Source organism: Pempheris klunzingeri, chromosome 14, assembly GCF_042242105.1.
Source record: "Pempheris klunzingeri isolate RE-2024b chromosome 14, fPemKlu1.hap1, whole genome shotgun sequence".
Classification (NCBI taxonomy): Eukaryota; Metazoa; Chordata; class Actinopteri; order Acropomatiformes; family Pempheridae; genus Pempheris; species Pempheris klunzingeri.
Window position 1 is genome coordinate 17,242,127 of NC_092025.1, and position 72,089 is coordinate 17,314,215.

General features: G+C 40.0%; 1 protein-coding gene across 1 annotated transcript; it reads right to left on the reverse strand.

The window, feature by feature from the left end:
- Nucleotides 1-13,387: 13,387 nt before the first annotated feature.
- On the reverse strand, nt 13,388-57,150 carry gabrg2 (gamma-aminobutyric acid type A receptor subunit gamma2). Its single transcript, XM_070843227.1, has 10 exons — nt 57,035-57,150; nt 48,627-48,766; nt 43,069-43,136; nt 40,162-40,382; nt 38,395-38,477; nt 36,068-36,205; nt 20,361-20,513; nt 17,974-18,179; nt 16,287-16,310; nt 13,388-13,666 (listed from the first exon to the last, which is right to left on the reverse strand). The coding sequence occupies exons 1-10, from the start codon at nt 57,148-57,150 to the stop codon at nt 13,388-13,390; spliced, it is 1,428 nt and encodes a 475-aa protein (XP_070699328.1).
- Nucleotides 57,151-72,089: the final 14,939 nt, after the last annotated feature.

Genomic DNA, 72,089 nt, shown 5'->3' on the forward strand with positions numbered 1-72,089 from the left:
GATATCTAAGGCACGCTACCATGGGCCTTCAGCCCTGTGGGGTGAGAGAGATCCAGTTTTCCCGACTAGACAGGTCTGACTCTGGGGCGACACCGCCTCAGGGAGCCCAGGCATGGGTGGTCACATGGAGAGAGGTAGTGTCAAGGGCAGTGTGGTCGAGAAATGTGCTACACCAGCCGTCTGATGCATTCAGGCACATTTAGCAGTATAAACTGGATGCACATACACGCCAGCGCCACTCAGGTAGAAATATTCAGATGCTCACACTGCAAATCAACCAAATGACTTGCCTCACTGACAGGCTAGCTTGCCTTCATGATTACATTTTTTAGCAACTTGAATGTGTCAGGTCATGACCCATAGAAAGTTTTTTTTGAAAAACATATAAATTCGGTGTGGCTACATGATATTAAAAAAACAACAAACAGAATGAAAACAACATTTAATTCGAACTCCATGTCACATTTGATGGATCCCCATGTAGACAGCTGATTCATCTTGGCCCCTCGACAGTGACAGAGTTTTGAGGCTCTGCCTTAATCTTCTATGAAGTCTAACTGATTGCCTATTTGTTGAAACCAAGACTAGCTTACAGCTAAGGCAGTGCCCATTGATTCACATTTTGGGAGGTTAGCCTATTTAATGAGAGGTGAGCACCAAAACATCGTTTTTACCCTACCCACTATTTCACAGAAGCATACTGAAGTGAATCTATAAACAGACACAAAAAAAGATTATGGTGGTGCTTTCTGACAGCCCTTTGTGTGACCATCGTCTGAACCAAGCGTCGACATGACAGATCAGGTTGTCTTCTCAGTTGATGGATTAGAAATGGCAGCTGCCGAAGGTACTGTAAGACAAGCTGGAGACCCTTTGTGTGTGTGTGTGTGTGTGTGTGTGTGTGCGCGTGTTTTCCTTGATGTGTATGTGTAAACATATCTTTCATTCACCTCCTGTCACACCATATTTCATCCTCACAAAAAAAAAAAAACTGTTCATATTCACATATGCTCACAGGCTTATTTTGCATTTGTAGGTTTTTAAAGGTTTCCAGATGATTTTGTCACTACTTTTGCAGATAGTTTGAGTATCTTGAAGTATTAATCTGAGTCAGTCTAAATTCAGCCCCATATGTTTGCCAATTGATGGCAGTGACAAAAAGAATAGGAAAAATTAAAGATTAACCTGTTTTCAAGAAACTCATCTAATTAAATGTTAACCTTTAGGGCTTCATTTAGTGTAATGTCAATACACGTATTCTCTGCTACTCCAATGCCCATACAAAGCTTTGGAGGGGTTATCTAGTCTTTAGTATAACTTTATCAGTAAGAGCAGAATATGTGTGACTTATATGCTTCTTAAAGCTGCAGTTGGAAACTGCACGTTGGTTGCAGGCTCATGTTTACCATCTCAGCCTGTTGTCACTTCACACCAATTGAAAAGGAACAACAGCATCACCAGATGAGAGCGTCAGCATTGGACAATTCTGTAAAACCCTAGATTATGTTAAAAGACACACAGCTGCAACATTTTTTCAGTTTTCACCGAGACAATCATTAGTTATGTTATTAAGGTTTCAGCATTTGCATTGTTGGCATTGGATGCAAATTGTAAGATACAGAACTGTCTGATATAGACGTAACTTCTAGAGATTGTGGTCTAAAAAAGAAAGCATGAGAAAAGTGTAACATTCCTACATTTCTTGGTCATTCCTACTCCCTGTGCAGAACACTTGCTTTTTATACTTTTTGGAGATTGAGATCATTGTTTAGATTGTTAAAATGTGCGTAAAATTAGATTCTTCACTAGAATTTGCAACATTAACAAACAAGCCATCGTGTGTGCTTTTTTTTAATATTTGTGCGTGTGTATACATGTTTGTGTGTGTGTGGTAGGATATATACACAGCTCTCAAATGTCTCACTGTCACAGCACGTTTAACTCTCTCTAACAATTTATATCCCGGTGGAAGGTGATGCGGTATTGTGGGGGGTAAATGTGTATAACATTGTGTCACTGCTGTCTGCACGCTCCATCAATGCTGTCAAAGCTCATTGCCACAGTTCATCTGGAAACCAAACTGTGAAATAGGCCTGGTAATGGTATTGGCTTGACTTATCAGCCCTTGATTATCTCTGATATTTCACTCCATGCTCAGCAAACAATGATGCGCGGGGCCTGGGCCTCATGCTTCCCTTTTATTTCATTATTCATAAATATCAATGAGACATAAGTAGGAAGTACACAATAACATGACGCTGCGGCACGGGACAATAAAATGTGAGGATACCTGCAAGACCAGTGAGTCTAGATGAAATGAAACACCGGAACAGGTGGCTGCCCCACAGGGAGACTCAGAGCTAATGTGTGTGCTCTGCAAGTAAAGCATGGATAATTTGAAATCACAGGGGAAACTCTTAAATCTTTTATATAGCTATAAAACTGTTTTTCATAGGGAATGCAAAGTAGTTTCTAAATAAGGAATGTCTCTAAACTTTTCTAGGCTGTTTTAATCAACATCAGCCAGACTGTACTCTTATCTGCAGAGTAACCTAGAGCAACAGAGTGTTCTAATTTCACAGATTTAGTCACAGTGAAGAAGTCAGTCACTGTGAGAGATTAGAGATTTAAACATCTCAACACCTGCAGCTCTCTCGCCCTGCAGGGACAACAGACTAAAAAGGAACAGAGGAACAGAGCAGATGAGCAGGGCCTATGAGGCTCTGAGGGGTAGTAGGAGAGTGGGATTATTCACTACAAAAGAAATTTTACTTTCTCAGTACATGGCCACTAATCTTTTGAACGTGGCGGCAGCGTAAAAGCATTAATGACTTCTGAGAGGGCTGTTGCAGATTATGATGCCAGTTTATAACATCTTGAATGTTTTTCTTGCATCTCACCATTGCTGGTTTTTCTGATCAATTCTGATGCAGTCTTTTACCAAAAAGTTAGATTTGACTTGTTTTTATGAAATAAAAGTCAATTTCCTGATATCTCATTATTTTAATAGTAAGTCTTGTACTGTCAGTGGCGGCAACAAGTGATGCACCATTTTTAAATCACAGGAGCCACAGTTTTACTTGGGCAATACTATAGTAATGAATACTTCGTCAATTATTACTTCATAAATTCCTGTAAATGCACAATCAGGCAGTAGTAATGACTCTTTGAATACATTTCTCGTTAGTCAGTCACTAGTTACTTATTTTATCACTAATCTTTTTTTGCACCCCCAAGTGAAACGGTACATCATACTAAGTAGTAACTAATTAATGTGGAAAGAAGTTAGTAAGCAGAAGAATTCTTGAAGTAATTAGGGACTACAGCATATTCTTTAATGACCAACACTTTAGAAGTTCAAAATTAGGATTTGGTTCTGTGAAGCCACTCACTCTGTCAGTCTGAAAGAAGATACTAGCTCAATCAATTTAAATTTCAAGTTGGCAGAAAAATCGGAAAAATTTGATATTTTGCTTAGCCTTAGTCATTTAACATCAAAATTGAATCTGGCTTCTATTTTGTTGTGAGAACATGAATTGAGAACTCGAAGCCAACCTGCACCTGCCACTGAACTGCTGCTATCGCTGTGATATAAATAAACATGCATCAATACCGTAAAATCCCATTTGAAGTCGGTCAGAGTCAGCCAACCATGCATTTATACCATATGTTATAATCTGAAATAAAATGTACATTTCCCTGCCTCCTAGTCCCCAGTGTTTTCCTGTGTCTAGAACAACACCTGAGACTTCCTGGACAGAGCCCAGACCTTATATGACCCTATTTTATGCTGTAGGTGAAATGGTGAAGTCTTCAGCCCAAGTAACAACTTAACAACTTCACCTCCACCTCATACTTCAGATATGATGAATCTTTAATGATCCCCGAGGGGGAACTAGCTCAACTGCATCAGCAAATAGCAACAGGATACAGCAAAGAGAAGTAGAGTAAAAAATAGAAGGGTTAGAAAGGTGATACATACTGTAGACAGACAGATGGATGCTGTCGCAAAGGATTTTTTTTTTAATCACACTTCCTAAAAAGTTTACATTGTGGAGCGCAGCGTTAGTACTGTGTATACAAAATGGTTTCATACTGTGTGCTAAAAAATTAAATAATGCAATGTAGCTTCTATTTATTGTGCATTGATCGCACTCCAACTTGAATAAGGCTGTTTGGAAAGAGGTGTAGTGAAGTCTTTTGACAGTTGGCAAAAGTGTGATGCTGAATGTTGCGCCTTGGAGGGATGAGAAGAATGATAAAGGTGATAACTTTAGAGGATGTGGGAGTCAGTACAGTCCTTGTTCTCACCTCTGTTGCTGCCTGCAGGATGCCAAGCTCTGCCCAAAGGCAGATTCAAAGTTGTCCAATACTCTGGCTCCCCCAGTAAACCAACACAAAAAAGACTAACCATTACAAATAGGTGGAACATATGGCCTCTTCACTCCTGTGGTGATAGACAGACCTAAAAAAAAAACCTTAAACAAATCACTAGCATATTATTAAAATCTGACTGTATGGTAGATTTGGATTACATGGTGTTGATTACATGTTTTGAAAAACCCCTCTTGATACAGTACAGCATGATTTAGCACAATAACCAACCAAATAGTTCACATTTTGCATTTAAATGCACATTTATTGATGTGGTTCAAAAATTATTTGTGAAGTTCAGTTTAGTAAAGTACAATTTTTCACATGAAATAAAACACCAACATCAGTGTAAAAAGAAACCTCATAGGATCACAAACAGAATCACTGATTTAATGTTTCATCAGTTACATTACGCACATTACCATTGGATATTTTTCAGTTTTACCCCCTGACTTCACAATAGCACTTTATATAGACATTTTTTCTCTTATCTAAATTAACGTGAGTCTGTAAATCAAACCGAAACTTCAGACACATTTCTAAATCTCCAGGAAGGTCAGATTGAAAACAAGGGGTGCCTTTAGTGAAGGACTACGGGAAGCCGAGAGTGTGAAGCTCCAAGCGTCATGGGTCATTGAACTTAAGTTGCCCATAAAGCCTGTGCTTTATGGTGCTTTCACTCCTGGCAAATGTACCTTGTCTACAAAAAGACATTGTGCAAGGATGTCATACTGTGTTAAATCTTTGCTCTTGCATTGAAAAGTGGTAGTGAAAAGTTTATGTTTTGTACCTAACAAATGATGAAATAGAAAGTCAAGTGGTTATGGTGCTCCTCACAAATGCATTACATTTATAATGCTCATTAGATAAAACATCAGCTGATGTACACACACATCATTTCAGTCTCATTTATTTTAAAGGTACAAGTGTTTGGCTTGGCTTGTTTTTCTTTACTCTGAGTCACCAGAGGCTCAATTAGCAGCTAAATATAAAAAGGCTTTTCGAACTTGAAAATACAACAGGGATTCTCTTTGAACTTAAAACACATAGATGATATTTGAGACGTTAATGCTTGACTGACAGCTTATCAGCCTATCACAGCTTCACACAAGCACCTCCCCCCCGCCCACTTTATTGAACTGTGAGCTACAAAGTAGCTTTTGAATTTTTCTGCCATGTCTTTACACATCTATGATCATGTAACCCTCTTTCCTATCAACTATCATATGTACATAACTAACTATTCTGCTTTAGTGACTTATGCTTTGTGTATGCAGCTCAGTAAAGTCCTCCTCCCAAAGAATACATTGCTTGAAAAAAGAACAAAGTGAGTGCAACTTACAAATGACTTGACCATAACCATTTAGTTTAGTAAATGCAGAAGCTCAAATATGTCGTAGTCGTCATTATAATATGTCTAGTTCACAATGCCGATCACCTGGTTGGTCACTCACACCTTCATCACTTATTACCAGCAATGAGGATAAATAACAATTTTTATTGAATCCTTTACCAGCTTTGCTATTGTTCAAGTTGCAAGAGGGTTTAATATTTCAACATAGTTTATAGGAAATATAGTTCGGGTTATGACGTGCCAAAAATTAAAATAAGAATTAAAGAATAACTTCCTCTTTCACCACAGCAAATTAATATGAAGACAGATATCTTTTAGATCTGTTATTGCTATAAAACAATCCCAGCTGAATATGCTGTTATTGTGCTGGTATAGTGGAGGAGACTGCAGGCAGCTGTAAGGGGTAAAGCTGGGTGGGAATTTAAAAAGCATGAATGTCAGAGGTCTCTGCAGGCATTAAAGTCTCTGATAATTAAGTCGAAAAAAAAAAAAAAATCAAATCTCTTCTTATTTGTCTTTTACTTACCCATAATCTCCCAGTTTGTCCTCTTTGGCCTTTTGAAGTTGGAGATATTAAAGACCGTTACGAGATGTGGGACTTCACAAGTGGGACAGTGATTTTACAGCGGTTGGTTAAGTTACATTTATCCAATAAGAAGCGTTTACATGTGGGACTTCAGAAGTAAACAAATAAAAAATTTTTTTATCTCTATCATTAGTGTGTTTGTATGTGTGTGTGTGTGCACGCACAAATGTAGTAGTGCTGGTACATTTAGGATCCTATTCATCATCTGCCTGTGATGACTGTGGATTGGAGTATCTTGACAGTAAACCCTGGTAATTAATCCCTGTTTATACAGAGTGTCTTGGCTAAAGGAAGAAGTTATGCAACCATCCCTCTGTTACCCTGTTCACACTGTTACTGTGCCCAAGCAGATTATATTTGAGCTGTTAATGAGGGGTTCAGGAAACCAGGCAAAAACATGCATGCACAGTTAAATACGTGTCACAAACACAGGCAGAAATATTAGAAAAATTCCACATGCGCCTGGAAAATACCTAGAATCCCACACACCGGCGGTCACTCCGACCAGCCCTCAGTGCTAACACGGGGGGCATAGTCTAAATTAATACGAAAGGTCAGATTATTTTGTGGCTGGCATTTTACACCATTGATTGAACAGTTCAGAAGTCGTTAAATGTCATCTATAATGAAGTCTGTGGAATATTGATGTAACAGGGTGGTATCTTCAGTATCAAGACTTTTTCAGACGTTCTTAAAAGAGGTCACCATCATAGGCTTAACAGAAATCTCTTCAGCAGCCACTGTTTATTTGATAGATGTGAAGGAATCAGTGGTCATGATTGATGACACTTTGTAGTTCACTTTAAAGTAGGTATATCAAAAGGGCTCTACATTTTTTAAATGCAAAGCCAGCTGTGCAGCTAGACCACATAATATTAATTGACAGTTGCGCTACACTCGTCCCTTTACTTGAACTCTCCTTTTAAATTTTCAATACGACTCTTGAGTCACTGTTCCACTCATCCGGATTTTGTCATGACCGAAATTCCGCTGCAGTGCCAGCTGTATATCCACTTTGAGTTAATAATGATGTGCTGTGACGCCCCTCCCAATGTCTATAAGGCTGTCCTGGCCAAAGTCAACAGACTTTAAAAGCTGCCCCATGTGCTCAATCTGTCTCTCTCTTCGAACGACAGACATCCACCCCACATGTGCATCACTTATAGGTTGCGCCCTCTTCAACTCCACAGCACATCACTCACACGTCCATGCACTGCTTTCATCGTTGCTTATACTGGCCCTTAGACCCTATTTCTTTATGGAATTTATGGCTGCAAGGTTTTGTATGTGGGACTAATTCAAAAGAAACTACAGTGATCATATTTATTGTAATGAAAGAATATGTGACTGAGAGCAATTATGTGTCTAATTGACGTGGTTTTAATCGTTTTTTGGTCAAACAATTAAGATCTATATCATAAAAGAATAAGCTGTATCAGGCTTTGGATGCACACTTATACCACTTGTTTGAGGGATCATTTGATTGTTGATTTTGGTCTTTTCATGCACTTTTTTGATGATAATAAAAAAACCTTTTTATTTGAAACAAATAGGAGTCAGTATATTCCTATTCTTGATATCACATTGTGCACAGTGTTGAAAATAAGAGGGTCCTAAAAAGTGAGCCATGTGCAGACTGCATTATTCATGCAGGACTCCCTGCACTCCCAGCTCTGCACTCACTGAAGAGCTTGTACCTCAGCTGATGAAAGGACTAGCTATGACGGCACGGCGCTGTGGTACATTGCAGACGGTTGTGTAATAATCAGAGGGATTCACTGGCTGTCCTTTGCAGCTGCCACCCTGCCCAGTGGAGGGAGAGGTGCCAGCTCAGGGGTCCATCAGCCAACTGCTGCTCTGTTTCAAGTGCACTTTCCTGGAAGGAAGAGAATCACTGGACAAGACTAGAACAGGCTGTGCTATTCCTATATAAAAGCAGTCCTGTTAAATCAAAATGTTCCACTGGTAGAGAGATGTCATGCCTAAACTAATGTCCTTAGCAGTTCTCCTAAAGGCAGATTGTTGTTTGTTCTTTTATTATCTCAGATAACTCAGTGACACATGATGCTTCAGAAGTTGACAATAAAAATACACATGTGAGTCTCACTATTCCACTGCAGGTGAAATAGGCATTTGCATGCCAACACATTATAATATCCACCATCTGCTTCTTCAAAACCCGCGGCGGCAGTAGAGATGGTGGTTACCTCAGCCTCAGAAAAGATGCAGTTTCAATGTTAACAGGTCATTGAGGTGACTGAAAAGGGTATGAAATCAATCAATCCTTTCTGGACAATTTGTAGATGTAGCTATAAAAATTACGTAGCTATTAAAGTGTCTCAACATGTCAGTTGTAATCTATAACGTAATTAAAGTGACACCTTCACAATTTATCAAATGACAATGAAATTGGGTTAATATGTTTTTGCATTGTCTACTTTTATTCTGGCTTGTTCAACCGCTCTTTGCCTGAGAATGATTTGTATAGCCATGCAGTTGGTGTGGGTGTATTCTCTGGTCAGTTTTGGGAATCTTAGCATCCAATTCAGGAAATCCACTTGGTGTATGTTTTCTGTGTTACCTGACTCGATCAAACTAACTAATTTCTCCATACCAATGTGTACTGTTGTGGCAGTAAGCCTTGTATTGTGATTACATGGATGGATTACATGAACGTTTTTTTTAGTGCGCCAACAATTGTTAACCTTCAGTCAGCAATTACTGAACTATACTATTTATGACTACGTTGTGGTGCCTATACAGTGTTGTATCTCTAAAAGTATAGCTTCAACACTTGGATTTTTAAAAAAGTGACATCATCTGTTAGCATCAACCTCTCCTTTTTATCACATCTCACGCCAGTACTCGGCCCTTGACAGGTTGATATGATCAGCCTAAGTCAAGCTTGAATTTCCAATTCAGAGTTTAATTATAGCGAAGGGTTAGTTTGTTCATTCTAAGACTGTCTACAAAACTTTTTTTTTCCATTAGTTGATTTTGCTCACAAACTCTGGTGTTTTAGTCTAATTGTGCAGGGGGTGACTGCTGCTAAGCAACCTGAACTCCTGACAAGTTGTCAAAAGAAACTAAGTACATTTATTGTAAATATAAAATATGTTTTAAGGCACTGAACTTCAGTATTTCCATTCCATGGAAATATTGTGCTTATTACCCCACTACAATAGTATGACAGCTGTAGTTACTGCACAGATTCAGACTGTACATAATCAATCATGGATAGGATTATAAAACAGATTCCACTGTAAAAGAATGGCCAAGATCGTGGAGCCTCTTGTCACAGTTTAGATGTCTGAGTTATTAGCAGCTCCACCAAAGAGGCATTTGTCATCCAAACTTAACTGTTTGAACAGGTAAATGTATCCAATATTTCATAAAAAATGGCAACGTGTGCATAATTGCACACAACAGAGAATGCCACTGAAATATTACCTTTCCAAATAATAAATAATAATGATGTTCCTATGCACACTGATAAATGCAACCATTTTATTGTAAAATTCCACAGCTATGTGCAATTCCCTTATGAAAAGGATTTTTTCCAGTACGTGTATAGTATATTATGCAGACCCTCACAGAATTGATCAGTGCCCCTTTTATACAATAGTCAAATATACATAGATGGCAAACAACTAGCGTACTGTATGTACGAGGATCATATGAAATTTATTTTGTTCTGCAATACCTTTTACTGAGCTCTGTAATTCCAGTGCGTATTATTTTGTTTTCTGCAGGATGACAAAATACATGACAATAGAAAATATCTACATGTGCTGTTCACATATATGTCTCATTTGTGGGTCCCAAAATAAATGAAATCACTTTGTCAAAAATAAGTACAGTGTAATAAAAGTCCATGTCAATACAGGCAAAGGACTGAGATCAGATGAAACAATGCTCGATGATTAAATCCCCATTCTTCAGAATATCCCTGTTTGACTGAAAACACTACCGAATATAAACACGCTGTCGTTTCTCCCATACACCTTTTATGCCTCTCCATTTACAGTAGAATACACAAAAAATATAGTAAACAAATAATAAATAAGCTTTTGTCATCATGGACAAAAATAAAATACCATAAAAGTATGTTTGTTTTCTGCACCACTGTTCAAACACAAGACATGCTCGGCCATCAGTGTGATGGGTTTGTAAGTGAAGCCGGATACAGTCTGAATCAGAAATGTCTTCCTGCTCAACCTGATACATGATTCATTTATTTATTTATTGGTCTGTTGATTCATTGGTCTGGTCTACATGCGTTTGAATCTGTACCATATATAAAAATACCAAACAAACATGGAAACCAAAACAATGTCTGAGGAAGCATCGGTGTGGCCATCCTTCACTTGTATGTAGCATTTCCTTCAAGAAACCACTTACTTTAGCATAAGTTTTGTCTCCCACAAAGCTTTATAAGTGGATTCACAAATGAAATTACACTTTGATATTCTCTATTGCATGTGTGTCAGTTTGGCACCTTTTATAAAATGTAATCGTTCGTTTAAACCTCTGTAGACTACTGAACACTGATGATGACCAGTCTACATTGCTATTGACACACTTACGTCCCTAAAGCTGTGAGAGATAGAGTATGTGCACACTGAAGACAGGTTTAGACTACCGAGTAGCAGCTTCGGAACACAACAGGACCACCGTTAAATACAAGAGGGAAAGAACTTCAGGAAATATGAGATAATCTGGTAAATGCATATGTTAGTATCATCACTGATGCTTTATTAATGATGGCAAATATCAAGACCAATGAAAACCTTTGGCGATGGTAAAAGTAGAAATAATTAATAGTCCCTCAGACAAGCAAATTCTTCTGGTGGCTCGGGAACTGTTTTTTTGTGTTTTTTTTTTTCCCTGAAAATATTCAAGTCTACTATTTAGAAGCTGCACAACAGATGATGTTGCAACTCACTAATTCAACATATAGAACAGTTTGACAGGCCTTGTGAGAGTAGTGTACATTGATCACAACATAGAAAACACAAGATAAATAAGCTCAAGCTCCATTGACACATCAACAAAAATGTATCTGATATAAATGACAGCATTCTGTGTTTCTTTTTAGGGGCTATATGGACATAAAATACAATTTCTTTTGATAAAATAAATAAATAAATAACATCAATGAATAAATAAATAAATACCCCATTACCTCCAAGTATTCTACATGGTCAGTCCAGCATAATACAATAAGTCTAATATACTGTATGATGATATACTGTACCAATGCTGAAATTAGAAAATATATACCCTTTTACAAAATTCCAAGGGCTTGACAAGTATTTTATTCCTTTTGTAATTTATGTACAGAAACAATGTGATTTACATCTATTCCTTGTGAGTTTACAAATCATACTTGAAGCACTGTCTCCACTTGTTGCATACTCGTGCCTATCGAAAATTGACCTGTAAGGGGCTGTAATTCATGTGTGTTGTATGCTATCATACACGACATTTACAATTCAGATGCTTTTGCTGTGCTCCTTGCTCTCTCCACACACACCGCAGCATCCAAAGTGAACTTTAGTGGTAAAAAGTAAAAACAAATGAATATTTATTGAATTTCGAACCAATCTCCTCACTATGTGATGATTTACATTCTCAGTGTGTTTCTTCTCAGAGAGGCCGGAAGTGAGGGGCTTGATGATAAGGTTTACACATCTGTTCTCCGCGCAAGCAGATGCTTGTATTTCTTACTTAAATGAAGCTCTTTTTATTTATTATCAATTCGTATTTTTCAGGCTTTTTCTGTTGTGCTGTTGCTCAGCTTAGAAGAGTGACACAGAATGAACCCTGTATTGCTGCAGGGAGTTCAACATATCCACATCAGCTTTCTGTATTGACTTTTGCATTAAAGTGTAGATTAATTTAAATTCCTCTATTTGAAATCAAAATGCAGTTATCACTCGAGTTAATGTAAAAACCTAACTTGCTTTAGTACAGTCTCTCTTGTAAAAGCTTGCATAACCAAAATACAACAGCGGTGTGTCATAATGTAATATCTCACTTTTAACAGCAATTGGAGGAAAGGATGAGAGGTCACTGTTGTTTATAAGCTAATGGCTGCGAGGAAAACTGTTTATCCTTTTGTCTGGCCTGAAATTCTGGGCTGATCCTCTTACCTGTATGCAAAGACGATTCCTCATCTCAAAAAGATAAACTGGGCACATTTTTATCATGTACTTTTCCAATTTTCCTATAAAAAAGTATAATTAAATCTTGAATAATAATCAATAGTGCTCATTTTTAGTATCCATAGCCAACAATAGAAGACCATAAAACATGTTGATTTATTGGCCTCAAAGGTGCATGCAATAAATGTAAACCACTATGTAATATTAAAATATATACAGTGTCTGTACAGTTGAGCATTGTCCATAAACAGCATCATCTCTCTCTGACCACACATAGAAAATGCAATGTTTAATTCTGCCAACACTTAAGTTAAATAAATTAAACATAAAATCAAAATGAATTTTAATGTCACTGTCTAACAAAGCTCCATTAAAGTGCTTCAGATTTTGTGTTTTAGTAGAAGTGGGGAAAGAAAAACGATGAGGCATAGTTAATGTCACTTAACTTTTTCTGATAGACCTATCCTGTGATCTGATCTGATCGCTATTTCTTTAAATAGCTTTCTATGGAAGGAATGCATTTGTCTAAAAAATAAAACCATTTGATAAAAATTCCATTGTGAAGAAACGAATGGGGAAATTCCAAATTAAAAGTCCAAAATGAAATTATGAGAACAAAAACTCAAAAACTTGTGTTAATTGCTCACACAATTAATGTTTTCACAACACATCTACAAACGCCCTCATACCAGTTAAATGTAATGCTACAACATTTGCAATGTCTGTCAAAGTTATCAAATGAAATGACTAGAATTCAAAGAGATTAAAACTAGGTAATTAAAGGAGATGCTTTAAATCAAATCACTGGGTATTTCAGCGGGTCCCCTCCTTCAAAATGTCCCTTGCTGGCACGTAGCATATGTAAATGTAATGAACTGTATGGTAAAGCTGGATGCGCACCCAGGCCTAGAGATAGAGATAGGAGACCCAGTAGACCAGGTTGAAGAGACCAAATGCAGTGGGGAAGAAGATGCGTGCATATGAGTCTATCTTGGCAATGCGGATGTGCAACCTGCCGTGCCGCCAGGCTCCGGAGCGACAGTCTTCGAAACAGCAGAAGAAGCTGGTGCAGTCCTTCCCGTCCAGACACTCATAACCGTACTCCTCGTCTCGCTCCTGCATGTGCGTGGCGTTGTTCATCTGAATGGCTGTGGCCGAGCGTGGACGGATGTCTACCGTGGGTGTCTGCTTTTAACAGGACAAAATGACACAGTTAGCACCAGAGCCTCAGAGAGCCATAATCAAGACCTCACTGACATAACAGGGGACCTAATTTGAGCTGCCATTTTCTGTCTCCCACTTAATTTTCTGTCATTAGTCAGCAAAATGCAATTTGCACCTTCAGCTTGCCAATGGACTCTTTTTAATTTCAAGAAAATATATGTCGCCCATAAGTACCACCTGTGGTTGTAATTAGTGAGGCTTAAAGTGACAAAAGGTCAGTCCCCATGGAAACCCATGATGATGATAATTACACCTTTGGGCTCGGGTATAGCTGGCAGCAGAGGCGATCCTAATATTTTTAGTACTTGGTCCATATTGCTTTATTTATAAGCTATATTAAGCTAGTGCTGGGCAATGTCCCTACATTTTTTCATTAAGATGAGTATGCTACTGCTGTGGCACAACATTTAAAAAAATGCTGTGAGAACATTGTCGCAAACAGATGACTTTTCATCACTTGTTCTAAACACTGTTCTTAAAATCAACTGCATGTTAGAATTTGGACCTGTGTGGATGTTGTAAGCATTTTTCTGAAATACATTTATAAGATATGTTGTAACTGGCTTATGATGCATCATAAAGCCAAGCTTAGGGAGGAGCATGTGTTGGCAGATGTGCAGCACACAGCTCAATATTTCTCCAGCCCACTCTTTGTGTCACTAAACGGGTTAAAATAAACCTCCTTTTCAAGCTGTGCTCACCACTGGAGGGCACATGCCTTTCATTTGTGAAGATTCCTAAAATAGGACAGTGACATCATTGGGTCTGTGGCCCTGTCATTCTAAAGGGAGATAATTAGTATTCAAACAGTCCATTTTCATCAGCTTTTATCTTGAAATACCATGCCACCTTTGCACAAATTGGAATTCTGGCTGTTTGGCAGATTAAATGCTTTACCCCCCTCTTTGGTGGAAATGGAAGGTTCCTTGACCTTGCTGATAAACTAGGGTGTCAAGCTCATCATTTAAAAAAGACAGAGTGAGTCGAGTATACGCCAGAGTTCTACTTCTAAGAATTTCCCATTACCACTTGCCCTCAGACAAGTGCCAGTAGCTGTCATTCGGGTAGTTCTCTCTGCTTTGTAGAGAGGAACGTAGGAACAAAAATCTATAAATGTATGCTTGCTTAGTGTTGTGATAATATGAGAGACTTGTTAATATTAATCAGTTTTTTTTTTTTAATTGCAACAAACATCACAAAACAGTGAATGCTTTCTTAAATTTGCCACGTCAATGCTTTTGCCTCCATTTTTCTACAATGTGCATGCTTGCTGCAAAAAAAATTAGGTCATTGCAGTTTTAGGTTGAACATAACAGTAACTGCTGAAAGCATGCAACCTCAAACAAGCTTAAAATACTTAAACTTGATTGAACTGCTCATTCCCTAGAAGTTCTCGTCTTGCCCAGCACTAGTGCACAAACCTGCAGTCCCTTTGAAAACTATACATAACCACATACAAAACAACATACGGGTTAGTTTCAGCGTTTTTGTCCTTATTGGCGGACAGTATGTTGAGTTAATGAGGGGATTAGCAGAACAGGTTATGACTCAGTTCTCAAAGGGGATTGGTTGCACTGGAGGAAGCGCAGTGGAAGCTCAAGCAGAAGGAGCATTAACAGCATCCTGCCGCATGGCCTGGTCAGGCTGGGCTGTGCTGAGTTGGTGTTAGCAAAAAGAAAAGAAAAGTAAAAAAAAAAAACAACAGAGAAACAACACAGTGGCATTGGCAACTTTAACTGGCTGAAAGTAGACAACCTCTCAGAAGACAAAAGGCAGAAACATTCTGGGTAGATAACTGGAGGATCCCTTGGCTGTCTGGCTGTGATGGGAGTGTAACTGATCTGACCTTAAAAACCTACTAATAAAATACTGATCAATCAAAATATTGATCAATATATACAAATAAATTGTGGACCTCTATGTGGAAAAGCAAATTATCTTGTTTTGACTTGTGTGTTAGGTTAAATTTAGATCTTTGCTTGTTCCCACCCATCCAGGATGCTTTTGGGGGTATTTTAAGATTAGCGTGTGTTAATCTCCTGAATAGACCTCCAACTCTAATTAGACTTAACACAGTGCAGGGGTTGTCTGTTTCAGTCTGTTAAGGCTCTGCTGACTCTGTAGGAAGCGTCAGGTTGAGAAGCCCAACAAACACACAGATATAGATTTACTGGCAGGAGAAGGGAAAGAAGAGGAAGCTATTGCAGCGGCTGCTAGTTCACTGTGGTTACAACAACAACAAAGAGTGAAACAGGACAGAGGGAGCCAGAATGAGTCCACACTGGGCCTGGACTATTACATTCCTCTGGACACGGGATGTGTGGGATGCTTATTTGAATTTTAAAAACTGCATAAGTACGTCTGGCTGGCTGCCTCCGCACTGTGCACTGCAGAGTGCCCCTTTTTAATGTTATTTCAGATACCCATTTAGTAACAGATGAGGAGTACAGTAAGAATGCAGGTAGATAAAAGAGGGAACAGAGGCGTATCTGCTGTAGAACAGACAGAAAAGCAGTGAGGTGCTGGGGGCTCAAAGAGCCAAAATGCATCAGACGCATGCAGTCAGACACAGGCAATATACCTTTGAGGAAAAGAGCCGGAGGAGCTTTTGTCCAGACAGGAAACAAAGAATATGTGGAATTGGTAGAGAATAAACAAAAATCAACAAACAGACAAAAAAAACAACAAAAAAACATGTAAACAGAGAACAAAAAAAAAAAACATCAATAAAAAGAAAAGGAAACAGAAACACAAGATAATGTGTGAAATTTACAAGCACTGTACTGTATAACTCAAAATGGAAAGAGAAGAAATATACTGTAGAGAGACATACATGTTACAAACAGACACGGGGAGATGCATGGTGGGATATATGTATCTCACATGCTTCTTACGCCAGCATCACTTCAGGAAAAATATTACAGGTGCAAAACTAGAGAGATTAAGGACACACTATCCATAATGCAGAGTTCAAATACTCCCTGTGAGTATGACATCAGTGCGAGTTCACAGTTTCATTATGTCACATTTAGCAAACATTGTAATGTACGATGGTATTCTACAAGAAACAAAGCTGGACATCTTCAAACAGAAACACCTCAACAGACTTGGATCATGTGGAAACGAAACAGCTCACAAGTAGTGAAAAAAAAACTTTTAGAGTTTTTTTTATATTTCCTCGATTTCCTGTTATTTCCATATTTTTAACAATTCATGAGCATCATTGCAATTTCAGTCAAAGACCTCCTTTTCTTGCATACTTCCTCCTTCAAGCATCTTGGCATGTCATGCAGAGAACCTAGAAAAACCCCTCTGAGATGGCAAACTGGCATTACACCTTCCACTTTATTAGCCCTTCATTCACCCATGAGACAGTTAGACCATGAGCAGAACCGTAGTTATAGAGGCTGAAACTAGAACGCCCCACTTTCCCCCAAGTTCCAGTTCAATACTCCTGTTCACCCAAGCACAGTATACTTTGAGGTTTAAACTTTAATATCTTTCAAGTCCAATTAGAAAAGAAAAAATCTCCTGGCTTCAAAGATGGATTTTAGTTACCTACGTACAACCCTTAAGAAAGTATCACACCTTAGTCAGGTTATCAAAGACACTAACATTAAAATATAAACTTTTTTTACTAGATAGACTTCAAGTGGTGTTTCAATTTTCATTATAAACAAAAATTAGACATCTAATTTTCCTTTGTGAAGTAAGACTACTCTAATAAGGGAGAAGTACTGGTCTTGTTGTCAAGGGTAAATATACTAAGCTCCATAAGTGCTCATATATTTGGTAAGAGATCACAGCCCTGCAACCGAGCTGCCATGATCTCTGGGGGGATTTAAGGCCCACATGGGGCCAGCCCTCGTGTCACGTGACACGGGTCTAAATTACAACTGTAACAGATGTGTGGCAGATTAGGAAAAGGTCCGAGCTGCACGCCTCACCCATTGAGTAATTTGACGTGGTGGCCCTGGGAAGATGCTCCCTGAGGGATACTAGGTAGTGTATAGCTTTATTGTGAGGCTTATCTGTAATAGTGTGGGGGGAGGGACATAGTGTGTAGGGAGAAGTTGACCTTTCACCTAAATAAAGGACACTGTAAACACTGTAAAGACATTACACAATATATATAGAACATGAATCAGAATAATGCTGCTTGTAGCTACAAATTATATTGACGAACCTTTGTTGGTCAAAAACTGAAACCTCAAGAAATGTTAAGATAAAGAAAAGTGCACTTCAGTTAGTTTTAGAAAGACGCTCACCGGGTTTTTCTTCTTCTTGTCCTTTTTGGCACTTGGCTTCCTGTTGCTGACGAAGTAGTGCAGTGTGCCATACTCTATGAGTGCGGCGAAGACAAAAATGAAGCAGACAGACACAAACAGGTCCATGGCAGTCACATAGGAGACCTTTGGAAGGGATTTCCTGGCAATAGTACTCAGCGTGGTCATGGTCAGCACAGTGGTGATGCCTGGTAATGAGATTGGAAAGAACAGAGACCAAATAGAAATGTGTAAGTGGAGCTACACTGTGTTCTTTTGCACTGCTGCGTAGAGCTCAGTGGTACGGGTCATTTCACAGTCTGCTTTCGTATTGCATTTCATTTCATTTCATTTCAAAGACTGCTCTGTAATATGGTTTTTATATGATGTAAAAGTAATTTCCCTATAAAAGAAAGCTAATACAATGATAGCTATAACTGATGGCTGATACGAGTCCGATAGGAGATTCAAACTGGGAGTGGATGTTTTTAATAATTCTCACAGATTGTGCACCAGCTTCTCAGTGTGTTAATATGTATATATATATATATATATATATATATATATGCAATTTTTTTTTGTTTTGTTCCTCATATAATCATATGCTGATACGTGTTTCATCCTGGTACCATGTGCTCCTGAATGTTTCAGTGTAGGAGGTACTGCCCTGGGGAAAATAAATCTCTAATGGAAGGTGTGACAGATTTTAGTTTTAACAACAAAACAAAATGATACTATTTAACTGTTGATATATATATATATATATATACATATATATAAATATGTATATATATATATATATAGAGAGAGACATGTAGAGAGATATATAAAGAGGATTAATGTTGGCTGTTTAATTGCAGGCTCTTAACAGTTCAACACCGATGAGGGAGGAGTGAACAGCTGTTTTAGTGGCCTCTTGATCCACATACTTTACTGGTTTTATGGTTTAGCTGCCATTGACCACCACACTGTCATACTATATTCCTCTATATCTGGTAACCCTCTCCCCTTTTGCTCTCCCGGCCTGTCTCTAATGATGATGTACATAGGGGCAGGGTGACAGGACATTATGAGAAAATGTGTTTATGAGTGCACTTACACAACAGATTACCAGCAGCGGTGCCACAATTCCTGACCACCAGCAAACAAGCTACTAACAAGACCGCCTCCTTCCTTTAAATAGATCATTCATGTAAGCAGACCTGCGTAGTACATAGGAGATGATTTATGTCTAAATTTAATGTGCACTGAAAGACATCAGTCTGCGTCAAGATTAACACCGCAGCATTGTGAGTGAATTGATATATTTCTGGATGGCATTGAAGGATTAAGAATTATGTCATCTGCATTAATCCGCTTCCTAACCACCTGGCTTCCTGTACCTCCAGCATCATCTTTCAAAGGAAATTAAGATATCTGACTCTTGGTACAATTTTAGCAGGGAATTAATAGTGTTATTATTTCGACTGCAAATCATGTCTGGAGCTGCAGAGGCAGGATGAAAACAAAACATCCTATTTTTAGAGAGATTACTGATGGACAAAGTAATGACGGTAGAGAGTCAGAACGAGGGTTTTCTGCCTGCAGGGATTGCTTTACATTCAGTTATGCTCGCTAATGATCACATCATATGGACTTGAGGTCAGGATTCAGAGCCCTAAGGGGCCACGGGGAAAGCTGACTAAGGAATATGTACATAACTGCATCAAGTGAACTTTGGAGGATGTCCACTGGACACCAAGGGCAAGTTCAAAAGTTGACAGATTTCCTTGAAATCCTCACGTTTGCCCCCTTTTTTCCATTCCGTGTCCCTTTATTTCAATGAGGAGGCCACCTGCATTATTATTATGCTGAGGCTGCATCTCTGCATCTTCCCTGCTGTATTGCATAATTAATGCCTCATTAAGGCATGCATGAAAACATATGTGCCAGGACGGGCTCTTCTAATCAAGATGGACTAGATTCCTAAGCAGCTGCCCTGTCTCAGAGGGGAAAAGAGAAATAGGAAGGATGGTGAACGAGAAGACAAAAGGAACGGAGAGAACGGCAGAAAGGAGGAGGAGGAGGAGGAGGAGGAGGAGGAGGAGGAGGAGGAGGAGCAGACTGCTTTTCAGCACGAGGTGGTGTGTGACCACCACAGGGTTCTTGATGTGTTTCACAGCAGTGAGAAATTAAGGCCAGGATGGCTAATGAACTGCACTGCTGTAACTGCAGCATATTTATGTTTTGGCTAGTTGGACTGACTAGAATAGCAAACTCAAGCACAGGCTCGCTGAGCGGTTATGGAGAGACAGGAGGGAGATATAAACACAAGAAAAAACTGTCAGCATATACGCAAATGATTAAAATCTTGTTGGGGAGGTAACTTTTAGTTTTATGTTTCTTTTTACCTAATGATGTCCTGGCAGGTACAGCATCCTTGTTGATCCAGAATGAGACCCAGGAGAGGACAACAATCAGGGTGCATGGGATGTAGGTCTGGATGGTGAAGTAGCCCATTCTCCTGCTCAGGTCAAAGAAGACGGTCAGCACCACGTAGTCTCCTGGAGAGAGATTAAAAAAAAAGGAGAAAAGAACGAATAAGGGCACTGTGGAATGTATGATAAAACACAAGGGGTACATATTAGATAGAATTCACTAATAATTAAATTAGTCTTATTGTTGTTCACAGTCCATTTTTGAAAGTGAGGACATAGTAACACACTGAGAAAGTTGAAAATGTGCTATAGCAGGAGGACAGTGTATCCAGTTCATTAAGTCAATTCACATTAAGAATCAAAGAAATCACAGAATCAAATAAAGATGTCGACAGAGAAACACCAGACGTAGATTAAATAAACTGTTAAGTCATGGACTGATCAGTACATAATGTTGTGGAACCAAAGTGTTGACTGAATGTTGACTGTTCATCCAAGGCAACTCGAGATCGAAAATGAAACAGAGTGATTCAGAGAGCTGGGACTGGACTTGCTTGGATACACACACACACACACACACATGCTCACACGCAAACCCTTGCCTCCTGCCAGTAGTTAGCTGGAACATGAACACCAGCATCCAGCTGATGATGAGCCATCCTGTGGGCCGGCTGTCTGGCCCCAGCAGATGTTATGTGTTAAAAGGTTGAGGTTAGCTGAGCCCAGATAGACCTGACCCTGACAATATGGATCATCTGGCAGGCCTGTTTAAAACGAATGCAAAGCACGCATGAACACACGCGTGCACTCTCTTGCACGACACACACACACACACACACACACAAATCTGCTTCCAACACCCTTGCAAGGAGGGGGAATTGAACTAAGACCAAAAAGTGAGACAGGCAGGTAAAAGAACACACTCATCACACACACACACACACACACACACACAGAGATTCCAGTAGCATCCGTGCCAACTTGACAATGCAGAGATGCTTGCCAATAGTTAGTGTCCTCTTCAGCTGTCTACCTATGTACCTGTCTGTCTCTGGGTTTAATGGCAGTTCACTGTTGGCCTCCAGCTCAGTCCGTTGTCCGCTAATTGATTAACATCAGACAGTTAACAGTGTCGGAAACCTCCCCTGGCCTCTTGCTGTGGTTTATAACCTGCAGGGCACAAAGCCTCTCTTTCTCAGCCATGTATCTACCAGTGTGTGTATGTGAAAAAGTGTGTGTGTGTGTGTGTGTGTGTGTGTGTGTGTGTGTGTGTGTGTTTAAGCACCCACAACACATGGAATAGTCTCTGCAGCTGGGGAATGAACAGCTGGCTAATAATTTTCCTCATGAGAAAGGGCACACAGCACATACTGCAGCTTAGTGAAAAACAGCCAACATCTGTGTGTTTGTGTGCTAATGAGAGACAGAGAGAGAAAGAGATGAGACTGTCAGTGTTTATTATGTCTGCGAACATGTGCACTCTGTGTGAGTGAGTCTTCATAGTGTCTGGACGGGGACCAAGTCTTTGTGATTTATCCCAGCATGCACCTCAGTTCACCCAGCCATTGATAGCATCATTAAATAAACCCAGTGCAATAACGCCAGCAGCACCACCATAACTGTTCATATCACCACATGTGTTTTCTGCTGATGCAGGCAGCGCATGGTATATTACCACACACTGCCTTCATCTGCCTCGGTTTGTAGGAGTACGGGAGACGCATGATGGCTGCTCTCAGGGGTCCCGCGGCCCACTGTTTTGTTTTTATTAACATTACATTAGCAGGGGCCCAAAACCGAGACCCCTGACAGCTGAGAAACTGCCAGTTAATACACTTATTCCAGCTTGGTCAGCAACACAAAGCCTCCTTCACATTATCTCAGACTCTTAATGATAATGGGATTTCCACCACAGGGGTGAGGTCGGCTGGTGTGAGACCCTGCTGCCATACGCCTCTCTTTGTCTGTTCGCCAGTTTCATTATAGGCCGCGGCGCTTGCCAGGAAGACACTTTGAGGAGGTGCTATCGACCGATGCCCTCCATCCTGGCGGGCTGATGTATCTGTATCAGCCTGCCTGCCATTATGACTGTAGTGCTGCATCAGTTTCTTAACGACTTCCAGGTTCCACTCAAAACAAAATGGTTTCCAGTTTCCTCACTGGTCTAAGTGTTTGGCCGGGATTTCACAACATTACCATACGGGGCGCTAATAGTTTAGAGGTCCAGATAAACAGTCCCAACACAATTAGTGGATTAGTTTTTTCGCATGCTGTTTATTTATACTTGATTGCCTGTCTGAGTGGGTTTTAAAGCATCAGATTCTCACGTGACTCTTTTTAAGTATTCTGATGTCATATGTTTTTATCCGTACAATCTTGTAGGGGGGGTCAATGGACGTTGCTACCGTTAGGGTTTACCAGTGTCAGATATTTCGGACCACATATCAATATACATTAGCCCAATTGTAAAAAAAAAAAAGCAGTTGTTTGTTTAATTAGACAAGAAAATGAAAATAAAATGTTGAGCCTGATTCATTTTGCTTCAAATTCAACTTTAAACTTTCCACTTGAAATGTTTGCATTTTGTACAAGTTGGCAGGAAACTTTGGGTTTCGGGTTCATTATTGCTCTCTGTAATATGCTGTATAGGCAGGCTGGATGGCTGTTCACACATGTTATGTGTGTGGGATGACAGGTCCCCTGTTATTCCTCATAAGACTGCAGCTGGGATATCAAAGCCTGCGTGCCTGCATTCCTCCTAATGGGAGCCCTCAAAGTAACCTTAGCTACAACTCCACATCTGTCAACGCCCACAGATGAGGGTGTGTTCACACTCTATCTTCACAGGGTCTATAGAGAGCTGTCTTTCTCAAGGCTGTTAAACTAAGGTCAGATTTACCTTCTGTGGATCAACAATTGATATTAAGGAGCTGTCATGCATGATTACATGATGTCTCAGCCTTTCACATGTAGCTGACAAAAGGCAACATCTCCTGCAGGCAGCTTCAGTCCTACCTCTGTCACAGTCATCAAATCTACTTCTCGAGCTATTTTCTTCAGTAACAAGAACACAATCAGATCTCTATGTATGCCTCCCATTTGGCCGTTGTGCTTTTCTTCCCTCTTTTTTACTGAAATTCCTAAAAGTTCTTCAATCCTATCATCGTTTCTAACTACATTGCTATCAATTAAATGTGTTCCTTTCTGTTTATAATTGCTGTGTGAAAATCTACCTGACAACAGCTCAAAACTATTGTCTGTATTAAGATTTGGTTTGAAGTATTTTTATTAGGATTGCACATTTCATATTGGCAAAAGCAATTTACTACAAGCTGATGTAATCTATGGAAAGCAATAAAAACTTGGCGGGGATGATCATTCATCAGAAAACAGTGATGCTTTATTGTTAACTGCAGAGACAACACACTCACCAGAATCAGACACACACACACACACACACACACACACACACACAGCAGAGGCGGGAAAAAAAATCAGTCTTTCAGTATTTGTATGAAATATGTATATATTTGTACGAAATACAAAAAAGATGGACGTTTTATTATTCTAAGAATACAGAAATTGTTCGAACATCCTGTATTTGTTATGAGGATATTGAACCCGCGAGAAGCAACGTTGGTTCCAATGCGCCTGTACGTTATTGCAGAATAGCCACAGGGGAGTTCATACGACTGAAACATGGTAATCCAGGATTGCTGACCTGGAGGAAAAAAAACACTGTCACATGAGAATATCATTCTGCTGGCAGCCAGGCTGTAAATTGTTGTGGATATGGATGGGCAGGACAGACCTAAGGCACATGCTGGCCATCCAATGAAGGGAGACAAGCTAGACACATCGCAGAGCTGCTGACAGGCTGTCTTACCGAGCTCCAATCCTGTCAAGGGTCATCTATATCAAAGGTGACAGCAGATGCTATTGTGCATGTGTGTGTGTGTGTGTTGGTGAAAAAGACAGGAGGTTTGCTAATGACCAGGGTTATGCCATGGCTGGTTGCCAGGGTCAACAATACTTACAGAGAATGTTAACTCACCACTTTCTGTGACATGACTAGGGGCTATATGCGAGTGATTAACTAGTTACAATTGCTTTGCATTTTGCCTCCACAGGCAACTGCAGCTATTCCTACCCAACAGTGGGTGGCAAGATGATGTCACGGCAAAAAAGGCACAGCACTGTCATGGTGAGTAACTGCAGCAACACAGCGGCATGATTAAACACCAGACAGGAGTCCACAGAGTTTGATTGCCTTGTTGTTAACATTGTAGTGAATGTGACAGAGACTGATGATTATCCCTCGCTCAGACACACTAATAGCTCTCAAATCATTGAGAGCAGGGCTGTTTATAGGATTTATGACAGGTAGTAAGAAGCTGCCAAAATTGTTTTCCTTATCATCATTTGAAGAGTTTAGGAGACAGTGGAAAATATAGAAAAGCAAGTTTAGAACCAAGTATAAATGTGACTTGTTATGGATGACAATGTCACATGCTTAGCGACTTAAGGACAAGTATCTCCTGTCCTGAACGGGCACTCAGCAATATTACTTTTGGCATAAAAACGAGTTTTCGTCAGTTTCCAACAAGGGTAACGGTCAAAGTCACCACTTTTGAGTTAGATAGGCTAGGAAAACCCCTGTCTACACTGGAAAAATAGGTACCAAGAAAGTAAGGACTGAAATAAGTATTAAAACTTGACTTCATTACTTCTGTAAGACGAGGCATCAAGTGACGTAAAAATGCAGCTTCCACATTGCAACTAATTGTGCTTTGATAGTGCAAATTTGCCATATTTGTAATTAATAAAATCACCACAAGATAATTACCACACAGAACACCAGGGGCCCATTAGCCCAGTCGGTGCTACCTCGGCTACCATCTAAAAAGATACCACACTTTCCTGTGTTTTCTATCAAAAAATCTCATTGTTTGTTTCTTGTCTTCACCTTGAATCGTTTTATTTATGTTTAATGCAAACCAAACTCCACCACTGAGTTTATTTCCATCACAACACATAATTAAAAACAAAGTCAACACATTCGCAAGCCTTCTCTCACTTCTCTCAGTCTCTCTCCGCTTTATCAGTGTTCCAGCTAAAAATGGCTTCATTATTTCTTATTCACACACTGACGAGAGATGCGATTCACACTCATTACATAAGCTCTAAGTTCGAAAATTCATCCGTCACACTCTCTCTCCGCATGTTTTATATATCACCTCTTTGGTCTTACGTTCTGTTCTAACTATTATAGCCAGGTGACAGGACATGTTCCCACTAAACAGACCAAGCACTGATGGCCAGACTTATTTGCTTGCCTTGTGCTTCCTTAAAAAGGACAGATTAGCCGCAGTTCCAAATAAATACAGCTAAATTGGGAAATGTAAAAGCAGGGACAGGAGAAGAGACAATGTGATGCTCTAACAGAAAAGAAATTAGCTTTTCGGAGGCCACTTGGTGGGAGATCTGTTCTGCTTTGATTTGTGCGCTTAAAAAAGACAATATAATGGAAAAACCTAAAAACTTTTAAAGGCCGCCATCCCAAAAAGCCCAGTTTGCTCTGATTGGTTAGTACACATATGTACAGAAAGATAGAGCTGCAGAAAAAGAGAGGATGGTCTTTTCTCATAGTTTGAGGGTGTGTAGACACTCTGGGGACACTAAGGCCATATGACCAAATTTAAAGGATCTATTTAAAATGTGCTGACATCAACTTATGTCTCAAACAAAGAGCCATTAGATGGCAGAAAGGTCATTTACAGCAATAGCTTGAATTTCCTCACCTGCAAAAAGCCACCGGATCCTGGTGTATCAATGACATGTTTTTGTTTACTTAGCTCATGGAGAAAATATTGCCACACTGGTGATTCTTAAGGAAGCAGGAGGATTTTTGATTCTGTTGTTTCTCCGTCATTTCTGACTCCGGCAGTAGTCATGGTGTTTTGAAAAGTGCAGCTGCAGGATACCGGTAAGCTACGCTGTGCCGTCTGTCTCACACGCAGGTAGGCGGGGGCGGACAGCGAAAAAACATACTGGGCCAATCGCTGATCCTGCTTTTGATTTTGATTGTAAAAATAAAAAAATTTACATTTTGTGTTATTATAAATTTACAATATACATTTTTCATATGTATATGCATATATTTCCCTTTAATATTTTAGCTTTTATCGTCATTGTTCTGTTCGACACACCTCTTGAAGGATAAAAACACTATGAAAAAAATTCCATGTGTTACAGCAGGGGTGACAATATGTTTGCTTTCAGAAGTAAAAAACACTACAGCTGTAGTGAAACCACTACAAAGCCTCAAACAGAAAATCGAAGGGCAAAGATGTCACAGCGCCGGCCACATTTTTTTATATCTGAGAAACTATCCCACCACTAACAGTTTATCAACACAGATGCTTAAAAAAGCTGCGCTGAGCAGATTAAAGTCACTTACTGCACTGTCATGGCACACAATCAAAACCGAGACGTTTGGCATTACTATTTTAGGTTTATGAGGTTGAGTCAGATAAATACAATATTTTGCACAACATTTACCCACAGGAATTAGTTTACATTTACTACATATTGTAATGTCTACTTTAATGAATCATAACTGTTGTCAGAAAAAAAAAAAGAGAAACTCAGTATTAGAGGATATCTTCGGGGTGATTTTTCGTCATAATGGCACAATGCGCTTGTCTTTACAATAGCAACAATGTAATTTTGATATTAAAATTCAATGGATGAGCTCAGATAAACACTATATAAGACGAGCCAATCAGTCCCCACTGCATTGCCAACGGCTTTGTGCAATTACAGATTAGAGTTTTGGATCCCTGGTTTTAAGCTTTGAAATCAAAGTAATCATTCAACGCACTGACTGAGTTGCCCAGAATTACAGCACTGATTTATGCTTGTGCACACTCAGACTAAGTGGCATTTTCTTTTAAGTACCTTAATAATCACAAAGCATTGCCAAAAACAGTGCTCCCAGAAAAACACAGCATGTGCACTTAAAGAAACTGATATTTTCAATGCAGTGTGTCTTAAAAAGCAAATGAGCACCTTGTGCTTAAGTTCATACATGATCCCAGCTATTCAGGGTGAATATTAACAATGGATCCCCTCCATGCGGATTCAAGGACAGTTTGATTGAAGGTAACACAAGCCTAAGCTTACATGACGTGAAATTTAATTTCACCATAGCCTTTAGTAGACTTACTGGGAATAGGCCTCTGAAACATTATATTATGTGTGACGTGTTTTAGCATTATATGCACAGATAAGACATACTGTGCTCTTTTCAAGGCTTGGTAAGGTAATAGCATATGCCACATATGACACAGACATATTGAATCTGCTACAATACTATAATAGCAGAAAAAAAATCAACTGTATGTGCTCCCTTAGAATCTGGGTAATATGCTGTACAGTGTAATTCTGATTCTTAAGAAGCTGCTCATTCTGTTTTTATTGCAATTCTGAGATTTATCATCTCGTGATGTGTATTAACCAACTAGACACAGCATGTTTCAGAACTACTGTCTCCTTGTTTTTTTATGGCTAATTACCTTGAAAGTGGGTTGTAGAATATTACACAGTGCCAATAAGCTGAGTGAGAAGCGTATCTAGGACCCTAGCGGGGGAACTTTTATAACTATTTATTGAGCAATGAGGGCTTGACCCAGGAACAATTGCTCCACAGAGTGGCATCAACTTTGAACTGCCTTTAGCATTGAAACAAGCTCGGCCCGTTTCAACAGGGTGATGAGAACGGACTGTTAAGGTTCAGTTTGTGTGTGTGTGTGTGTGTGTGTGTGTGTGTGTGTGCAGATAGGAGCATGTAGAACACATGTACAAACTCCATTTATGCTATAATAATAATTTTAATAATATGTGAGTCGTAATAATGTGTGAGTCATTCTGTACAGCTCTCTTGTTCCACTTTACAATAACAGAATACTGTGTACTTTCTTAGAGCTACAAATTAGCTATATGATGCATGATGCATTCCAATGGTAAACTACTTTATATACTGTCTGAACATTTAATTAGAATCATAACAATCCCTATCTTCCTTCCTGCACCATCAGGCTTACAAAGGGTCTTCGATTTTGACAAAGGGAGAGTAAGACAAACCCCATCAACTTAAGTCTGACCTTCCACTGTGTAATAGTCCTGTACTGAGAAGAATGTTTAGAATGATGGCTGCGCCAGCAGAAGTCATTAAGGAACGCGAAGCTCCAAAAATGGCATCTCCGACAGCTTTGACCTGTTTTGATGTTGGCTGAACATCTTATTTTTTTCTTCGTGTCCTTTTTTTTTTTTTTTAAATCCTTGCATCTCCCCGCCACATGACCTCCATCTTTGCCTACCGACACAACAGGAACTAGCAACCCCCTCGCTTATTTACGTCCACTTGCTTTCCCCTTCTCTCTCTCTCTTGCACATTAGTTGACTTTAATTTTGTAGTCAATGTATTCCAGTGTCCTAGTTTAACGCCCTGAAACTCATGTTGCAACTACAGTTGAGCTATGGAAAGGTTTGCTGTCATTTATTTAAGCGAATGGAAAAAAACCAAAAAACCACACATTATGCAGGCAGTTCTACTCACACATTAAGAAGAGGTTACCACTAAAGGAAGTTGCGGGAGCGGAGAAGTGGGGTGTCTTTGACAATGAATGTTATGAATGCTTCTCGACTGACTGTACCGACTGTCTTCAGTACAGTTCCTGCGTGCTTCATTGTCCGTCCTCCAAAAAAACCACATATCTGTAGAACGCTGAGAGGATCGACAATCTAACATACCACAAAGACAGAAAAAATCTATTTCTCTCAAGCTGTGCTCCACTCAACAGCGCTCTTTTATATGCAGGTGGTGGTCGATGGGGAGGAAAACAACAGCGCTATTTTCCCCAAAGCAATCTCTTTTCCTACGCCCTATCACCATTCTCTGTTTTCAGGTTTTAATTACCGACTGTCAACAGACAGAGAAAGGGAGAGAGAGAGAGAGAGAGAGAGAGGGAGAAAGGGAGAAAGCAAGGGGGGAGTTGAGAGGGAAAGTCAAAAGTAGGACACAGGAATACACCGGGCGCAAAAATAAAAATCATCTCTTTTGCGAGAGTGAGCAAGGAAGAATGGGTGGGGTGGAGGGCTGCATGGAGCAGACACTTGTAAATGTGAATACTGTTAGCATGGGATGGGTTGGGATGTGTGCGTGGAGGATGGGTGAGGGGACAGGGAGGAGTGTAAATTGGTATTTAACTTCACAAAAGGAGGATTCTGGCTGACTCAGAGCATTTTTCCTCCCACTCCTGCCCATCACAACTATCACCCAGAAGCAAGAGGGAGAACGCACAGAGAGAAGGGGGGGGGGGGGGGGGGGGATGAAGGGAGGGAGAGATTAGAGAGAACAGCTATTATAGCAACAGAGTCGCACCATTACTAATGCATTGTTTCGGCACTTCTTAACCTTTTTCTTTCAGCGAAGATTGAATGATCATCATCTGATAAAAAGCTGTATTATAACTGCGATTAAATTACTGTTTTCATACACAGCATACAGTCATAGATAACCTCTTGTGCGCCTATTGTGGAGCATTTCAATTTGTCCACATATGTTTGCTTTAATACATTCTTAAAATAAGGGGATTCTTGTCTTGCTTCACTTCTATGCTGCATGTGAATTTGTTCTTTATCATTCAGTGCAGCATCACTGAAATACTTGACATAAACGAGACAGTAAAGCTATGATAGCGTCATAAAGTAATATTTGAACATTTTCCTACTCTGCATGTATCTGCATATTCTTCTATCCCACACTGCATCTCCCTATCATATTTTTTTTTTGAATTATTCTGAGTACGAAGTGTTACTCACCAAGACAATTTATGCATTGGAAACGGAAATAACTTCACACAATATGCTTGAGCTTTCACAGGTGTTTTATTTGATCAGGGACGTAATATCTCAGTAACAATAAAAAAAAACTATTGGCATTTTGGTTTTATTGCTTTTTGTCTCCCTCCATGTTTTCTTGATTAAACCAGGCAGGTGGTGACAAGCGTCCTTGTCTCGGTGGCATCATTTTATTTCAAGGAATTTGATAACATTTTACGTTCCTCGATCTCAATCTCCTTTAATTTGCTTTGTATTTTTGCTATTGAATCTGTATGTGACGTGACTGTTATTACATCACCGCTCGGGGATTTCACAAACCTCTTGACGCCGGAACAATACAGTTTGGGAGTGCAATCGTAATACAACGCTGCCTCGATGAAAGACAACTAGCGATTGCATACTCCCGCCACAAAACTTATCATTGACAATGATTTTCAACCCTATACCAATACCTCTCTTTAGGATACAGGGACCCAAATGTGATATCAGAAAGAAAACTGGCTAAAGAAATCACTCAATCTTGGAGGCCTTTTCTGATGTTCTTCTTCACCCTCCATAATTTTGTTACAACAGAGCTGTATTTCTAGATGTGTGCACAAGTGTGTCGGAGTGTAGTTGAGGCTTAAATTATGGTCTAGGTCCCCATTTGCAGCACGGAGGGCCTAAAGATAGAACAATGATGCACTCTGCCATTCTATAAGGGGAATCCTTTGGCTTGTCAGAGATGACTGCTTCCATGAGTGTTTTTATATATATATATACACCGCGCGCATGGGTGTTCATGTGTTTATTTCGCTGACTGTTTCCTCTAGCCGGGTCACTTCGTTTCCAACCACAGTGCCTCCAGATTCGCCCCATCAAAGAATCATCTGCAAACTGTGGAGCTCCGTAATCGGGAGAGGGCCACTGATGTGTCCCTGGGCTTTCTCCACTCAAACTGAATCACACAGGCGGGCGCACACAGACAACAGGGCTGCACGCCATGGCTTTTGGAAGGTCACTCTAAGAATAGCTTTCGATACATAAAAAAAAGGCTCGTATCCAGTGTGGAGCACAACTGAAATGTGCATTCAGGCAAATGGACACATAGGAGCATGCATTATTTCATGGCGCAGACCAAAGCACTCTGAACACTGTCAAACACGCCTATGTGTACTACTGGCCGATCCACATTGCGTACATTGGTGCTCAGCTCAAAGGACAGCAAATGAACCAGGTTGTGTCTTGCTTTACGCAGGATATGAGGTAGTAAAAAGTCAGGCTTGTTGTAAAACAAGAAAAGTGGGAGTATTTGCAAAACAAGACAGAGAGACAGAAATTGGCATAGGTTCCCTTCATGCTCGAAAGGTAAAGCTCCTTGCCCATCTAAGCGATGCCTTTTAAAGCTGATTTATTCCACTAACATGCAGGGAAGATGGTTAAGGGTTGTAGAGAGATCCCCGTGATAGCGTTTGACAGTTAATGTAAATCCACCACACTTGCTACATTATTCAGTGGCTTTAGACAAAAAGACTAATCACCCAGTTCTTGATAAAACAAATCACTCATTTATCTTCTCACCTCACAATACATCTCCTTTTTACTTCCCCTCCATCTATCAAGCATTTGCATCTCTCGTGCATTAACACAACTACACCACTGGCTGTTGGAAATTGGCGCCAGTGATGTTAGGATTAGGATAATAAGATTAGTTTTGTCGTGCTCAGAGAGAGAGTGTTAGTAAACCACAACTTCAAGTCACTACATCTGTACATCATGGTGCATATAGCACTACCCAAGTCATACTGCATTGCAGATGAGTATCAAAGCTGCAGCAGCTAGCCCATTTCTAATTTTCTGATTGTTTGCTTGCAAAAATTACAAGTAATCCAATGGAAGTACTATAATCGAGTTTATCTGATGTTGCTTATATTGTTATTGAGTAAGTCTCCAAAATGTACCCTCAGATCCTAACTCGCTCAGCCGCTGTAAACAACACGGATTCCGTTCTGTATTTTCTTTGTTGAGTTTTTGCTCTCTCTTTGTTTTCTCTGTGTTCTTGTCTGCACTATGATGTTCATCCCTGAACTCCAGCCTGGCAGATGGGTGAGAACACAGCTCCCAGCATCAACTTAACCCAGTCACTGAGGGGTTAACTTTGAGGTTAACTTAACAGCAACGTTGGCTGTCGCTTGGCTGTCCTACATTCAAATCGTCTGTATCTCTTTTAGTTTCTCTCTGTTCTGTCCACTGGTGTCCTTTCAAGGTTCCTTGCTTGTCATAAGCAGCAGTGAGTGTTTTTTTTTTGGGGTTTTTTTTCTATTCTAGCCCTGAGATTGTGTGCGTGCATGCAAATGTGTGCCTGTGCTTGTGAATGCAGGTATAGGCTTCCAGGCAGTACAGGCGGCCCTGATGTGAAGTGACATGTTAAGAGACCAAGCCTTTGGACACTGGCTGAGGGAGGGAAGAGAAGCCAAATAAAAAAGATATAGCCTTCATAAAAAAAGCTACAACGCAACTGCATCGGAGCAGCAGATGGCATGCCACCGCCCCAGTACCCTTAAATTACAATATCACTCAATTGTTCTTTAATCATAGCTCACCGTTTTTTATCCTTTTTTATTTAAAAAAAAAAAAAGCACAGATATGAATAGTACTGCGACATGTTGAGCTTGGGAGGGGCTGGCTTATCTCACAAAATGCAAGGGAATCTCTTCCTCTGACTGTTTGCTACAGTCATCATTGAATGGCTCAGGCCAAGTCACCTGCCTGTATGCTTATCTCACTATTATGTGTCCCTCTGTGGCCTCCCCTGACCCATTAAACCTCACTTTCAATTCAAAGAAAAACTGTAACTAACTATAACTTTCCAGGCAGGACAATGACACAGAATCCATTAGCTGGCAGGGATTCAGCGTCTTGCTCATGGACACCGCAGTGTGGTACACACCAACAGATGTTAAAATGAGAACTTGAGCCCAGGGTCATCCGATTAAAGGACAGTCTCCCCTTTCAGTGTTCTAAAGTTTACAGGCCCCTGCTACAAACACAGCAGCCAACACAGCAGCAGTGCACAAGGTTCGCTCTGGATCAGTGTACAAAACAACAGCAACAGGAACAATTATTCTATATATAAGTATATATTATATATATTTTTACAGCACGTGTTTGTACATTTGTATGGCACCTTTCATGCAAAAATGCAGCCCTAATTGCTTTACATAACACAATTAAAATGTGGAAACAACGCTAAAATAGTAGACTGATACGTGGTAAAAGCCAAATTAAAACCAGAGGTCAAACAAGGTTTCTATTAAATTTACTGCAGATGAAAATAATGCAATAGTGTCAATTAGCATTTTGTTTGAAGGCAACCTTTCTACTATGAAAGAATTGATCAAAGAAGTAAGAAACATCTAAATTATTAGTACAACTGTTTAATTTTTACACTTGAAAAACATGGTGGGAGCTGATAATATTACAGCATATCAAGAAAAATGTCTACATTTCCAGCACACCTTTCAGGAGCATTAGCCACCGCATGGCGAGTTCTTGAGATAACTGGTTAAGTAAAAGGCCGACTGACTGCTTTTTGAGACAGATGTTGTGTTCATGAATCTTGAAGCAGGTCAGATACCCAAACTGACTGCAAAATGAGACAAGAGGTCTCTCAGCCACAGTCAAGGTTCTCTGCTCTGACAAGAGAGCAGATGGCTGTTTGTGGAAATAACAAACCAGATCAGAGAGAGAGAGAGAGCTAGAGGACACTGCAAATTCTCCACTACAGCTCATCCTCCTACGCAGATTGCCTTTTTCGTGTGTTGTCACTTGAAAAATGTTTTGATTAAAACAGAACATTTACAAGCAGTTTTTCTTAATCAACCTGCACCAATGTAATTCAAACATTTTGGTTCTGCAGTGCACATGTACCTATCACCAAAACACTCTTTTTGCCTCCCTGTATATACATGGGTGTGTGTGTGTGTGTGTGTGTGTGTGTGTGTGTGTGTGTGTGTGTGTGTGTGTGTGTGTGTGTGTGTGAGCAGTGACACTCTATTGAACTGTGGCAAATTACAGAGCGATTGGGTGAATTCAGTTACGCACACGGCTACGTTGTATTACAAGAGCATACAAGCGTGTTCCTGTGTCTGTCTGATAGAGCTGGGTTTGTTGGCCGCCACTGAAAAGTGAGCATTGGACAGACAATCTGAGCCTATGTTTATTTGTATTGAAATATCTAAAATAATGAACGACACTGCAGGCCTGTGCATTGTTTTGAATGTATGTAACTACATCAAAATTGCACTGCGATAAAACATTCCTAACGTGTGTTTTGTAAAAGCTGATGGTTCATGGTGTTTTGTCACAGTGTTGTTTGTCACCATTATAGAGCACTAGATTATCTAACAGGGACAGCAGCTATTACACCCTCAGCAAACACTCCAAGCTCGATATTACTTTCAACTTAATTGTTCATACTGAGTTGCAAACAATAGCTAGAATAATGTCTGGAGATTTAGATAATCTATAAAGTTACACTGCTGTGCCTCATGCTTAAATGCATACAGCATCACTCTTAATGGGGCGAGTTATTACAGGTAATTTTATTTTAATTTTCCTCATTAATGATATTATTTCACCCATCCATAACTCAATTGCAATCCACACATCAGGGCAGCAAAATATGGGTGACATTATAATAAACTTCCTCAGTAAAGCAGTTAGAACTAGAACATAAAAGAGACTAATCAAGAGTGGTGTGCAACATTTTGCCTATGTTAATCAGGCAGCGCTGCTCCTTTCCAGGGTCTTCCTGTCACATCAGCACAAGTCAGCAGAGCACAAATAGCCTAACCACTGTGCTCACACTTATTTTACAATGTTTTTTTCTTTTTAATTCCTGAAAAAAAATTCTTTTTTAAATATTTATATGATGTAAATATTCGCTATTTTGCTAATATTCACTATCAGGGCTTTGGATCCACCCCTTATTTACACCACAGACAATCGTAAAGATTACAAATATTTTAAACATCACATGCATTACTTAGAGATTTAAAATGCCGTATGAATAATACACATTTTCCTTCTGTGTTATTTAACAGGCACCTCGCTCTTTAAATCCACACAGACTTTAGTAAGAGCATGCCATGAAGGACAGTCGACTCAGTGAAGCAGGAGAGAAATGTAGGTGAGAAAGTCAATATTTCAAAACTCAGTATTTGTGTATGTGTAAGCGTGGGAAAGATAGTCAGGACAAGCCATAGAGAAACTTTTGTGTATGTCGTATGAGCCAAAAGTGAGTGAATGAATGGGACGCCATCTTGGAATACTGTCCTCCAGTTCTTACAATAAATCCACAGTTCCTCAAAATGTGCGATCCCACGCTGCCAGCGAAATGGTTTTCTATTGAGAATCTGTCTCTGCATCCCACAGGGGAGATGATATATATACAGTCTGTAGCCCATGTGAATTTCACTTGAGGCAGCGGGTAATAAAAGTGGAAAAAACATTACGGATCATGTCCCTGTTTCTCTAAAAGATCATGTTGTAACCTCTAGCAATGGATATGAAGCAGATCAGCCTACAGGTCAGACGTGATTGTTTACAGATCAGACTTGAAAGAAGAAAGGCAATTTTGAGAGAGCCAGAGAAGGAGAGAGACAGCTACTTTATTTTATAACATATTCACTGTCACTGGCATACTGTTCTCTGACACACACACACACACACACATGGTTATCCAAAGACACAAGCAGGATGACACTGGCAAAACAAGTAAATAGTTTGCTTACCTGAGACAGTCCTGACAATCTCAGAGGTGTTCCTCAGGCCCACAAAGGAGAACTGGTAGAGCCTCCAGGAGCGAATGTCCCCAACCTCAACTGAGCTCCTTTTCCACTTGTACACAATCTCCTCCCTGGGGTAGCCATCTGAACAGGAAAGAACAGATTTACATGGAGCTTAGAACAAGGAGAGGTTTTTCAAAGACTAATTCATGCCTACTCATGCCTTTTAGGAAACATCTTAAGACTTGACTTGCTGCTAAATAAAATTATGTGTCAGAACACTGTTCAATTTAAAGAAAAAAAAAAAAAACATAGAACACAGTCTGTTTTATTTCAGACTAATCCATACCCACAGAGTCAGCTATCTTGCAAATAAACAGTTTCATGAAAGAACCATTATATAACAGACTCCTGCACAACATGTTGACAAGTTATCGAGTCCATCTGTGGGGAGAGAACTTCTTTTTCTGAAGCACTGAGCTGGCATAAAGGCAAAAATTGCTAAATTGATTCATGGCTGGCTATGAGCTCAGTAATTTTATTACCTCAAGAGGATGCTCTCTGGTTGTGAAAAGCACAATAACCATCTCACTTGTCTGATACTGATTCAATCAGATGAGCAGATGCAATATCATAATCAAATCATATTTGTTAGTATTGAATTTATGTCTGATATCCAAATTTGGAAGTTCACTTTGGAATTTGACTCCATATCATGTAAATGGACCGGACTATATGTTCCCTAGTACAGGTGTTAAAGTCTGAATGTAAAGAATTATCTTTTAGAGTCGGGGTTACATGAGCTGTGTGCAGCCGACGAGGGAGCGGCTTGAATAACGCACATGAAGCTTCCTCAGTGAAAACTTTAAAATGGCTTTATGACTAAAGCGCTCTCAGACATCCACTAATGCTGGACCTCAGAGGAGCAGGGGATGGGAGGATCTGCCTGTTTGCCACATTAGAGCCAGCCAGCCAGGCAGGAAGTCAGCTCCTTTGCTGGAAATTCATCCAGAACTAAGTACTGATTCAGTGTTCTGTGGGGAAGCTAGAACAGCAAGGTCCCTGGGGCTCAACGCCATGGATTCACCTTGTAACTAGATGTGTTACTGTCGAAACAACTGCTGCAGTTAGAATAAAAATAAAACATAAAATATGCAGTTTTGAGCAAACTGAAATTATATACTGAATTAATTTTCTCAGTCGAAGGAGAAATCAGTGTAATCTGATCCTGTCTGGCCACAGTCAAAACCACTGCAATGGAGGCTGCAGCGGAAAAGCTACAGTGCTTTGTTTTGTGGCACGTGTTGAGAAAATATGCCGCGTGATGAATAGCTGCATACTGCTCCTCCTGCTGCTTCAGAGATTGAGCTCATGTACTGTACATCAAGCGATTTTCAAAGTTCTGAAAACATCCGTGGCTTTCATCAAATTTAAATGAATGCTTCTGTTCCATTTTTAGGCCTGTTTCTCTTTCTTGTTGCTCTCAAGCTATTTAAGAAGCGTTCTCTCTGGAGAATATCCCATGGTGCATCTCTCTGTAGATCCATAGCGGCCTCATTAGCATAACTTACCCCCCATCCTCTCCTCACACGGAGGGTCTGACTCATTTGGACTCGTGTCACATTTTGAAATGTCTTTCAGAACAGTATTGACAAAGTGCAGAAAAATCAATCTGTGCTTTGCCTTTGGTCGAGCTGGCAATGAGACTTTTATTCTTCTATTATTATAAATCCCTTTACTTGAATGCCAGCAGATACAATGTATGAATGGTTTAGGAATGTTTTTGCTGATAAAGAGGCAATATATTCTTTACATGCATTCATATTTTCTGATGTGAATACATCTGTTACACCTAAACACGCATATTGGCTGTCTGACTGTTTTTCAGGAGATTGGAATGGTCTGCAAAAAAATCCTGCGGCTCCTGCAGCCTTAAATTGGCCTGTTGCATAATTATTCCTTAATCATGCAAATGCGAGGGGCGCGGATGTGGCTCAGCGGTAGAGTGTGTCGTCCATGAATCGGAAAATTGGCGGTTCGATCCCCAGCTCCTCAGCAAGTCAGCAAGACACTGAACCCCAACTTGCTCCTGAAGCATAACTTCAGTGTGTGCGAATGTGTGTGAAAGTTATTCCCCCAGTGTGAATGAGGATGTAATGTCAAAGCGTTTTGGTCGAAATGACTAGAAAGGCGCTGTACAAATGCAGATCATTTACAAATGATGTCTTATATGCCGCTTGTCGATGCCTATAGTGTGTTCTTGTGTTTGCAATGAAACAGAGGAAGAGAGGGAGGAGCAAGACAGTAGGGAATCAGCATATGGCCAAACTTACAGCTTGAGAACTCCAGGGGACATGAGTGCTCATCCATTGGGAAGTTGTTCAGTTTAAGCTGGCACTCGGCATCGATGGTCAGCCTGCAGAGAGTTACTATAGTCAGTTACTATAGTAAAAAAAGGATTCAATGTATGATAATTATATTATTCTATCTATATTATTATCCATCCATCCATCCGTTATCTTCCGCTTGTCTGGGGTCGGGTCCCGGTGGCAACATGTGATTGTTATTCATTTCTAGTTAGCTAGATTAGTCCATCACAAAACGATATTTTACATTACAGAATGTGTTGGAAAAGACAGAATGAAATCTCTAACCAATACCTTGGTATTAACACATAGTTAATTAAATTTCACTAAACTAAATTGATGTTTTTCACAGCAACACGCCCGTCTCCACTTTTCACACTTGAGGGAGTTTGAAGGCAAAGTCATTAAACTTCCCCTTAATGAGAGAATGACCTTAAATGACTTTACCCATCCATGCACTCGCTATTGTCATGTATCATTGTCCTCCCAATCACAGCGGTCATCCTAATTAACCACTGGTTAAATTCTGAGTTCCTTAACAAATTAATGAAGTAGAGGGGTAGTGTTCTGCATAGGAGAACATCCATCACGGCTTGATTGAGTCCAGAAGAGTTCACTTTCTCTCTTATTATCGCTGATGATATATTGTGGTGTCAGTATTAATGTCTGCTGTATTTATGATGGCATGCAAAACATGATAATAACCTCAATTAATATTTCCCTTCAATCTACCCTCCTGTTTTACACATTTCACGTTTCTTGTTAGATCCACTCTTCTGCACTCACAAACAGTATGCAGTCATGTTATTTACTCGGCCACAATGGGGGGGCCGTCCATGCTGTCAGCTGTCTTGTACTTTCAAGCCTTCCAAGCGGTAACTTCCTGGCAACTAAATTATTCCAGTCTCAAGCTTTTCAGGCAAGAATGGGCCTTTAGACAATATAGAAATAGTACAATATTTATATTATTTAAAAAAAAAAATCTTAACAAACGTTTCAGAAACTCAAACTAATGAAAATAATACAGTAGGGAAATAAAAAAATGGTCCCTATCAAACCATGTGACATGCAAAAGCACCCAAAAACATCAGTTTAGGGCAATGTAGTTCCAATGTTCTTTTGTCACTAACAACTTCCTGCTTCATTCAGTAGGACAGAATTCCTGCAAGCTAATTATTGTCAAATTAAAAATGCTGAAATTTAAAATCGCCCAGGGCCTGTTCAGGATAATCAGTACCATGAATCATTTATGTAAAGAGGCTGTAAATCGTTGGGTGCTTCAGAATGCTTTCTAAAGCACATGCTTTGCTTGCTGTTTGTGCTGGATTCCAAGAAGAGTAGGAGGCACCTTAGTAGCAACAGATTGATAATATTACATATTAACGAATAAATAAAGTGCTGCACGATTGTTATTAGCTCTTAGTCCGGCCTGAATGCTCAAATGACTGAGCCGAGACTTGTCACCACGTGTTTTCACTCATACCTACTGTTTTTCTGCTTTATTCCGCTTAAAGTGATAGAATTAATTATTAATGTAATTAGATTAACTTCCCGTTGTAATAGGTATCATTCCAACACAGAAAAAAAGCAATGACTTTTTTTCCCCACTTAAACTGTAATTAAAAGCACTTTTTTTAATGTCTTGGCAAACAAATGTTGGGTCACAGATGAATGAGTAATACCCGTATCAGTTCTGTTAACGATATCTCATCACTTGCATCACTGACGACTTACCTGAGGGTGTAGAGTATCCGGCCATCATTCCAGATTCGAAGCATGCGGTTGGGCGTGGTGATCCAGTGGGCGTCTGCCTTCTTTGAGTTGCGGAAAAAAGTGTCTGGGATCCAGATCTTCCCCACCATGTTGCTGTTGAGGCGCAGAACCTTCATTGTGCTGTTGAATTTTAACCTTCTGTCGTACCAAGTCTGAGCAAAAAAGATGTCGATGGTATATTCCTGACAACAGATAAAAACACATTTGTATTGGAATTGCTTTGTTTAACTGCAGTTTAAAAGATCAACATGCTTTATATAACACACTGTTTGTCAGAAAAACCTTGCAAACAGTATTGTTTGCAACTGGCGCTGTCGCCTAAGCGTAGCTTTTAACTGTGAGATGCAATAAGATTAGATCACAATGTGGTCCTCTGTTTCTCCTGTCTGAAGGGAACTTTACTATGCCAGTGGAAACTTAATGCTGGAACACATTTGTAAGCACTTTTTCTTCAAACAAGATGGTGTCTATTCAGGCCAAGAAGTCCTTTTGTCCCTACTAAAGAGTTCCGTTGAAAGAGACCATCTTGGCGCCCTCAACCTGAAAATTAAATGTTCAGTGGGGCAATTAATAATTCCCCTTGTTTGGCTCAAGTATTATCTAACCTCATAACCTGCTGCCTTGGCAGCACTTTGTCTTGAGCCTGACAAAACCTTCCCTATTCAGTCTCCGTGAAAGCTGTGTGAGAACATGCATACGGGGAATGAAAGCATAGGCACAGAGGCATGGGCAGAGTTGAAGAGCTCAGAGCAAAGGTGAGATATGGTCTAATGTGGGTGGGAAAGGAGAGGCTGTGAGTGAGGGGGAGCCATCAGTCTTTCTTATTTACTTTGATATTTGGAATGGTTGAGTTCTGAGGTTCAAAGTAAAGTATAGCGGGAGACAGAAAAAAAATCTGGGGATTTGTGTGCAAGAGGGCATAGAGGCATTAACTTCCTGACAAAGCTTAGCCCAACAATAAAGCCTAAATCCATGCCAAAGAGTCCTAAATGAGATTTAAAAAACAACATTTTCACCAGGCAACATTTCCATCCTTTCAGCAACCTTTTTTCCACAAAGGACAGACACAGTTCAAATCCAATGATGAGAGAAATATTGAATGCCTTAGGATCTTCAGCTGGGTCATGCTGAGTGAGATAAACATCTATTTCTTGTTTTTTTTTTTATTTTCAAACCTATATATATACTCTGGGATCTTCCATGGAATCACACTTTCCATTCAAACAGCTGCACGCATCTAAGAACAGCTACAAAAAAATCCTCAGCTCTTGTAGCTACAAAGCGCCAATTTATGATTCTTTTTCTTCTTCAAACCCTGATCTCCCTCTCGCTCTCTCTGTAGGTCTATCCCATCTCTTCCTCCTCTCTCACGAGCAGTAATTTTGCCATATTTAAATATTCCTAACGCATAATTTCAAATTCCAAATTTTGTTCATTCGTAGATGCTCTTCAGAAAACCTAGCAACCTCGCCACATTTGTCATGTCATAGTGTGAGCGCACCGGCCTAGCCACGCGGATTACGCATGAATGTTAATCAATCAGTCATAGTCTCATGTCAGCGCGGTGCCCTCACACACACACACACACACACACACACACACGTACATAGATTCCCTAATGTGACCACAAACACATTTTCCAACTGATCCCATCCTGACATTCAATGACTTAAAGTGACTGCAGTTGAGAGTGGGTGTTTTAGCTAAGAGTGCTAAGAGTGAAATGGAACGTCATCACCACGTAGAGCAGACTGTGCTGCAGGATTACAATAGAAGTGGGTTCTCAGTGAGAACGTGCAACAGAAAACAATGACACATGTGAGATTTTTCTAATCCTTCCTTCTCTCCCACGAGCATTTTTCCTCTCCACTATCAGATGACCTGTTCTGCCCTGTGTTGGTTGTCGCTGCGGCGTGACGGCTATAATTTTCATTACCATTCCTCAGTTTTCAAATTTAGAATTCATGTGTTATTGAGCATTATGGCAATTGTACGATGGCAGTCCAAAACAACACGAAGTAGAGTCTTTCCAATCTGAATATGACAGCCCACATTCAACCCTTTCCCAACACTTTCAAATCTAAAATTGTTATTTTGATTAATAGAAATACATTGATTTGATTTTTGGAAGCTGATGCTGTACAAATTCTCCCACTCATATTGGCTGAAACCGATTGAAGTGTATTCTATTGGTACTTTAACAGTTGTATTATATACACTATAAACTGTTGGTTAATGTATCGTCAAGTTTATTTCATTGCCTTATATATAATACTGGAATAGTATCCAAAGAAAAAAAGGTTTTATTTGCACATTTCTATCAAAGAAGTTGTTATAGAAAATCGAAAAGCACTGAAGTTTGGGAACAAAAATACATTTATTGCAACCACTGCACAAGTTGAAAGTGTCACTCTAACCATAGCAACAAAAAGAAATGATGAAAAGTCTGATGAAAGGAGGAAAGGCACAAAATGGTATATTTATTTTGACAAACTACAAATACCAAATATCCTGCCCTAGTTTACTGTAAAGCCAGTGCAGTACTTAAGTATGTGATTGACACCTGTATTGTGTTGCTATACTACATGGGCAGTGGGGCAGCATAGTGATTAGGTGGACCAACCAACACTTCATGACAGTAAGTATCTGCCTTGCTGATGTGTGCTTGAACAGGACACTGAATCTCTGCCAGCTCCAGAGAAGAAAAAAAGCTACTTTCTGGATCATTATAGCTTCACCTCTCTGAGAATGGAAGCATGCTGAACACAACTTTGGGAATAAATATCTTACTTTAGTCATACCTGCAGTTTCAGGCTGATTATTAATAACAACAATGGCACATCAACATCATATTTCAGTGTTACTCACCATATTGATGGCATTAACTGGGCCGATGCTGTTGACAAACATGTCTGTATGGATCACTGTTGGTTTGACTGCAAAGAAGCATGAAAAAATTGAATTTAGAGATGAGCAATGATTTATCATGTCGTGCACAACAAGTTTCAGGAAGTTTTTTTGTCAGTTTTGTCGACATCATCGTTATTATATTGATCATCAACGAAGAAAAAAAACAGAAAATAATCTCCCAGTTGAGAATGGAAGCTGTTGAACAGCATCACTGCCTAGCTAGCTTCCATGTCACATTTTGTCTAATACACACCTAATGGACAGCTGAATAATCATTAAAATGAGCCGAACAATACCTGTTAAGATACATTTAATATATAATAGTATATGTAATAGTAAAATGCAAACAGGAAAAAAATATATTTGGCATAGCAAAGTGATTTTCATCACAACCAATCCAATAGGGGAGTGAGGGACGGAAGAATATCCACTTCAAGTCTCATACGAAAGATTCAATGTTTCAAAAGTCTTCTGATGAAGTGCAACAGAATCAATTACTGTTGTTAAAGCAGTATGAAATAAAAAATATGTACTGCAAATAAAAATATCAAATGAATATTTCAAGCACAAAAAGGTAAAACATCTGATTTTGATCTTGAGATACATAGCGCTACATTTTAGGGATGTTCTTAATCAGTTATTGACGTTGGAATTGTCTCACATGTTTGTAATTTGGTGTCCGATTGTTAAGTATAAATATAAATTTATAAATGAAGAATTTCTGCTAAAATGCTTTAAATTGAAAAGGAAATTGAATACCAATTTATGAGCCCTTGCCATTTTCCTCATTTGTTTTTTTTTATCATTTGCAGTATATAATTTTGGTGCTACTGCTGCTATTTGTAGCTTTAATACAGCAATGTAATTAAAAGGCATCTAACTGGGGTGGTCTTCAATTTCGGTCCACTGTAAAAAATTAAGGATGCCCAGTTCATTCTATGTAACCATATACAGTAATTTACTCAAACCAAATGATCCCACTTTTCTTTTACAACACGGTATTACATTAACACGATTTTACAGTTCGAAGATACATCTAATACTGCCGATGAAATAGAAACCCTGGCTCAGATTTGTCTTTTGTCTGCAAGGAGACAACAGCAGAGCATACAGGGCCAATTGCATGTTCAAACAGGCTTTCAGCCAAAGTCAGAGAGCCACACACTGTCTGTATTTACGGCCAAACTCCTGACCCATTTACCAGAATACCTTTCTGCCCTCTGCAATATCCCATCCATCCCATCCCTCAATGCTTCAAAGCTCCTCTTGATACCCAATCAGTTACTCACAGGCCTGCTGGCATCACAAAGACGCACTTTTAGGTTCGAACTTCCTCATACATGTTTTGACTTGATGATTTGGGAAGAGTTTACAATTCTTAGCGCAAAACAGACCACTGAATAAATATGCTGCATATTATTAGAGCAAGAGTTACAGTGGAAACTATTAAATGTTACCTTTTCAATAGAGGATAATTCCTTTTATGGAAAATATAGCGCACACAATTAGTTGCATGTTCACCCTTGTTCACCCAAATCATCTCTGCTTGCGCACCCGCATGCTTACTCTTGGTTAACTCTTGGTGTCTACCGCCTCCACCAGCTCAGTCAGACGGACAGACAGACGTATGTCAAATGTATGTCCAGGCTCTGTCAGATCTTCTAAGTCAGCCTGAATCAGCTCCTACACTTCGCTAACTATTGCGTAATTGTCTATGGATGGCTGGACGTTATGTCTGAGAGGGGAGTCATGTCAAGACTCAGTCGTCCTCAAGGCTTAGTGTGGGATCTATTGTGGGTGTGAGAGATGGACAGAGGGAGCAAGGTCTGCATCCATTTTTCATGTCACTGACGGGCATACATGAATCTGCATTGCACCCCTACCTGTCCGCACATATTTTAACGTGCATGAACGAACTCATGCAATATACACACACACAGCACTCTAGCAAATTTATACTTACCTCTCAATATTCTCAATAATCAAGTGTTGCTTTTGGCTAGATATATCAGTGAACTTCTATGAATACTAGTGTATATTTCCTGATTTGGCATAACTAGAATTTATGTAGACTGTTCAATGTGATGCACGACATAACCCCGGCCTGGATCATTAGTAAGGCCGAATATAAAGTTACGGGCATAGCATAAATAGTATTTTAATAAATAAAAACACATTTGTCTTATTTTACAGAGCCAGCTGGAAAGTGGATGTCTTTTATAAACAGATGCCAAGCAAACATTAGTCCGAGATGCCAGTGAACATAAAGTGGCTGTACTAAGATTTCTAACTTGTTGTCTGAGACAACATAATACATGCCAATACACCCACAACAGGCATCCTGGCAAGAGGACGATGGCATTAGCTCATTGAATATGACCATATGGATTACTGTGCAATACCAATCATTCGGACCTGTTAATTAAATTCATTAAACTCACTGCACAATAAATGTATGCCCTTGCTGTTATATTTGTCAAAGTGTTTTCAAGAAGGCAATGACCTTGATCTGTGCCATGGATATATTATGAATGAAGAATTAAGGATTTTCAAATTTTCTCTCTCTCTCTCTGTCTCTCTCCAGTCTCTCTTGATGTCTCTGTCCTATTTGCTTCAGTTTTTATACGTACAGTCGACTCCAGGGGCATTAAAATTAAATGAGCATCACAATGGACTTCAAAGGGAAGCTGTGGCACAATCAGCGCTGAATCTAAATCCACTGCATTTTAGCGCTCTGAGGAGTGAAGGAGAAACTTTGCTTCGCCTTGGTTCGGTTGGGTGGTTGATTGGTTGGTGGATCAGATGACAGTATAGCCAGCTAATTATAACCCCTCTGTAGCTGTGTAACTTGGCAGCAGCTGGAAGACCAACGCTGAGAGAGCGAGATCATAGCGTGTTTGAAGATGATGGTTAAGACGGTGGCAGCCAGCCGCCCAGCTAGGCAGTGGCTCTCTGGGTTGAAGCTGCACCTCAAAGCAGATCTGAGCTGCTCTTCAATTTATAGCACAAGCCCTTTTCTGAAGTCTTCAGAATAAAGATGATGCCCATCATGAAATGTGTCACATCATGTACAGCATTGTACATATTGTGCAGTATCTGGAAAACCATGAAAGTAGCTGAGTGTAAGGATTTACAGTTACTCATGTGCTTTCATCTTGTGCCATCATTTCAGTCGATTCATTAGTCACGCTGCATCCTGCATTAGGCCAGAGCGCCTTCGTAGCCGAATGGTTACAGTGCCTGCCACAAAGCTGCCACATGGCCACAACGTCACCATTTGACCTTTGTTGCATGTCATACTCTCCCCCGCTGTTTTCTGTCTGCTATTCACTGTCAATTGTCCAATAAAGGTGCACATTAACCTTTTTTTTTAAAGAAAAAATATCTAACCCATTTCTGAAGCTGAATACTGGGTCAATTCCTGGCAGGGGCACCTTGGCCTTGGTCATTTTTTTTCCCTCATACATCAACAAACAGTTCATGTTTGTGATTAGGAAGCCAATGAGGGATTGTGCCATTTTTGTTTGCACTAGGGGTGCCTACTGGTTAACCAGGACTCCTGCACGGAGGGGGATGGAATCTGGAGGGCATAGCATTAACCTCTCAGTAGCAAGTGCTGGGGTAGATATAATCCCTTCTTAGGTCAACAGTGGAGTGAGCGGTGACAAAGACTGCATCGCATTCCAAATTGAAAAAAAAAAAATGCCAAAAGGGTTTATTAGGTGAGTTTAAATGCTGGTGACTCGAACATCTAATTGAAATCTAAACGTACATCACATAAACCAGTTAACTGTGCAGAGCATGGCCATTTAACACTAAGGACTTAGCTTGTCAGTTATCACTTGTTTTGGCAGAGATACAAAAAAACTGAATAAAAAACTCAATATTTCTTCTTCTTCTTCTTCTTCAGTTTACAGGTTGTATATTTCAGTTTCTGTTCCCCTCTTCCTTAATTTCGGCAGACAAAACAAATAGTGTCCCAACTGTAACTCTGTGACACAGACTGATAAGACTTGGGCATTCTATTCTTGCTATTTGCACCTTTCATGACAGCAGTATCCAGTACCCCTGCAGTGGACAAAGAAAAACAGTTCTCTGCACAGCATATAAAGTGCTATATCTTTATTATTCTATAAGAGAGTGTGACAGATTGTGACTTAAACCAGTTTTCCCAGGAACACTGACCCATGAATCAAGTATTCAAGGGTACTAAATATCTCCCTATTGAGCTCTTGCAGATGGACGTGACAGGCTTTACGATATATGCGCACTTGTGTAGACAAGGGAGACCTACCCAGCTGTCTCTCAATGTGAAGAGAGTAAGCTACTTGTCTGCTGCTCACATTGACAAGACAAGGCTTGCAGGACCATGACGGACCGCTGTCTAAACCATAACATGAGTACACACATGCTGTATAGTCTACCTGCCTGCCTTTCAACACACAACACAAACACATAATGGACACAGGCAAACACACAGACAGCTTGTGCTGTCTAGCATGATGTAATAATATTATATTATCAACTCCTCTGTGTTCAGTTGAATGTAGTGAATATGTGCTGGCCATCTAGCCACAGCTAGCCTGCCATTTTCATTTCATGCCATTAAAAAGTCAGCATGTCTAATCATTTCACAATGTGCGGCAGACATATTCAAATACATATCAGGTGACGTGACAAACTTTATTACTAGTTGCCACCACAGTTAGGTAGTAGATCTGAGATCTTGGCAACAAAGTTTGAAATCCTGCCATCAGATTACTTAGAAATGCATCTGTTGTCAAGGAAATGGCAGTTTTAATAACATTTTTTATCATTTCTGGGTTTTGGGAGTACATCAAGTGATTCCAAGCTGTCAGGCTGGAGTACAAGTGAAGCAACGAAGCACTGATGTTACAGTCAAATTGCAATTTCGTTTTTTCTCCAGTAATGATGATTTTCATCCATTCTCACATCCTCTACTTGTTGAGGGGAATGTCCGACCTCTTGGACTCATAAAATTATTTGAAAGCCCCCTGAATAATCACAAAAGTCCAATGTCATCAACCTAAACACAGGGCTGTTTTCTGAGCTCCTTAAGTGCCTTACGATGCAATTATTCTAATGGCTGGGAGAGGGAGGAAGTCTAAGAAGTATTCTCTCGATCTAATGCATTTGTGAGTGACAATTTTGAGAATCATTGGTGTGTTAAGGAGATAAAGAGGGGTATATTTTGAGGTTGGTTTTGTGTTCACTGACAAGTGTTCCAGGCTTCACACCACTGCACAATCATGGATTATCTGTCTTCAACAAGTGAGAAGATGGCAGGCCTCAGGCGTCAAAGAGTCCCTTCTAGAAATCAGTGGGTGACATCACAGATGCTACATTCCTGTTTTTCTCCAGTTGACAGGGTATGAGCATGTATGTCAGTTAATGAGTGCATATATGTGTTTGATTGCGAATTAGACCATAAATGTGGGTGTATTGCTTTGTGATTCTGTGACTAAACAGATCATCTGTGCAAAATCAGCACCCACCTCCGATGTCAGGTCTGAGTTTGTTGTCATATCCATCTAGTAGACTGTTTAGGATGTGTGTGACGTCACTCTCGTACACTTTGGGAGTCAGCACCCACGTCTTGTTAGACACCTCGTCATCGTCATCAGTTTGGAAGGAGCTGTGGGGGGGGGGAGAGAGAAAGAATGCATGCGATCAATAATTTCTTTTGAAAGGAGAATAAGCAGCATCTCTCCTCTTATGCTCTGCTTTTTTATAAAGAATTATTAGCAGATGAGACATAATGAGAGAAAGAAAATGTTTCGACGTCTCAATCCAAGGTCAGGAGATGAGCTATTGGGCTTTTAATCATCACATAACTGCTACTGTATAAAGTAACTGAAACAGTGAAACATACGTGATTAATCCTCCTTTTCTACGTTGTTTCTCTTATTTATTGCGAAACAAAGTTGCAGCGTGAAACTGCTAATATGAGTTAAAAAAAAAAGAGTGAAATAATATAAATAAATCAAAAATCATTATGTAGGATTAATGTATGAATCAGTCAGTGCAACACTGACGCACAACATGGATTTTCTCAATTTTTTCACACTGTAAGGTTGTCAAGGTTGAATTATAGTCCTCTTGACTCAAGCATAAAAGCAAACTGTGCTATCTGATGTTTGACGTAATTCTTTTTTATTTTGATCTTTGCACTCCCTGCATGGAGATGACAACTTGATATTTTTTTCATAATCCTGTGATTCCCAGTCTTGCTCGTGTCAAACAGCACACAAGCACAAAGCAATCATCGCCTCAAAATGGCCCAAGGCTCATAAAGACATCTTCATCTAAGAGGATGTAAAATAGATAGAGAGACCTTTCAGCTGATGGGAATCATGCTACATGTATTTCTGAGGGGACATACCATGAGATGATTGGAAGGGGATAGTTCATTATCTGGGTTTCACACTTTTGTGTTTGTCGTCATTCAAACAGGAATCAGAGAAACCAGCTGAGAGTCACTATCATCTAGGTAACAAACCTTTTGCCTTCTTTTTTCATCCTGGAAGCCTTGTACTAACTAACAGTTCAGACAGCTGAAGTTAGCATTACTGTTCCCATCTGGACAGATTCTTCATATGGACGTTTTTCTCGTTAAATTGAAACAGTTCAATAAAGGTCGCTCTTCCAAAATAAGTGAATGTTTTGCACTGCTGTTTACTTCCATCTAGCGGGCCAGCTTTTGCACAATTTTAGGCAATTTTCCCCCAGTAATAGTTGGGATTTGACAAAATGTTCAGGCCGGGAAGTCATTTTGAAGCAACACCCGCATACACATTCTTCGTGTTGATTGAACACTGAGACATGTTTGTGGTGAAGGACTACGTGAAGATGAGACACGGACTAACGTGAAATACGAGGTTTATAACTATGATGTAATAAGTGAGCAAAAGAAATAGAAGTCTCCATATTGAAACTCAAAATGGCCTTCATTGTGTAAATGTGCCAAAAGTATTGTAAACGCATGTAAGAATTTGAGATGCGCTTCCTGACAGGCCTGGAGTTTACATGACAGCCTCCACAATGACCTTCAACAACAGCTAAAGCTCTTCTGCAATTTTCAACTCAATGAAAATTGCCAACATGACAAAATTTAGGAACTTGACGGCAGAGGATTTTTAGGGCTCCCGAGCTTCTGTAAGAGCTGGAGGAGACAAGCCAATTTTCCTGAGTTTACTTCCTCACCTCAGACGTCTCAAACTGAAAGGATAATGATGTCTCAAGAGCCCCCGACCACAAATACCACCACAGCAGGGCTCTAAATGTTTTTCTTGCTCTCACACAGACAAGTACGATCTTGGTAAATTATATGTCTGGAATGACAGTTTATTCTTTGTTACAATAGATCATTTTTTCGGGTTTGAGACCTCAATAGAAGATGGAGGTATGTCTCCAATGGTAAAGCATTGGGGCGAATTAATATGCCGACAACAATATGCTGCCATCGCGTATGTCAGGGGACTTAGCACCGCTGTCTGCACTAACAGGGGAGGTTTGTGCTGCCAGCGGGCAGGGGTGAGATGTGTATGTACTATGTGTGTGTGACGAAAAGATAGAAAAGCGTGTAAGTGATGTGTGTGTGTTAGTAAAAGAGATTGTGGGCCAGATTTATGTACATAAAAAGCACAGAGTAGATTTGCGCCGCTGCTTTTAATTCAATTTGTGCTAGCGCTGTCTCTGTGTAATTAGTGTGTGATTTACTGAGGCAGCGGTTCATTACGCATTCAGTGTCTGGGACTGCCTTCTAGACCTGTTTTGTGCGCAAGGAGGAAGAGTTCAGAAGCCGCTATTCAGTGGTGGGATTTTCCTGACATCAGCAATGTCAAAAAAAAATGTAACTACAAGACACAAGATAATGCTATGTGAAGAAGTAACACCACTGCAGTAGAGTCATACTGCTGTCTAAAGAAAAAAAAGAAAGAAAACATAGTAGGACCAGAGTGTCTATGCGCCACATATATGGAACAAAAGACCACCAGAAAACTTGAGGTCTGCTCCAAATCTGAGTTCAATCAATGCTTAAAACGTGTCTGTTTGCCACTGCCTTTCACTAAATAATAATTCATATCTTGCACTCCAGTGTAAGCGCACTGTGATTTTTATTATGCCGGCATTTCCACTTGCTTTGCCTTATCAAGAGTTCAATCAGTATCTACGGACTGCTGCAGCTCCGTTGATGTCAAAGCCACGGCTGCGTTTAGTGAGGACAAATGGACCTACAGTATATTGTCCTTTATTACTCTTTATTCTTTAAACCAGTTTCTTTTTAAACAAATTGTTAAGATTTCTTCAGAATATGGGCTAATGAAAATGCATTTTCCCTGCTACATTTTTCTTTTAATACACCCGTGTAAATGTACACCTACTCCTTGGAGAGAGCTCGTTTTCCATGCAAAAAAGACCTGGGTAATATCCAATGGAAATTGCAATCAAGCACATGTTTCACATATCTTGCTTTTGCAATCTTCCTTGTATGCATATGCATTAGAGCGAGGCCCACTTTACTAATTACATGCAAGTTGTGTCTCCGATGCCAGAAAACTGCAGCTGTTTGATAAATAACACTGATTTGTTGAGGAGCTCAATGCATGGGATACAAGGCACCCAAGAGATACCCAAAGATTTCAAGAAGGAAGGTTTTTTTTTATACTTTTGTCTGTAAGCTGTAAGGATAACGTTTGCACCCCCAGTAACCGTTGAATAAGATCAGGGGGATGGCCAATAGCATAAAAGAGCAACCTTGAAAACAGTTGCGAGCTTTCAGCAAGGCTTTTGTGCAATGAGAGAAAAAGAGACTTCTCACTTAAATAATAGAGAAATAGAAATGGTGAGGGGGGGAAAAAGACACGGTTTCCATGGTAAAGAACAAGGATAGAAGGTCTGATAGCTTTCTCATGTTCTTTGGCTGGCTGTGAGGAATAATGTTTTGACCAGCACTCTTACTTAAACTGCATTAAGCACCATTAAGTGCCATCCATCTCCCCAAAACATTAAATTTGAATTATTCTACTCAGGTGGACCCTTTTAAATAAACTTTACGTCATGTTATTAAAAAAATATTGAGGGCGTACCTTTCTTTGACATAGATAGAGAGATAGATAGATAGATAGATAGATAGATAGATAGATAGATAGATAGATAGATAGATAGATAGATAGATAGATAGGGTAGAGAAGGGTGTGAGAAATTCCAAGTATCTTTTTTTTTTTTTTATGTTGCTGCAATTTTATCATCTACATTCATCTCACAGACTATATCTGTGTATTTGGAAATGCTCCAAAGAGGAGCACATCAAAGGAGGAGCCATGTGTTCTCCACTGCAGGCAGATCTGAGGTTTTGCCTACTAATTCAGTACCTGAAGATCCACAGAGAGGGCTGCGCCAGTGTGTGTGTGTGTGTGTGTGTGTGTGTGTGTGCCTGCATTGTATGCGTGTGTGCTGCTATGTGTTTGTGTGTGCATTGGTATTTGTTTTTCCCATGCATATGTATGGCCACAGACGTGTACGTAATGATGGAGAGCACTGGAGTTGAGTGTTGTGTTCCCAGCTACCGTCATTGAGGACAATCAGAATTTCATACATTCTATCTTTGCACATTTAGCACCAACATCAAGAAGCACTCTCATCTGCTCTATGCGCAGCAGTCAAAAACCTGTCCCTCGTACTGAACAGCTCTCAATTACAATCTCACGTCAGGTGTAAAGCAGCAGAGAACTGTCCCGTCCTCTGCAGTTTCCAAACAAGGCCTACGGAGGGTAATGATAGCAATATCTGCTATGGAAACAGCTATTCGCCCACCATTAGCTTCCACATCAAGTTCCCTCGAGCTATCATCTTTGCATGTTTTAAATTGTAGCTAATGCAGTAACCACATCTAATGAACCCTCATGCTCATTATTAAGCAACATGAAATTGGTCCTGCACCTATGGCAACAACACAACGAACCGCTCCAGCACATCAAGTCGTAGCTGAAACCTTCCCTTCACCATTAATAAAAACGAAATAACACAATGCAGTGGCCCACTTTTACTAATTAGCAAACTGTAATCAGTTTAAGTGGGTGTAAATTACGCTTCTGCTTAATCAGTCAGGCTTCCAATCAGCATAAAATATACATCTGCAGCTATGGTAATATAGTAACATACATGACTATTAACCAATCACCGGGAGTGTGTCTACTTAACTTGACCTCTGGTACTGAGTGTGTTTACAGGCTTCACTCAGTCCAGCGTAAGCCAGATCACAAAGATTAGCTAATATTGGCATGTGAGGTTGGCTTGTTTCTCTCAGCGGTTAAGTACAATAAAGCAGATTAGGCCAATTTGTCAATTTTGAGTATCAAATTAAAGGCTCAATCAGCAATTTCTTAGACTCAATGCTAACAGCTTAGCAATCACCTTAACTAGCAGCATAAAACATTAATAACTTATTAAAATGCTGTCCCGTCTCAGTGGATTAAACTGAGCGTAATAGTGTCAGATTCTGTTTGTTTTTGTTTTTTAACTTTAAGCATGGGTTGAGCTTTCCATGTATGGAAAAGCAGGGCACATATACAATATTACTACAAAGGGAAACACAACATCAGCAAATTAGTTTTAAAACTATCCTTAATTCACCTTCAAATTCATCCAGTTCTAAGCAATCTGGACTGAGACTGCATGGATGGCCACAGTGAAAAAGACTTTAAATAGGACATGTTATGAGCCCACTTCAGCTTTATTGTGATGCTTGCTGGGCTGAGGAAATGGGAGGAATCACCGCTGCTGTTAATATACACCCTCCCAACTCTGACCTTAATACCTCCTGGGTCGACGAATATCACAGAAATTTAAGCAAGAGGCAGATATGAGCTTTGGCCGTCATCTTCTTCTGTTCTGTCAAACTGTCTTAAATTGACATAGGAAAGAAGAAGATTGACATCTGTGTGCTATCAGCTGCATTTTAGGAATTCTGGGAGATAAATACATATTATGGGTTACATGACAGATTGACAGTTTGTCAGAACTATTGATCCCAATCCTCTCCAAGTGATGACAGAGGGCAGATAGTGTATGCTGGCTTGACTGAATCCAATGCATTGCAATCCCATTTAAAGGGACGGGACTTTAAATGAACTGCTCTTACTTATAAACACCGGCCATTTGAAGAGAATCAATGCTGGTCGGGGATAACTGGAATGCAACAAGTGGCAAGTTGGACCGAATTCATAAAGCTGACATAACACTTGTTCTCTTGTCACACATCATCCACACTTAGAGCAGCTCAAAGTCATACTATTCATTTCCATCGGTTGCGATTATTTCATTTCATGTGATGTAATTTTAAGTGAACTCTGCTGATCCAGGAGTCTGGTGTTAAAGCAACTGATGCCAGAGACAATTTGAGTCACTTAAATGTTTGTTTTATATATAATTATGCCATCCATGTGGGTGTATATGTTGCTGGCATTGCATCTGTTACATGTTTGTTTAGCGGGGTAACTATTTGTTAGGTTGTTGTGGGATATTTCTCTTAAGCCACGACTACACGTAGTATTGTATTGCTTTTGTTATCCTATAGGAATCCTGCATTGCTGGCAGTGATACACTGAACATCAAAATTTTAGGTGATGAGGGAGACAGTTAATTTCACAACACAACACGTTCACATCAGAGAACTATTAAGGTGTGATGCAGCTAAACCCTGGAAGATTTAGAGAAAATAAGCTGAAGAAAGTGCATTGTCAGGATTACCCTGGCTTGTATTTTTCATATAATTTGTAATATTCTAATGAATGCAATGCTATTTGGCAGGGATTAGAGGAAATGTGGTATCTTATTTAATATAATCAAATGTGCAAATGTTCAGTGACCTCAATCCAAACTAGCATGTGTCGATGGAAACATAAAAACAATCCTGAAATGTGATTTACTGTGATGGTGATGTCCCGTGTACAGACATCCTGTGACACCGAGTCCATCACACCAATATTGGCTCTTGTTGACCAATGAGGATAATATATTCGTATCAAAATATGTTCCAGTGCAGTAAAAACAGAAAATGAAAAAAGTAAATTGCAGCGTGTCCCAAATAGAGATTACATAATGAATCTCATCTGCCACCTTAAATGCTTGAGGTGGGTTTCCAGAATACAAAACAGCATCCGGTCTGAGCAGAGCTTCCTAACCGTGACATCACTTCCTCCTGTCATGGGTGGTGGATGCTGGGCCTGCTGAAGCCTTCTTATTGACTGAAAGAACTGGGCTACGTGCCAAAACATTTGCAACAAAATGTCTTCTGCTGGAGCAGTTTTGTGCCAAACCTGGATGATGCGATGCGTTTGATGTAAAAACAGCATTTGACTGTGCACTGGGGCTAATGTATGTTGATACACATCAGACATCACTACACATAGTAACTGTCACAATGAGTCACAAAGTAGCATAGATTACTGAAAGCATGCCTGAGGCCTTGAGAGATGTCTTATGTAAGAGGTCTCAAACATGAATTACAAACGACTTCCAATACATCTTAGCTGTCTTTTTAATTATCATCCACCTGACTTGTATATAGACTATATGAATAAGAAAATATGCCTTCCTGTCACTTAGGAGGGGGGGGGGAGGTGGTAGAGGTGTTCACATGTGATCGTTATGGTTCCGATTATTCAAGAAGCACCCGGTTCATTATGTTCAATCCGCTTATGCACAACAATCCATAGCTGAACATCTCAATTCTGGCTGCAGTGGGGACAAAGTGTGGGGTTTACTCAAGCATATTGCGAACGCCACTTGTGCATGCAATTAGAAATGCACAGGGCCTGGCAGTGTAAGGCTGGGCAGGGAGCCTCGAAGTCGCGATCGGTGTGACAGTGACTGAACGTCGGCTGATTTATCTGCCTCCATTTTTCACCCTCCAGCAGCACAAGAGAGGAAAGCGATGCCTAACCATCCTTCCTCCTGGCCAGTCTGCTCTAAGCACTCAAGAATAATGTCTTGACGGGGACGACCAAACAGCAGCTCTCTCCCAACAAAGCTCACATCTGCAACTCAGTTAAAGCTGAAATGGCAGTCCTTTTAGCCCGTGTGTGTGTGTGTGTGCATTTATGTGTGTGTGTGTGCAAGACAAGGATCAGTCCATATGTGTTACCCTTGTCCTTATTGTGCCTTTACACTTGTATTCTCTCTCTGATTGTCTGCCATTTTGAAATGCTTTTTTTTTTTTTTTATTATTTCAAATACGTGGGATGAAACGTGCCCTCATTCATACACAACTTGTCTTTATTACAAAACGGCTTGTTTGCGATTATAGCATCTCGACTTCCGACACATGCGTTCAATTGCGGGGCTTTTGTCTCTTAGAATAGACTTGATCCTTAAAGATAGCTTAGCAGAGACTCTGGGTAGCCTTAGCTTCAAGCAAATTAGCCTGCCTGGGTGCTATTTCTAGACGCCAGACCGTGAGAGCCGGTGGACAAATGACAGAAACGTTTATCCCCGAAGATGTCCCGTTAAATCATTAAATCATCTGATGTCCAAATATTTAAATGTAGCCTCGCTGTCAGTCGCTTCTGTTTTGCTCAACACACGACAGCTCTGCGTAACGCAGCGCATGTGTCGCTGTGGCCATCTAGCAAATTAATATCACACCTCCGTGTCGCACCACAATTATTAGTGGGATAAAAAAACACGCTACATGTCTTTGGTTTTCCGCTAAAACCAGATTCCCCTCAGCTGCCCGGGTCGTCCTGCCGACAGCAGGGTTGTGTCGGCTTTACATGGGAGGCACCGCAAAATGATGTGTTGTTCAACAAAAAAAAAAAGAAAAACAAGCAAAACGCTGCCCAACATAGCAGACAGACAATCCGCGGTGTTCGAGAGGAAATATCACGCGTTGATGTCTTACCTTGTCGGGAGATTAACGGCAATAAACAGCCAGAGAAAGAGCTTCAGGGGGAGGGAAGGCTTCGCCATTGCTGTCGAGCATTTGGAGGCTAAATTTGGTGAAGCCATCATCATCATCACCATCTTCGTTTCCTCTTTATTGCAGATGGACGTGTCCGCCTATTTACTGTGTTTCCTCTCTACGATACATTACGCACGCTAGCAGCGGCGGGTCTGCAAATCTAGACCCGAGGCGGACGTGCGGTTGGAGTGAAATCAGCCAAAACAAGAATCGATGCGAGTCGAAAGCCTGATTTCGCCGTCGCTCGTTTTTTTTTTTTTTTTTTTTTTTTTTTCTTTTTTTTTTTTTTTTTTTCTCTCTCTTTGGCTCGTCTGTTGCCGATCCGACAGCCTAGCAGGGCCCTAAAAAAACTGCCACAGACGGCGAAGCCCCCCGTAATGAGCAACAGTGATATCGAGCAGCTGAGAAAAGCAGTGGAGCCTCTAGACTGAATGCAGATTAACACTGGGGTCAGAGAGGAACCGATGCACGTTGCTGCAGCACGGATCAACACATGCGTGGTTTCACCAAGCGGAAGCAGGGCTGAATGGGATAGGGGGGAAGGCTCGGTGCTACAGGGGGGAGAGAGAAAAAAATGCCGGTTTTAAATGAAATATAAAATATGTTTTGATGAGACAAAGTTGCATTAAAAAATGTTCAATCTAGGGGTTCACAAAACGAGATCCAAGGTGACACCCTGGTGTCCCTAACAGACTAATGAGGAGCAGAAGCAGCATTTTATGCACTGGCTGTGACCACAGTGAGGTTTTATAGAAGACTGAAAGTTGTAAAACATGATTCACTGGTACTTTTCCCACTCACAGTGCACACTAATAAACTCATAAGTAATTTAAACAAGTCATTTCCAGCAGAAAAGTGTGTGTGTGTGTGTGTGTGTGTGTGTGTGTGTTCCTTGCTGCCACACACATCTATCTGGGATCCTAAATGAGCTGCAGGCTCCAGCCCAGTCCAGTCACGCTTTCAGCACCTTGGACAGCTCTATTAGTTTCCTCTGCATTGTAAACCACCAATCAGCACCAAGGACAGCTTCTGTCACTTCGTCGCTGCTTAAATCAGAGCAATACTGGCTCTCACGACCCACTCGATTTAATAGTTGGTAAACAAATAAATACTTTCATCTCCAAAATGGAGTCCAGAAATCTTTATGTTTACTAAGTTTACATTAATTAATTGTTTGACTGTATAAGGTTAAGTAGGAATGCATCCTGTACCAGAGGATATATTTATATCTGGGCAGCACACACCATTCTTCTGTGATATATGTGGTTTCCCGCGGCTTTTGACATATTTTGACACCAATCCAGGGAAAGTATCCTGAGGTTTGCATTGTCCTTTGGAAGGATCTCCAGCACCCATTTCAGTACGCTTATACACTGTTGCCCATAAAGTTGGAATAAAATGGTTTTTTTTTTTACCTCTTCTCATGAAATGATTGTGAGAATGTATGTAATATTGATCAAACTCTTCCAAACATATCACAGTGAAACTTAAACCACAATTAACCTTTGCAAACTGTGTATTCAGGCTTTAACAAAATTGGGGGTATTGAACAATTATTCCAACTTTATGGGCAACGGTGTATAATGCTGCTGGTTTGGTAGAGTGTAACTTCTTTCCAAGGACTCCTTGAGGGGATGTTTAAGAAAAAATATGTGTTCATCATCTAAAATACACAATGGTAGCCTGTCCCACACTGTCTCATAAATTACTTTGATATTGTTGCTACACTTGACAATATCTCTCCCTCTCTCTCTCTCTCTCTCTGTCTCTCTCTCTCTAGACACACTCATTGCTTGAATGTCAAGTTTCAAAAAAGCTTAAATTGTTACTCCAGGAGGGAGTAGGAAAATAAAGATAAATAGATAGATAAATAAATAAAGCTTTACGCACAAGTTTGCGTGACATTAATGGCATGAGAGAAGTAGGTCACATGTCCTCAGCAGCATCGTGCTGCCTTCTGTTATGACTGACCAAAGGACGTGTTTACATCTGCCAAGTTTCTATTTCCAAGTGCGTAAATGCCGATGATATAGTTTGTCTGAGTCACAATATTTATTAGTAGTATTGTATTGAAGGAGGAACTATTTGGCTTTATATGCAATATATCAAAATGTCTTCTCAACATTAATATGTGTCCCTGGTGTGCCTAGATGACAAAAGATCATCCTCTCTCTCTTTCTCCTGCTCCATCTTTTAGGAAATATGTGTGAAAACCGGCCATTTAGGTTCATCTCCCTTTATGATGTCATAAGGGGATCTGTCGAACATGTGACCTCCTCCAGCCCTTTCGAAGGCTGACTGTCCCCACCCCCTGAACTCCTCCCCAGTCCACCCCGCTGTCCGCCATTGTTTTTTTCCTCATTAATGCCAGCTGCCCAGTAACATGAAGATTTTGAAGGCAAAGCAAAGCACACAGAATTCTCTGCTCGTCGTAAACAGAGGCTGGAAACAGCTGCAGTGGTCATGTCTGGTATGAGAAAAATTATATTTGTTGAATATTAAACCATGTAAACCTATTTTAGTAGGACATCCAAATACAGTGTGGACTTGAAAGAGAGCAGAATATGTGGCCTTTATTTATTTTTTTCTTTTAATATATCACCCCCAACCAGGAGAAAGAAATGTTGTCCAGTGACACAAAAACAAAGTTAAATTGCCCTAATGTTAAGTGGAAACCTCCCTCCGTGAAAGCTGAGTGTGAGGGAGCACCAAGTGACAGGTGCAGTGGAAACCAGCAGGTGTTTGCAGAGTTGCTGTCTTGTCATGGTGCATTAGCCGAAATTCCCCTCTGATCATTTATTCCACGGGCATACAGGCAGTGAACATGCTGCACTATCACTTTTTTATGGTCCCATGAGGCTACAGACATCACAAACTCTTGTACTGTTTTTGTTCATATGTTTGTGGCCTTCTAAACTCATTCACTCAGTGTCATAACCAGCCAGTGTCTGGTTGCTGTTTTTAAACATTCCTTATTAACATTTGACTGTGGCAATCAAAGTTGATTGCAGCTGTAGTCGCCTAAGTGTGACATGCATGGATGATGAGGTGTGTCTGATTTGAAAACACCATCATGTGTTTATTTGTGGCAAGTGAGGCTCAGCGTAGGTTAATCATCTTAAGGAACATTGACAGATGCTTCATCAACCATGCAGCACTCCTCAAAGCAGAGTAAAGCAGCAAACACTCCTTAATAAAGTAAAGATTAAGAAAGGAAGTCCTTTGCTATATTCAATGTATGCTGCTATAACCAGTACGTAATGCACGTTCCTTGGTAATACTGTACCTCGACACTTTCCTTGCTGTGGATATGTTTTACAAGACGAACGGGGAACATATGACAGTATTTAGGATTATGTTTTTGCACTCTTTTTTATGTTCAGTAGAAATACATTTGCTTGGCTGTTTTATGATTTTTGTGCTGTTAAAATACTGCCCATATCATTCAGTCTCCAGAGGTATCGCTCTCTGCCCTGCAGCCATGTCACTCCATTAGTCAGGGACTCTGGCCACGCAGGTCATGACCCAAGCGTTAGAATCAGAGTCGCTGGTTAGTGGTAGGAGGTATTGATCTCGCTAAGATGGAGGAAGTGATTTAGATAAATGGTCACTGAATTGTAACAGTTTATTAACCCCATGCCGTTGATTTTTTTTTTTTTTTTTCAGTGGGAGAGATTCACGGTTGGTTGATAATTACATACATGAATGAACGGATGGGTGTAAGGACAGAGCAGCGGGCTATTTTCTATTATAACATGGGATAAAATGTTTATTTTTAATCTACATGGCTTATACAGAACATTTATTATGATAACGCAACACAGCCAGTTAATATCCCTGGCAGAATGTGCCTGTTTCTCTTTTTCATACTCTCTTCTATCCCTCACAGACTCTCTCTCTCTCACACACACACACACACACACATAGCACACATAGAGAGAGAGAGAGAGATGTCAGGTTAGATTTACTTGGTTCAATAGTCACAGCACAAATTTCAGCCAAATTGGCGCATCCCCATATCATGGATGCACCTGAGCTCTCATGCACTGACCTACCTCCAGAACCCCTCTCATCTGTCTGTGTTTAGAACATTGACAAAATACATGCAGGTAGTTACTTTTAATGACATCAGTTTAGAAATCATATAGGGCCCCTGGCTTACACGTGGAATTAGTGTTATCCAGATATATTACACAAACCTCATCCAAATAGCTGTAGGAAGCAAAGTCTAGCGTCTGACTGTGGCGTCGTGTTGAGTAGCATGAAATGCATCGAGCATATTGCAATGCAGCATAGTATATATCTCAGTGCATTGTGGGCAGTGACACTACTGACATGTAAAGGCTTAGTTTAGTGACATGTCTGTTAAAAGAAATCGATAATGATTTCATCTTTCGTGGCACCTATTCTCTCTGCAGACAGGGTGGCATGTGTGAGTCTGGCTGTGATGATATGTTGTGTCATCTTTAGATAAGAGCTGGGGGAGGTATAGTCTTCTATAATGGCATCATTGAACACACAGATGCCCAGTTCCACTATCATTCCAGTTTTACAACCCACACATATGCTGTCACAGTCCCACTCGGTTAGCATCAAGCTGTGGGAGCAGAATGATCTACTGTAAGCACTATTGGATATGAGAAGCAATCTGGCATTCAGACCAAAGTGATGTAACATCAGAAGCAAGAATCCAAAAACAATAGAAGAAAAACATACACTACAAATTTTGAAACTTCATGACAAGGTTTTCCTGTGATTCTGCTGCAGCGGTGACAGAAAAATAAAAATAAAGAGCACTGAAACTGGAAAGGACAGGTGCAGCACTGTATAGGGCAGGCGGCCTCTTTGTAAAACTTTATTCTCCTTAATGAGAGTTTTTGTACATGAACATGACAAAGCACACTCTGTGCTCTGACATTACCATATGTGCAATTCAACCAGACTGGATTCATCCGTGTCATTATATTGTCCTCAGTCCAACTGACTCTAGCTTTTCTTTTTTCCCCTTGACTTTTACATAGTGCACTCTTGTTTAAAATGTGTCTTTATTAGACATCACTCAAAAATGGTTCTTTTATCTAACAGCATGTCATGCTGTGTCATTTGGGGCTCTCTGCTGATTTAATGATTGGCCCCCATTCAGAGAAACATCTCTGTGTCTTGATTTGCTGCAGTTTGCTTGGTTTTGTCATAATTAATACATCATTTTAACTCGAAAAGAAACTGATTTCAACCAAATAGACATTCTAAGGGAGTTGGCTTGAAAGTAAGCAGTTTTTCACCATTATATGTCCATAATCCTGCTACATTCAGGTTTTTATCACCTTAATAACAAGTATATTTACTATTTATGAGAGAACTATTTAATTCACTTTGGTTTCCTTGCAAACCCTATTGGCAACTCCGTGGTCACAACTGGCGCATTGTACTGCCCCAAAGTATAGGTTTGCTGGTGAATAACACCACGTTGCCATAATGCATCACAATACCCTTAGAATAGGTTTCATATGAGATGCTAACAGCACCATCGCTCTGTTCTGGCAGCTGTAGAGGGTGTGAACTGTTTCAGATTTCTGGGCATTCAGATCTGTCAACCTGAAGGGGGCACAAACCATCAAATCAATCACCTCCGAGGCACGAAGGCTCCCCTAAACAGGCTTTTACCCTCATGCTGCTTGCATTTAACCTGGCAAAGTATGTGTTTGCGCGTGTGATTGTGTTTGGATCGTAGATGGATCTCATTTTAAATACTGGCCTTTGACCATTATGCCTCTAGGAGTAAGTAAATATGAATGACTGACATTTTATGTCAGTGATAATGTGCAGTTAGGTAGGATGCTGTACTTTATGTAAAGCAAGGAAAGAGCTATGGTTCATATAAATATAGATTTTATCGTCATATTATTGTTTTTTTAACATGTATGTGAAACTTAGTTGGCTAATGATACACAACAGTTTCCAGAGGAATCTGGCAAGAAAGTGCAATCAAATCTAAAGTAACCAACTACTGATCCTGGCTGATCGATGATTTGAGGGTTTAGAAGCTGCTTTGACAGATTACTGACATGATAAATGTTAAATTCTTTAAGATAAGTACAAAAGGCAAGTTAAAGACATGTGCCATTCTGTATGTAATTTTTGAGTTTGGGTTTTTAAATTCAAAGTAATGTGCAATTATTGTTCACACAATAGAGATATATGAGTCCAATAAGTGAAATTATTTACAGCTAAACAATGTTTTCAACACGCTGAGCTTAAATAAATGAATCAGACACAGCTCTTCCGAATGAAGGCTTCATCAAGCGAGTAAAGACATATAAATAATATCTTGGGGTCTATTTCAGTTGTTTCACTCAGTTGAAAGAAAGTTGAAAAGACAACTTATGTGGCTCTACAGCATTCTGATTCAGTAAACCATCCATTATATATGGACTGAATAAACCATAAGGATTATTTAGAAATTCAGTTTGCTGTAAGCCTGTAACAGCTCAGTCATCTGCTTTCCATGAGGCATGCACATGCTCCTGAACTGTGGCTTGTGAGGCGCCTGCCAGCATCGAACCTCTCTACTGTGATTAGGGGGAAATTTAGCTGGCTGATTTCATTGCCTCTTTATATGGTATTTGGTCTGCTTGACGTTAAGCAGGTATAATCTCCACTCCCAAAGGTAGATCACAGGGAGTTTCTGCTTTCAGCTCTGGTATTATTTCTGAGGCTTTTGTGTTCTCTTCAGGGTCACGGCTTTATCAAACACAAACCACAACTGAGCCCAAAGTCACTGATGCAGATACTACAGATTACATATGAGGGAAAAAAGCCAAAATGGAAGAATGGTGCAAGTTGCAGGCAGAATACTGCCAAGTAAGTTAAAAACACAGGCATACTGAAATATATCAGAATATTTCTGTGTTTAACCCTAAGGAATTTGTCTATTTTTTTCGGAAGCCTTTTGTGAGGAAAACAAAACTGAAATGTGAGAAAGCTGCAACACAAGAATGCTTCCACACAAATACACTGGGTGCACATGCCAAAATACTTATCTCTGCTGGGATGAACTTACAGTATGATGCATTTTTCTATCATAAGTAAATCTCCCTATCATTACACAACAGTTGCCATCAAGATTAGCTGGTCCCCTGGCAGAATGCTAATGCATTGAAAATTCCAGCAACGCTTGTAGTGCTGCAGAGAACAACTTTATTGTAAAGAAAAAAAAACAACTGCATTTATGCCTGGGGCCTTCGTCGCACCCCAATGTTTCCAAAATAAAGTTGTTCTCTACAACGCTGCAAGTGCTGCTGGTATTTTCACCTTCAAGGTGACCTCTCTGTTTCCATTTACTGTTTTTTGTACTTGAGAATGTGCCAGATCCCCACTTTGTCATCTGAAGAACACTAATGCTCTGCCATCCCCGATTCATCACTGTAGTGAGTTTCCAAAAACACTTCAAAGCTTAGTTTGAGAAGCTATATTATCTTGTTGGTCCAGATTGAGATTGAAGTAGCTATAAAAACACATATTTACTTTGATCTCAGATAATTGAGAGAGCCCTAATGTAACCTGATGCATGTGTCAGAAAGAGGATGTTGTTACGAAAGAGACAGTCCCAAGTGAACACTTCACCATCACATCGGCCATCAGCTATAAACTCTTGTATCTGTGTTTTAATGGCATCCAAAGCACCACACGAGAGGGGGAGCAATTTAGTCCATTTAATCTGGCTGCACCACTATACGTTCAACATCCCTTCAGATGGGGTGCATGTCACCTACGTCATTAAGAAAGCAGCAGGGGAATTTACTCTCAAGGCAATGTTTTTTCTGTACCATTTTGATGATATTAAAAGGGTTTCTTAATGGTGGCCAAAGGCTGTGACTCACACCCCTGCAGATGGGACAGCAGAGCATCACTGTATCTCTGTCATTCTTAGCAACGTGGTGGTGTCGGGACCATAACTGTGGGAAAATATGTATGAATAGTATGATGACCATTATATGAAAAGATTTTAACCAGTAGAGTGAATTTCATCTCTCAGTATTACCCGTGAGGAATAAAGATGAAAGAGTAACTGTGGCTTTCATTGCAAATGTTATTTTCACAGGGTAGAGCAACACATCACTTTAACTTTACGGTGACATTCAAAAGGACTAGTGAAGGAAAAAAAATAATTTAAATTCAGCAAAACAGCTTTATTTTTATGAATATGGGGCCTACCTCACCTAATCAGTGCAGTGCATCTTCACACACCTCAGTGGTTTTTAATGCCTTTGATTTAAATTCATTGCGTAGGAGAAGGCTTTATCCAAAGCTCATCACTCTTTTCTGTGCCTCCATCAGGATGCTTACATAACATCTTGTTCAACCCAAGGCCATAGCACTCTGTTCCATTGTACATAGCAGGCATATTGGTTACTCACAACAACAGCTGATAATTTGCTCGACCTTGTTTTGCTCGTGGTGGACGGGGGCCTCCCATTTTGTCTATGACCAAGAGGATACCAACAGCCAGGGTTCACGTATCCAAAGAGTTCAGGGCCTTTAACTCCCTGGGAACACCTTAAACGTGTTTGCATGACAAACTACAAAAGAGGATTATTGTTTAAACAAATTGTGTGAATTTCAAACCAAAATGGTCCACAATCTGTATGGATTCTCTATGATCAGAGCAACAAAAAAGATAAAAAAAAGAAAAATCTCCATCCATGCCACTAAACAGTTACAATGGATTTCAAAACTTATCTTTTTAAGAAATCTCTCAAACTACTTTGGCAGCATATTATACTTTTCCACTGTCCACCCTGTTAAGTGTGTTCCAAGTGTGCTTTTTCTCTGGTTACAAAAAAAGTTCATGAGCGCTAAGAATGAACCAAAACAATTATGTTTTGGCTCATACAACCAACACAATGTGAATGAAAGATGCTAAAATGCTCCCGAGAGATGAGGGACACTTCAAAATTGGGTCATAATTCTGTGTTGGGTTTGTCAGTATGAACAACTCCTTTCACATTACACATACAATTGTAATATTAGCCACTATTGACATAAAATATTGATTAGTACAGCTGTAAAAATGTTTTTGGCTACTATCACTGTTTTACCTTATAGGTTTCTACTGTACACAACCTGCTAGTACCTCTGTACCCACCTGTATTTATGTACCCTGAGATTTGGCTGTAAACCTGGTAAGTGCATGTCGCCTTCCTGCCTCTGTCTCCTTTATCCCTCTCCACTGAGCAGTGGGGAGTCTGTGGAAATTTATCCCTTTCTGCTGCTCAGCCTTTAAAAGCCCTAGTGGGAACCCCAGTGCTGCTATATGAACTCGGACAGCAAAGCTATAACTGTGTGTTGTATGTCTCTGTGAGATCAGACCGTCGGGCTCCTCAAACAGAAATGCCCCCAGTGATGTAAAGTGGGCTGCTAGGGTGATATTTGTAAACACAGAACTGTGGGTTTGGAGATTAGTAGAACAGGAAAACTGGCCAGCATCCACAGTCACACCTGATGAGACAGCCTACTAGGTAAAAGAGCCATTGTTAGATCCCTCCTGACAATAAGAGATCACATCAGGAATTGATACAGATTTCATTCTGTGGCTCCTCTGACACATTACAGGAGTGCTTTGTTTGTAAAGCAGCCAAATGTATTCTGGATCAGGGGGAGAGTCTGCATGCTTGTTACCTAACCCCAGGCCATTCGCTCTTACCTGGGGAAAAAAAACATGCTTTGTGTCTAATTTGGGGAGAAAAAAAAAAGTGCCTCGGGCTGAAAGCGATGCATTTGGTGAAAATATAGTGTGTGGGACTCTTTGGGAGTGCACTTGAGTTCATGGTAATACCGCAGGTATTGTACTTCTTAGTCTCACCACTAGGTGGAGTAACTGTCTTGAACGAGGCAGCTTCATCTATAAAATGAGTAATAGAAGAAGAAATTTGCTACAGGAGACCCAAAATGGCAGAATTAAGGAAACGTAAGAGAGTAAGTGAGTGTAGAAAGTTTCAGACGCGGTGTGCGATGAGAGCACAGCTAATAACTAATGAAGATCACTTTTGCATTATGGAGGAGCTGCTTGATGTTAGCAGTCTAAAGAGCACCACGATGGGTGAGGATGTTTTTGAAGCTGTGCCAGGTGCAGTTGGCATGATCGGACTGAAATGGGACGAGCTGCGTGCAGGTACGCAAAGGAATCTACGGTGTCCGCCAAGGGGCAAGAAAGTGGAGGCAAGGCTGTTAATTCGAGCACCAGGGCTCTAACACAGATTTCATTTCAAGCTTCCCTCTCTGGTGCTGTTTTTTTTCTTGAATCATATTAAGTTATTAAGCAGAATTTACCTACATTTGATTGGTTTTGCCAACTTTAATCCACTAGAGGTGAGACGATATACATCACCTCTAGTGGATTAAAGTTAGCACTATAGCTCACTTCTAGTGAGTGGCCCAGCCCTTTGTGTGTTTTTCTGTATGTGGCCCTCAGTGAAAAAAGTTTGGACACCCGTGTTCTAGGCAGTAAATACTGCAAAACTGTGCAAGCTATGAAACATGTTTTCATAATAATTACTCTGAGACCAGGATCAGTATTAAATGCAATTCTGTTCTTGAACAGTTCAATTGATATTTCAAAATATGAACACGTAAACCCCAAAACTAACTGCGGCGTTGTGATCAGCATCCCATTTCTTCAGCTGCTCTCCAGTGACACAATGGGAGACCAACTCTGCAGTCTGACTCCACAGAATAACTGTTAACTCTATTACACCCAAAATGGGTTTTATTTCATAAAAGTGCTCTGGGCCTCAAAAGATATGGGCCTGCATCTCCAGAAAATAGCCTTGAGATCTGTGACACTATTCACAAAGCCGGTCCATCCACAGCAAATGGAGCACCTCCAGGAGGTGTCGCTCGTTGACATCAAAGATTAGTCTACACTCTCTTGTGTGTGACTTCCAGAGAGTTCTTCATGTTTTCAGAGTTAGACTGAATGAGCCAAGGTCACAGAGACATAGAGTACACTTTGACTTAAACAACATTTAATTTGATTCAAGAACGCTTTAGAAGGCTGCAAAGGATGTCAACGTGTTAGACTGCTTTTGTTTAGGCTGGAACAACTGACTGTAGCGGCTCAGTTCTGTAAAAGTGCATCTTTGAAAGCTCTTCTAAAGAAAAAAATGTTGACAGAAATCCCATAATAATGATTAGGATATAGTGTTAGGAGGACATGATGAGTCAGCAAGATGTTGTGCAAGAGGAAACAGATTCCCTTAACTGATGTTGCAGTTGGAAACAATTTAGTATCAAAAGTCTTAAAGGAGTATTTTAGCCAAGAATTGGAACTGTGATGTTATAATAATCTCATGGCAAAGGAAAAGTTTGGTGGGGAAGATGGTGTGCGTGTAACGGGGGGGTAACTGATACTGAAAATGTCATTTCTGGGTGAAGTGCAGAAACCTATCAAGCCATATCAAGAATTGCACTCAACTTAAAACCCAGAGATGGTACATGAATCCACTCCTGTTGATGTCTGCAGTGAAAGTTGATGAGATTCAGTGTCCATTTATATTTTAAAGATTTTCAATTATGCAATGCACCCCTTTGATAGAAACTATGTAAAGGTCAATTTGGGCCTCACACATTGAAGGTTTGAGTAATTCATTTGCTGTGGCATAGTCATTTTTCTTACTTGCAGCAGAACGAATGAGGACTAATGTGGTCTGCCTGCAGTGTGTTGTAAATTCTGAATCGTGTGCTAGTGTGTTATATACTATATGGGTTTCTAGATTATATATTAGGCCATATTAACAAACTTTTTCACGAGTTAGAATTGTGTCCTATAGAAGATAAAATTTTTCGCTAACCGCTATCGTGTGACCAATCTTGTAACTCATTGTCTGTTGCCTGACGAAGATTTAGTGTCTGGGGCAAAGGTTCAGTGTTTCAGGGCTTCCAGTGTAGTCAGTGGATGTCCGGGTAACAGATATGAGATTTCCCCTCCCATGCACTGCTCATTGTGTAACCCATATGAATAGACATAAGAAAGCTAATAAAAGCTAAATTGTCGTTAGACGACAGCGGATGCGTCCCGAGATTACGTTTCAGCCAATACATTTTGCTTATTTTGCTCTCCAGATGGACTGTTTACCTGGATGCAGCCAAAGCCTGCTCAAACGTGATTAGCTAATTTCAATCGGACTACAAACAGAAATCAGGATGCTTCTGATACCAACATCTTGTCCCTTGCCTACAGATTTGGCATTCATATGCAGACAACCGTTTATAGAGATTATCACATGACTCAAGTCCCATACTTGAGGTCATGTGGTGACAACTGAGCGAACACTATCCACTGAGATATAGTTTAAAGCTCTTTAAAAAGCTAGTAAGTGGACAACAACACAACAACACCAACAAATTCACTATTCAGTATTTGTGTTTTTTCCCACATAATACTTTAGGGATTGCCTACACGGTGTACAAAGGAATATTTTTTACGCATACTATCTTCTTTTGAAGAGTATTGTACTATTCTTTTCTGATATTATTTGTTGCAGATGGTTACTCTGTGGTTATGGGTATTGAGTTTGTCTGAGACATCTCTGACTGAAGGAGTCTAACTTTATGTGTTTTGTAGCTGCCAACACAGAAGGTCATTGAAAATGTTTGCTACAGCTGTTCTGAAATTTGACCTAAAAAATTAAGATGACCTTATTAGTTATTTATCTATTGTTGCTTGTGATTTCTAAACCGGTCCCTGGTTTCTTTTCATGCTTCCCATCATGCTGACTTTGTGAAAGCTACTTGCACAGCCTCCGGTCGTTCTGCTCAGCAGAAGGATGGCATTGTATTGCAGAGCCTCCATGTGTGCTGGTGTGTAAGTGAGAAACTGCATTGCTGAAAAATCACAATAAATAAATCCTGCCTTACTAGAGAGAGGTAATCACGTCATCATCATCGCCATTGTTGTCATCATTGTTGTTGTTTCTGCTCCATTGTACTTCCTTTCATCTCATCAACACAATCTTTGTGACACCGCCCTCATAGTGTTTACTGCATCATCAACATTATAACCATCATCATCTGATTCATACTTCATCCCCAACCCTTCACTCTAACCATTCCTCATCTCAAATGGATGGGCCTGGGTGAATGAGCATTCAGGAGATGGAAGTAGGATGTAGTTTTTCTAATGTGAGAACAATTACCTGGATGCATGATTTGATTTAGAGCAGAAAGGCTGCCACATCCTGTGAAGCATAATAGATTTAGCTAAGTAACTTCTTAATGTCTTTTCTGGAGAGCATTCAAAACCTCTATTGGATTTTTTCCACACACACCCCCGCCCCCAAGAATCTTGCTGTCTCTGGCATTCCCGTCATCATTCCTCACACTGTATCTGCATCCCTTGCTGCATCTGGTCTCATGGTGCCTGTTGGGTTGAGTATGAAACTCGCTTGGATGGCTGCAATATGGCATGCGAGTGTCACTAGAGAGTCAGAGAGAAAGGGTATATGAGATAATGGTGGTCTCGCTATGCCCTGCCAGTGGTTTATCTGATGTTCTGTCAATCACATGCTAACCTACCGTGGACCCTCACTTGAGATTCAGTGAAAAAAAGTACTGTACCTTCAGAAGAGAATACAACAGATGCATTCAGGTCAGTGACTGGCTCGCAGTCCCAAACGGCAACCAAGGCCAAGGTAACAAAACAGGAGGGCAGAAAGTCCAAAAGGGATTAGGAATGTCAGGACAAGAGGGCTGGACCATTGCAGTTGGGATTTCACAGCAGACAATTTGGCAGAGAATAATGCTGCCAAGGACAGGTCCAAGGAGATATTACAGTTTTCGTCCATCGATTTGATGCACTTCTGGCAAGGCTGCAACTGCAGTGATGCAGTGGTCATAAATTCAGTTGCATTCACTTTAGTTTTAGTGATTTATGATTCTCTTCACATAATTGCCTTTGCTTTTGACACAACGACAAAAAAAGGAGAACATTTTGAAGTACAGGTAATGAGTGTAGAGAGTGTTGTGCTCACAATATTGCCATTCAGTTCTTCAGTGGATATGGCTAATTAAAGGCATAGTATGCAACATATTTTAGAAACAGCTTTTGTTAAATTGGTTGAGATTGTTGTAACAACACAGCTCATCCATTCAATCTTTTTCATCAATTTGTTTTCAGGCTAAATATGCCTGTTTACCTATGTACCTGCCCGGCCAGAGTTGTCCACTAGCCTAGGCAGACTTATTGCTAAAGCTAGTAACACAAGAATGGCTGAGAAAGTGTTCAGCACGTGTTCATGTGATGTGGAACAGTGGCTTTGGAGAAAAATCTGAAGGGGAAGGGATGAGATATTTCTGCATGGATACTTTAAAAATCAAGCCTTTTCTTGGTAGTTTCTCCAATGTTGAATGCACTGAACGACTAACCTGGAATACCAGAGAGAAAGAAATGCATCTGTGTGGGAATAAAATCCATCTAAAGATATAAACCGTTTTCTCTTCCCCAGTATAATTGAAGAATTCACCTGCAATTACTGGAGTTATGCCAAAGTTGGATTTGCCATGCAAATATTTTACAGTATCTACGTTGTGCAACCAGGGAGTATATTACAGTAGGTGTAATGGGTATGAAAATCAATGAGCTGATGTAAATGATAGTCTGACTAAAACATTTGATTAATTTTACACCATTTTAGTTTTATGAATGATAACTGACTCATAAGTGTGAAATTATGATTTTATGGTCTGTTTTGAAAATTATTGGTTTTTGACATCTTGAAGGAGGAGTTTTGTGTAACAGTATTATCTTCGTAGACATCAGTAGAACCAGATTTTTTGCAAACTGGAACACAAACTGGCGTCTGTTTCTTGCAATGCATTAAAACAGTGAAGAGCAAAAGTTGTTGATATGATAGTTTAGTGGATAAGTTTTAATGATAACTATTCACAACTTAACACAACTAGTACAAGCACTAAGAGCAATAAAGTTGTGTGACAATAT

Excerpts from the sequence above, each read along its gene's own strand:
- gabrg2 (XM_070843227.1), bottom strand. The coding sequence starts at position 57,150 with ATGATGATGATGGCTTCACCAAATTTAGCCTCCAAATGCTCGACAGCA. Across the intron at positions 20,514-36,067 it reads GATTGTCAGGACTGTCTCAG|GAGACTACGTGGTGCTGACC; the intron begins GTAAGCAAACTA and ends ATCTCTCTCCAG. Across the intron at positions 13,667-16,286 it reads TCCGGCTCTTTTCCTCAAAG|ACACCCACGGTAGACATCCG; the intron begins GTATATTGCCTG and ends TGTTAAAAGCAG.